Here is a 72,089-nt window from a genome sequence, read left to right on the forward strand (position 1 = left end):
GCTGAAACCACCTCTAGCATTTGTACTCATTGGTCCACATACATCTGTATGGATTAAACCCAATAGTTCATTTGTTCTTTCTCCAACTTTAGAGAAAGGTTTCTTTGTCATTTTGCCAAGTAAACATGATTCGCATTTACCATAATCCTCTAAGTCAAATGGTTCTAGAATTCCTTCCTTTTGAAGTCTTTCTAAGCGTTTCAAGTTTATATGGCCTAATCGACAATGCCACAGATAGGTGAGATCTGAATCATCCTTTTTGGCCTTTTTGGTATTTATGTTATATACTTGTTTGTCGTGATCTAATAAATAAAGTCCATTGACTAATCTAGCAGATCCATAAAACATCTCTTTAAAATAAAACGAACAACTATTGTCTTTTATTAAAAAGGAAAATCCCTTAGCATCTAAGCAAGAAACTGAAATGATGTTTTTAGTAAGACTTGGAACATGGAAACATTCTTCCAGTTCCAAAACTAGCCCGGAGGGCAACGACAAATAGTAAGTTCCTACAGCTAATGCAGCAATCCGTGCTCCATTTCCCACTCGTAGGTCGACTTCACCCTTGCTTAACTTTCTACTTCTTCTTAGTCCCTGTGGATTGGAACATAAGTGTGAGCCATAACCTGTATCTAATACCCAAGAAGTTGAATTGGCAAGTATACAGTCTATAACGAAAATACCTGAAGATGAAACGACTGTTCCGTTCTTCTGATCTTCCTTTAGCTTCAAGCAATCTCTCTTCCAATGCCCCTTCTTCTTGCAGTAGAAGCATTCGGATTCAGAAGTGGGTTGACTGACCTTTCTCTTTACAGATTTGGCGCCAGTTTGCTTAGTTGGGCTGGCCTTGTTGCCACCTTTCTTAGCATTCCTCTTCTTTCCAGATTTCTATAACTTGCCCCCACGCACCATAAGCACATCCTGCTTATCACTTTTGAGCGTCTTTTCAGCGGTCTTCAGCATACCGTGAAGCTCAGTGAGCGTTTTGTCCAGACTATTCATACTGTAGTTCAGTTTGAACTGATCATACCCGCTATGAAGAGAATGGAGGACGGTGTCTATAGCCATTTCCTGAGAAAATTGCTGATCCAGCCGACTCATATTCTCAATGAGTCCAATCATTTTGAGAACATGTGGACTTACGGGCTCGCCTTTCTTAAGCTTGGTCTTAAGAATTTGTCTATGAGTCTCGAATCTTTCGACTCGAGCCAGATCTTGGAACATGTTCTTCAACTCACTGATGATTGTGAAAGCATCTGAGTTGATGAACGTTTTCTGCAGATCTGCACTCATGGTGGCGAGCATTAGACATTTCACATCCTTGTTGGCATCAATCCAACGATTGAGGGCTGCCTGAGTGACCCCGTCGCCTGCGGCTTCGGGCATCGCCTCATCTAGGACATACTCCTTTTCTTCCTGCATAAGAACTATTTGCAAGTTCCTTTGCCAGTCAAGGAAGTTTTTCCCGTTCAACTTCTCCTTTTCGAGAATTGATCGAATGTTGAATGAATTGTTGTTTGCCATATTAAAAACTACAATTGAAAAGAATAAACAAATAAATAACCATTCACAGTTTCTCTTAATAAACTTAAATTCTAGCATACATGCATAATTCAATGTTTATTAAGCATTTTATTCAAGTTATGTGTTCCGGCAGGTGTGAATAAAATGATTCCAAGATCCTAAAATCATTGAAGAACTAAGCACAGTTTGTCGACTTAATCCTAGAACATCTTAGGTAAGCAAAAGCCTTTTGCTAATAGTCTAGAAACTATTCTTGGTTGATAGGTACGTCTAAGAACTTATTAGGTAAACCTATCGATTTTGCCACGACATAAAAGGACTCCTTACTTATATCGTTGAGTTTCACCAAAACTAACATGTACTCACAATTATTTGTGTACCTTGCCCCTTTAGGACCAATAAGTAACACCTCGCTGAGCGAAAACTATTACTAGATTGATGTAAAGGATATCCAAGCAAGTGTATATTTTGGCATGGCACCTTTTAACTCAATTTTTTTTTAAGTTTTGGAACTTAAGGCTCTTACTATGTTGGTTAGATTTTAAGTGAACTAAAATCCTTAATCATGCAACATAATCAAGCTTTTGATCTCATGCATTTTAAGACATATTTAAAAGCAATAAATAACTTAAAACATGCATAAGATAAATGTGATCTAGTATGGCCCGACTTCATCTTGAAGCTTTGACTTCAAAGTCCGTCTTGAAAATCTCCGTGGGAGGCACCATTTTCTTCAAATAGGATAAGCTATAACTAATTACAACTATTTGATGGTACGCAGACCATATTTGAATTGAAAAAATAACTTTGGTACTTTAGACCAATTACATTCAAATTAATGGTACGCAGACCATATTTTCTATCCTATTTGGGCCATACTAGTCACTTCATAACCTGCAAAACAGTACATATACAATATATACCATTCACCCATTCATTATCATGAATAGCCCACATAGCTGGTTAGTAAAACACATTATGCATCACGTAAACATTTGCAGCAATTAATCAAGGGCACCAATAATCTACCAATTATTCAGTCCTTATTAATTCTAATCAAGTTGTTTTAACCTTAAGGATTTGTAGACCTAATCAAGAGTTTTATGACTAAAAGGGCTCCCACTTAAACCAATAAATTCATATGCTTTACTAATTTTAAACATAAAAATGTATTTCAAGTCTAACCGGAAACATACAAATTTAATTAAAATTTAAAGCTCATATAAATTTATAATTGAATCCAAAAAGTTTAATTTAATTTCAGTCGTATTTAAATTAATTCATGATTTTAATTTTAGTAAAATAATTAGAAGAAATTAAATTTATTATAATTACAATATTCAAAATTAAAATCCAAGAAAATAATTTAAATTATTAATTTTAAAATTAATTAAAATTACGTAAACTGAAAAATTTCAAATTAAACATTCAAAACGATCTAATCGCAACGCAAACACCCTACGCATTGCACGCCCATGGGCCGCACGCACACAGCCATCGCTGGCCATGTGCGCGCAGCCCATGCGCTCGTCGCATAGCTGCTGCATCTCCATCGCAAGCCATCGCACGCTGTGGTGCTTGCTGTGCGCGCGCCAGCGCTCGAAGCACGCGAGCCATCGCTCGATGTGCGCGCTCGCCAGCGCACGCTGCGCGCGCGCGCTCCATCGCTCGTTGTGCGCGCGCGCTCCATCGCTGGCTGTGCGCGCGAGCCATCGCTCGCTGTGCGCGCGAGCCATCGCTGGCTGTGCGCGCGAGCCATCGCTCGCTGTGCGCGCGAGCCATCGCTCGCTGTGCGCGCGAGCCATCGCTCGCTGTGCGCGAGCAATTGCGCGCGTTCAACGCTGGGCGCAGCGCTCGTGGCACGCGAGCTTGCGCTCGCTGCGCGCGAGGCTGCGCGTGCTTGCGCGAGGCAGTGCGCGTCGTGGCGCAGCTCGCTTGCTGCCCACACGCGACTGCCTTGGCTTGCCTTTCGCCCATGCCCATTTGTTCATAGCTCGTGGCCCACGACACAAGGCAGGGCTGCTGCCTTGTGCTCGTGCACCATGCCCTTGCTCATTGCATTCGTGCCGCACGAGCGACGAGCTCCCTTGCTCGTCGTCGCATGCCCGCACTATACAACACCCCTTAAGGGTAACACGAAGCGTCCATTGCTTTGTGCGTGCAAGTTATATGAACGAATCGCATAAAAATTTAAAATTTATATTTAAAATTAATGACAAATTAATAAATAATATTAATTTCATAATTTTAGGGCGAAAAATCGAAAATTTATTATTCAATTGATTTCCGATTTACATGGATTCAAGTCTAGGTCATAAAAATTTAAAATTTATCATAAATTTACAATTTTTATGGTGGTTTTTAATCATAGGTTTCTAATTAAATTATAATTAATTATGAAAATCAAATTAATTCTAAATTATTCTAATTTTCAACAAATTAATCATAATTACAAATTAGATTGCATAATTAACAAGGCTAGGCATTCAAACTTATTAAACATATACAGTAGGTCAATCAAAAATTCAAGATTTATCAACAAGAATCGCAAATATTTAATTTAACATCTTAAATTTACGAAATTTTGCATTCGAAAAACTAAAACCTTCGAAAAGTCATAGTTAGGCTTCGAATTTGAGAATTCTGGGTTCGGCAGAAAAACACTATTTTTGTCAAAATTTTAGAATGCCTTTTACATGCGGAATTGACACAAATATCACTCGATTTGGATGAGTAACGAAGAAACTGCCGAAAAACTGCGTACGTATAATTAAATAAACGCAATTTGCAATTAATTAACAATTACGAAAATTAATCACCCCTTTTAATTCTTGCAAATTTGTAATATTTAACCATGTTCATGAAATATAGATTATGAAAATAATAAGGGGCTCGTGATACCACTGTTAGGTTATGATACATATGATATTACATAAATCATGCGGAAACAACCATTATCCCAGGAATACATATTATTTACACATAATCATATAGCATAATTTAGATGCATACTCTTTGTTGCGTGCCTTCCCTAGCTGCGCCCGAACCGAACAAGAACAAGTCTTTAGGACTCCAAGTGTCGTCCCTCCGTAGATAGTCCACAGCACGTCCGGATCCGCCTTAAGATTGACCAACTAGAATCGCCCTTAAGGTACTAGAATTTTCGACACTTTTGAGCAAGATGTGTGACTGAATTTTTCTCTCAAAAACTCACTTTGAATACTTGAAAACTCGTTATAAATTGTGAACCCAGGCCACATATTTATAGGGGTATGGAAAGAGAATTGGAATCCTATTAGGATACGAATTAATTAAATTAGAATTATAATAAAACTCTTATTTAATTAATTTATCAAATAGAATTAGGAATTTAATCATTAACCGAACTCTGCACGTTTTAGGTTTCGTATGCGAACACAAACACTTACGCGAGCATGACCCGCAAGCGTGCAGGCCATGCCCGCGCACAGCCCACACGGCCGCACGGCCCACGCGAGCTACAAGCCTACGCGAGCTGCGGCAATGCTCGCAGCCCACTGCTCGTAGCTGCGCGCGCTGTGCGCGCTGCCACGGCCTGCTGGGCCTGGCCTTGCGCTGGGCCTGGCGTGGCCTTGGCTGTTCGTGTGGCGCGCTTGGCTTGCTGGGCGATGGCCTGGCTTCGTGCTGGGCCCTCGTCCGGCAGGCCCCGTCCGATGCTTATTCGTACGATACGCTTCCGATCAAATTCCCGATTCCGGAATATATTTCAGATACGAACAATATTTAATATTTTCGATTCCGGAATTAATTTCCGTTTCGAACAAATATTTAATATTTCCGTTTCCGGAATTATTTTCCGATTCCGATAATATTTCCGATTCTGACAATATTTCCGTTTCCGGCAATATTTCCGATTCTGGCAATATTTCCATTTCCGATAATATTTTCCGATACGTACCATGTTTCCGTTTCCGGCAACATCTACGACTTGGATAATATTTATATTTCCGATACGATCCATATTTCCGTTTCCGGCAATATCATCGTTTCCGGAGTATTCATTTCTTGCCTGTGACGATCTCAGCTCCCACTGAAACCAAGATCCGTCGATTCCGAATATCCATATATGGAGTATCTAATGCCATTAAATACTTGATCCGTTTACGTACTATTTGTGTGACCCTACGGGTTCAGTCAAGAGTAAGCTGTGGATTAATATCATTAATTCCACTTGAACTGAAGCGGCCTCTAGCTAGGCATTCAGCTCACTTGATCTCACTGAATTATTAACTTGTTAATTAATACTGAACCGCATTTATTAGACTTAACATAGAATGCATACTTGGACCAAGGGCATTATTTCCTTCACTGCATTCCTGTGCATAATGACCATGCATCCCACAACTATTACAGACATTGGCAGATTGGGCACTCATTGCAGCGACACTAGCATGTTGGGTGGATTGGGAAGATGCGATTTGCATATTATCCAGCTTGTGATGTAGGGCAGTTAGCTGAGCAGTAAGCTGTTCAATAGAATTCATCTCATGCTTAACACCCCAGTCGGCAAAACCTCTATGATTCCCATATTGGGCACTATGGATGGCCATCTCCTCAATCACCTCTAAAGCTCTAGGCACCTCCAGTTGCATAAACCCTCCACTAGCAGCAGAATCTAGAATAAGTCTAGACTCGTTACCCAGACCGTTGTAAAATTGTTGGATCAAGAACCAGTCATCCATACAAGGGTGTGGGCACTCTCTCTGCAGATCCTTGAGCCTTTCCCAGACTTCAAACAAACTCTCGTCTGCTCGTTGGGTAATGGAAATTATCTCTCCCCTCAGACGAGTCGTCTTCTCAGGTGGGAAGTACTTCACATAGAAAGCAAGAGCCAAAGAATCCCAATCGGTGGTTTTCATAGCTGCGCGGTTGAGACTATTAATCCATAGCTTTGCCTTCCATAGTCTGCTCTGGTGTTAAATTCGTCTGCTTAATGGTAGCACAATACTGAATGAAAGACTGAATATGGAGATTAGGATCTTCACCCTTTTCCCCACCGAATTGGTGTCTCTCAATAATATTTATCAGCTGGGGTTCAATCTTGAAATTCTCGACCGCAATAGAAGGCATGATCGCCTTGGGAAGCACAGACAGACTTGGCTTAGAATAGTCTGTAAGCCTTGGCACAGGTGGGGGGTGGTGGTGCTTGGTCACCCATCTCTGAATCTGTATGGAATAAATTGCCAATCAGATGGTCAGATTCAGAGTCCGAAAAATCTCTCAACTGTTCAACGAATCTACGTCGTCTACGAAAGGTCCGTTCAGGTTCAGGATCGAACGAAGTCAGATCGCTGGTATGGACAGTCCTGGGCATAAACAAGCAAAAACTAGAAAACAGTCGTGAGATCCGATCTCAAGGAACGGGAGTCCCTTGAGAAGTAACAAACAATAATCTAGAAAAACAATTAATAACAGAAAATAAAACCGTTTCTCCGGCAACGACGCCAAAATTTGACAGGCTAAAGTCGTATCACCTTATCAAAAATAAACCTAAGTTCACTATCTAGGTTGCAAAGGGAAGTCAGGATCGAATCCACAGGGAAACAGTGTTCTTTCTATTACTAATTAACTAATCTAGACTATTGGTATCAAAGATTTGAATTGGTTTGTATACTAAGCTAAATTGGAAAATAACAATATTAAGGGAATCTGGGGCAGCGGTTCACCACAAATGCAGACCGGGATTGGACAACGAACATTAACAATCAATTAACAATCATAACTAGGAAAACATGCATATCTCGAATCTTATGAATTCCTTAGGATAAAACAACTAGCAGGCTCTCGCTATGTACTAGAAATAATTCCTATCTAAAAGCCACAGACCAAAAACATCAGATTTATACCTCTCGGCGCATAATCTAAGGTTAATCAAACTCTAATAAAAAAAAGTCCGGCCGAACAGAATTGACGAGCAATAATAATAAGCTATAGAAATTATAATCAATCAATCAATAATCAAGTCCACTTATAATCCCAATCATGCATTCATGGATCCCCTAAACCCTAGAAATTGAACTACTCACTCATGATAATAAATAAACGCAATTAACATAATGGAAAACATGATTAAAAGAATAAAATAAATTAAAGTAAGAAGCAATACCGAATTGAAGAACAATTAAATAATAAAGCTTGAATTTTTACTTGGAATTAAAAACTAGGTGTTTGAACAAAACAGAGAGAAAACTAAATATAAACTAAGTATTGAAAACTAGAATAATGGATGTCACTCAAAATAAAAGGGCTAAGTATACATAGTCTGCCCAAAATAACACTAAAAAACGGAAACAAACTTCGCGAAAAACTGCTGGAGATTGGCGTCGCCCGATCGGGCGTCGCTTCGCTCGATCGGGCGATGTACTCGATAGGCGGCCCGATCGGGCGGTTTACGAAAGGCACTAGTAGCTCCCAGATGGCCGCCCGATTGGGCGCGCATTCACAACATTGATTCCTTCTTAATTCGCCCGATCTTTGCATTTCGCCCTCAGCTCAAAGGGCGATTTGCAATCTTCAATATCCTTCGCCCATATCACCGAGTCTAACTCTCGGGGCTCAATCGTAAGCATCCAAGGCTCCCGAAAGTCGACGATAATGGTCCCGAACTTCCTCGGGCTCGTGTAGTGGCCTAAATCACCATAAAACGGGTCTAAAAAGACCAATTTCTCACTAATCAAACCTGAAACTCAAGGCACACTCAATAACACATATTAGTGCTAAAAACGGCTCCTAAGAGCTCATTTGATGCATAAAAGTACAAAGGGACGGGGGGGTAAAACTCTATATAAAACACACATATCACATTACACAGACCAAAGGGAATCCTGCGGTGTGCAAAAGTACCATAGGGACAGGTGAAAGTGGTCTTTTCCTGGTCCTCTGGATGTATGAGAATTTGGTAAAAGCCAGAATAACCATCCAGATAACAGAAAAACTTGTGACAGGCTAGCCTTTCCAACATTTAATCAATAAAGGGAAGGGGAAAGTGGTCTTTTTTAGTAGAAACATTCAGGCGCCTATGATCTATGCACATGCGCCAACCTATAACTACCCTAGTTGGGATCAACTCATTTTTCTCATTCCCAACCACAGTCGTCCCCCCTTTCTTTGGCACTACCTGAACATGACTCACCCACTTAGAATCAGACACAACATTAACAATACCCGCATCAAGCAATTTCATTACTTCAGCTTTTACAACATCTTGCATGATGGGGTTCAAACGACGCTGGGGTTGAATGCATGGTTTTTTATTATCATCTAGATGTATCATATGCATGCAAAAATCAGGGCTAATACCCTTTAAATCATCAATACTGTCCCCAATGGCCTTTTTGTGCTTTTTCAACACAGTAAGAAGTTGGGACAACTGGTCTGCATCAAGTGCAGTACTGACAATTACAGGGAAAAGTTGTTCATCATCCAAAAATGCATATTTAAGATTAGCAGGAAGAGGTTTAAGTTCGGGCTTTTTTACCTTTGACATAACAGACCGTCCGAACTAACCTCCTCAATTCGGTGCTCTCCTCGGGTTCAGACTCTCCACCATCAAGAGCAAACTCTAGATCATCCACTTCAGCACTCCAAGAACTGGTATCACCTGCAGAAGATTCACAATAAAGCACTGCCTCCAAGGGATCCCTTTCGAGAACTTGGGAGACGTTATCTCGCATAATAAAATTAACTACACCAATTAGATAACATTGTTCTTCCTCTAGCATGGGACTCTTTAAGGCACTATTCAGATTAAAAGTCACCTTATCATCCCCAACAGACAAAGTCAATTTCCCACTTTTAACATCAATGACCGCCTCCTCCGTGTGAAGGAAGGGTCTACCTAAGATAATGGGAATTTGGGAGTCCTCTTGCATGTCTAGTACTACAAAGTCCACAGGTATATAAAATTTACCTACTCTAACGGGAACATCATCTAAAACACCTAAGGGGTATTTAACAGAACGGTCAGCCATTTGTAGAGTGATATTAGTAACCTTAAGCTCACCCATGTTCAATTTAGTACAGACAGACAAAGGCATAACATACACACTAGCACCTAAATCACATAAAACCTTATCAATAAAAACGGTGCCAATGTTACTTGGGATGGAAAAACTCCCGGGGTCTTTAAGTTTAGGTCGAGACTTGTTCTGTAAATAAGCACTACATTCCTCAGTAAAAGCACAGTTCTCTACCTCACAAAAAGCACGTTTCCTGGTCAAAATATATTTCATAAATTTTGCATATGCAGGAACCTGTAAAATTAATCCAGTAAAAGGAACCGTTACCTGCAATTTTTTGACCACCTCCAAGAATTTGCCAAACTATTTGTCTAGCTTATTCTTGAGTTGCCGGTTTGGGAAGGGGAGTACAATGCGTGGTACTTGAATATATGTCCCCTTCTTAACCTCAGTTGTAGCCTCTTTTTCACAGACTACTTTCTCAGCTTCCTCGCCATCCATAACTACCTTTGGGGTTTCCTCACTAACCAGACCACTAGCAGACACCTCAGAATCAACCTCGACGGGCATAGAAGGACCGTCACGACCTCTACCACTCCTCAATGTAATAGCATTTGCAGTTTCTCTATTCTCAGGCTGTGAAGGGAGTTGACCTGGGGGTCTCCCTGCAAGAGTAGTAGCCATCTGTGCCAACTGTGTATCAATGATCTTATTGTGAGCAGTAAGAGCATCAATTTTAACATCCTTTTCACCCAGAGACTTCTGCATCTGCAACATCATATTCCTCATCTCTACTAGCATAGGGTCACACTGTGTGGGTTGAGGTTGTGGTGGTGGAGGTGATGTGTGTTGTCTAGGGAACCCAGGTGGTCCACTAGACTGTTGGTTGTAGTTGTTCCGTGGTTGGTATGATTGTTGTGGTGGTGGTTGGTATGGTTGATGTGGTGGTGGATGTTGGACCTGGTGGGGCTTCTGAATATTGGTACTCATGTATGATAGTAGGAGATTGTTTTTATACCCCTCATTGTAAGAGTTGGAGTACGGGTTATTCTGTTTGTAGGCCTGGAATGCATTACATTGTTCAATAGAGCTCCGACATTCCTGTTCATAATGACCAGAGATCCCACAACTATCACAGACATTAACAGTTTGAAAATTCATTGCAGCTACACTAACAGGTTGGGCAGATTGAGTATTTGCTGCTTGCATATTATCAAACTTGTAATGTAAAGCAGTCAATTGGGCAGTTAATTGTTCTATGGAATTTAAGTCATGCTTACCACCCTTGTTAGATAGGCCTCTAAGATTCCCATACTGGGCATTATGAATGGCCATCTCCTCAATCACCTCCATAGCTCTAGTCACAGCAAGTTGCATGAATCTCCCACTAGCAGCTGAATCCAGAATAAGTCTAGACTCATTACCCAGACCATTATAAAATTGTTGAATCAAGAACCAATCACTCAAACCATGGTGTAGGCGCTCTCTCTGCAAATCCTTGAATCTCTCCCAGACCTCAAACAAACTCTCATCTGCTTGTTGAGTAATGGAAATTAACTGGCTCCTCAGACGAGCTGTCTTCTCATGTGGGAAATATTTCACATAAAACGCAAGGGCCAAAGACTCCCAGTTGGTAACTTTCATGGCTGCTCGATTCAACCCATTGATCCACAACTTTGCCATCCCACTCGGAGAGAACGGGAAAAGCATCTCCATAGTCTGTTCCGGAGTCAATCCCTTTTACTTAATGGTAGAGCAGTATTGGATGAAGGACTGAATGTGAAGATTTGGGTCTTCACCTACTTCCCCACCGAACTGGCGTCTCTCAATCATGTTAATCAATGCAGGCTCAATCTTGAAAGTCCCAGCTGCAATAGAAGGCATGATTGCCTTGGTTAGCACAAACAAACTTGGCTTAGAGTATTCTGTAAGCCTTGGTTCAGGTGGTGGTGGTGTTTCGTCACCCAAATCTATCTCTGAAACTGAATCTGTATCTGAAGGAAAAAGACCGCCAATATTATGATCAGAATCAGAGTAATTCCCACACTGTGCAATGAAATTTCTTCGTCTACGAAAGGTTCTTTCGGGCTCAGGATCGAATGGAGTAAGATTACTAGTACCTACGGTCCTGGGCATAGACAAAGAAACTACAAATAGGCGTGAGATCCGGTCTCAAGGAACGGGGGTTCCTTGAGAAGTAACAAACAATAATCTAGAATAAACAATTAATAACAGAAAATAAAACCGTTTCCCCGGCAACGGCGCCAAAGTAAATAGAACCAATCAATAGGAATTAACCACAATACTAACAATCAACGACATTCAATCATCCCTTCATATTAATTCATGGATCTCCAAACCCTAGAAAATACACTACTCACACATATTACCAATAAACAAAGCAATTAATACTATTGAAAACATGATTAAAGCAAAATAATAAATCAATGTAAGAAGCAATACCTAAATGAAGAACAATGAAATATGAAAGCTTGAATTTTTGATTGAAAATAAAAACTAGTGTTTGGAACAAATTGAGAGGAATAAACTAAGTAAGAGAAATAAACTCAGTGTTCAATACTAGAAAATAAGGTACCACTAAAAATAAAAGAAGCTAGTATTTATAGTTTGCCTAAAATAAAGCCCAAAACCGAAATTAAAAATCGCGAAAAAGAATCATAGGTTGGCGTAGCCCGATCGGGCGAAGGTCCGCCGGATCGGGCATTCTGCTCGATAGTCGGCCCGATCGGGCCAAAATCCGCCCGATCGGACGGTTGTGAAATGCCCAGAATGACGCCCAGTTTGACCGCCCGATCCGGACCAGGCAAAGCCCGCCGATCGGGCCCGTGTTGAAAGCTCCAGGTTCCTCTTTCTTTGCCCGGTCTTCTCATTTCGCCCATTGCTTAAAGGGCGATTTGCAAAAAGCATCATCTTTCGCCCATATCACCGAGTCTAACTTCCGGGGCTCAACCATAAGCATCCTAGGCTCCCGAAAGCCGACGATAGTCGTCCCGAACTTCCTCGGGATCGTGTAGTGGCCCATATCACCATGAAACGAGCGTAAAAAGGTCAATTTCTCACTAAGTAATCCTGAAACTCAAGGCACACTCAATAACACAGATTAGTACTAAAAACGGCTCCTAAGAGCTCATTTGATGCATAAAAGTACTAAGGGACGGGCGTAAAACTCTATATAAAACACACATATCAACATATAAATAGCTTTATTGATTTTATTTGAAGAGAATTGATTTTAGAATATCAAAATTAGTTTTCAGAAACTCTAGAGAGCTTAGTTCTTAGTTTTGTGCTTTGGAGGAGAGAGAAAGTCATCAATTGGAGGAAGCTTCATTTGTAATTCTCTAAACTCTTAATTTCTTTAATGCTTTTCAATTCAATTCTTAATTGCTTCTTTTGATTCTTGAATTCTTTAATGTTTGAATGCTTTAATTACATTTTGCTTGATTCTCTTCATCTCATAATTCTCAATTGATTATCTACTTGTTGATTATTTTAATTTCAATTTTCTTTCAATTTAAATTTACAATTCAATGGCCAATTGCTCTTACTCCTTGATTTCATTAGCTAGAAATATGAATTGTGAGTAGATTCTTAGGTTAGGGATAGGGGTGAAGCTTGGGAATTAATTTGGGGAAATTGAAGGGATATGCATGTTAGTGTTGTGATTAAACTTGATTTGATGCTTAGGAATTCCATGACTAGTTGAATTGGTAGTTGCAAATGCTAGTTCTACTAGGATTGATTGGAGTGCTTCATGATTAATTTGGCAAGAGATTGTGAATTAGGATGTGGCATGTGAAGAGCTAATTGTAATTGCTAGTGACTTAATCTAGGGATCATGTGAAAGCTCTTCCTAGGATTAGAGAACTAAATGTGGTCTATCCGAGAGGTGGTGAGCGCATCATTTGTTGCTTTCCCCCTAATTGTCAAGTCCTTGCGACATCTCTATGTGTGACTCTTCGTCCTTCCCCAATTGTCCCTAGTCGATCCCCAATTCCCTAGCCGCTTTCCTTATTTGATAATCTAGTTGAAATAGCATAGCGTGGTAGTTCATAATCAAACTTCAATCTCGTTTCTAAGCTAGCTTAACTAAGTGACTCATTACTCTCCGTTTCATTGGGACGACCTCGAACTTCCACTATAACTCATATAGTTGGTAGCGAGGTGTTTATAAATTTTGTTTGATAGGGTATGTTTCGTTTAACGACACGGAAAATACCTCTATGAAATGGCGCCGTTGCCGGGGAACGGTTTTTGTTTTTCAGCTAAGTTGAGTCTAGTTTAACCATAAAGAAAAATACCAAAAACATTTCATTCTTGCTTTACTTTTTCCTTTTCATTGCTCACGGGTTGTTTAAGTTTTGTATGCAAAATAGGGGACGAACTCGTCATAGTCCTATCTACCCTCTCGACCTAGAGTTAGAGAGGACTTTGCAAAGCTTGAGACGTATCCGGACCCGTTCGTCGAGCTATAATAGATTCGAACCCTTGAGTGAAGCTACGGATCAAGAGTCAGTAGATCCAACCATTGAGAGAATGACTCTTCCGGTTAAGAACCTAGGAAATCCGGGGGCCTTTGAGGCGACTTGCGGCATTCAAGCGCCGACTACCAATGCAAACAATTTTGAAATAAATCCCGCATTGATTAATTTGGTTAAAAGTCACCCATTTTTCGGAAAGAGTAGTGAATCACCACATGAACACTTGAAACAATTTGAGCACTATTGCGATACCATTAAGCACAATGGAGTGACTTCCGATTACATAAGGTTGACGCTATTCCGCTTCTCCCTCTTAGGGCGTGCTAGCGATTGTCTTGACAAGGAGGTCAAGCCAAACTCACTTCGGACTTGGAATGAAGTGACAAGTGCACTATTGAGCAAGTTTTATTCGCACGGGAAGGAGTACCGTCATAAGATCCAATCTTTTGAGCAAAAGCGGGATGAGTCTCTATTTGAAGCATGGGATCGGTTGAAAGAATATCAAAGGGAGTTCCCTCACCATGGAATCCCTAAGTGGCTCCTCCTCCAAACTTTCTACTTGGGATTGTGCCCAACCTCCAAAACGAGTCTTGATGCGGGGGCGGGTGGTCCAATTATGAATAAGACGGAGGACCAAATAGAGGAGATCATAGAGGATGTCGTGCAAAACTATCAAGCATGGCACGTGGGGACTGGGAATTATGATTGCAAGAGAAACGGTGAGGATGGCAAAGGGTCGATCTATGCAATGGAGCAAGCGCATATAATTGAGAAGCTTAGATCAAGGCTCAAGAAGCTTGAGAGTGCTCCTAGTCAACCTCCATCACCATCGACAATTCATCCACCATCGGCTACTCTTCTCACTAAGGGGAAGAGCAAGGTGAGTTCCTACAACACCATGCCTTTAGATACTTCTTTTTGTGAAAATTGTGGTGAGCATGGACATTTCCCTAGTATGTGCCATTTATTGCATAATGTTTCATATGTTGATTATGGACCTTCTTATGAAGGAGAATTTGATGTGGAATATGCAAATGCTATGAATGAAAGGCCTAGATATGATGGCCCCCCAAACCAAAACTTTGATAGGCAAGCACCTAGAGGCCCCCCAATGCATGCTAATTATCAAAGTGGATCCTCCCAAGGCTTCGGCCAAGGATGTGGGTTTGATAATCAAGGCCGAGGTAACTATAGGGCGCAAGGCTATCAAGGTCAAGCATCCTATGGTCAATCTCACGGCCTTGGAAATCAAAATCAATACAATTAAGGTAGTTATAACCCTAACCACCAAGGTGGAGGGGGTTACAACTATCCTTATGGGCAATATAGGGGTGCTTCTAGTGGAGGCTATCCGTTGAACCCGGGAGGTTAATATGGTAGTTCTCAATTTCCTCCTCCCGGATTCAATGGGCCAAGGACCTATGGAAATCAATACCCACAAAATCCTATTAGTTATGGCAATGCACCTCCACCACTCCCGCCTCTCAAGTCTAACCTTGAGGCTCTTATCGAGTCGTTCGTGGGGGCGCAAGCCAAGAAAAATGTTGAGTTTGAGGATGGATTCAAGCAAACCAATACTCATTTGAAAATGATCGAAACTCAATTAACACAACTTGCTAGCACCATCAAGGAAAATCACGTGCATACTAGTCTCCCACCCCAAGATCAACCTCCTAAGAAAATGTATGCGGTCATGACTAGGAGTGGGAAGATTTTAGATGATGGTGCTAAGTTAATTGACGCTCCTTGTTCTAGGGGAGAAGAATCTAAGGGAAATGAGTCTACGGACTATGATGTGGGGGAAGAGAAGTCTCACGTTGATGACGTGAGCGATGGTGTGAAGCCAACGGAGGCTACTCTTCTACCTCTCCCTACTCCTCCTCTCCCCTTTTCCTCAAAAGTTTGTTGGAAAGAAGTTAGATGACCAATTTGAAGGAAATAATGCCCTTGGTCCAAGTATGCATTCTATGTTAAGTCTAATAAATGCGGTTCAGTATTAATTAACAAGTTAATAATTCAGTGAGATCAAGTGAGCTGAATGCCTAGCTAGAGGCCGCTTCAGTTCAAGTGGAATTAATGATATTAATCCACAGCTTACTCTTGACTGAACCCGTAGGGTCACACAAATAGTACGTAAACGGATCAAGTATTTAATGGCATTAAATACTCCATCTATGAATATTCGGAACCGACGGATCTTGGTTTCAGTGGGAGCTAAGATCGTCACAGGCAAGAAATGAATACTCCGGAAACGGAAATATGGATCGTATCGGAAATATGAATATTATCCAAGTCGTAGATGTTGCCGGAAACGGAAACATGGTACGTATCGGAAAATATTGTTGGAAATGGAAATATTACCAGAATCGGAAATATTGCCGGAAACGGAAATATTGTCAGAATCGGAAATATTACCGGAATCGGAAAATAATTCCGGAAACGGAAATATTAAATATTTGTTCGAAACGGAAATTAATTCCGGAATCGGAAATATTAAATATTGTTCGTATCGGAAATAGATTCCGGAAATGGAAATTTAATCGGAAGCGTATCGTACGAATTAGCATCGGACGAGGCCTGCCGGACGAAGGCCCAGCACGAAGCCAGGCCATCGCCCAGCAAGCACGCACGCCACAGCCCAGCGCGCACAAGGCCGCGCATGCGTGGGCCGCGCTGCGTGGGCTGCTGCTCGCATGCGTGGGCAGCCCTTGTGGCTGCCGTGTGTGTGTGAGTTTGAGCTCATGCGAGATTCCTGAATCTGCAAGAGTCAATGTATGATTAAATGTCTATTCCTATTGGATAAATTGATTAAGTAGAATTCATGTAGAATTCTAATTCCAATTAATTCGCATCCTACTAGGATTACGATTCCTTTTCCATAACTCTATAAATAAAGGCCTAGGGGTCATAATTTATATACAAGTTTCAAAGTATTCAAAAGTGAGTTTTTGAGAGAAAATTCAAACACCCATCTTGCCCCAAAAGTGCCGAATTTTCTGAGTACCTTAAGGGCGATTCTAGTTGGTCAATCTTAAGGCGGATCCGGACGTGCTGTGGACTTTCTACGGAGGGACGACACTTGGAGTCCTAAAAGACTTGTTCTTGTTCGGTTCGGGCGCAGCTAGGGAAGGCACGCAACAAAGAGTATGCATCTAAACTATGCTAAATGATTATGTGTAAATAATATGTTTCCTGGGTTAATGGTTGTTTCCGCATGATTTATGTAAATGTCATATGTATCATAACCTAACAGTGGTATCACGAGCCCCTTATTATTTTCATAATCTAAATTGCATGAACATGGTTAAATATTACAAATTTGCAAGAATTAAAAGGGGTGATTAATTTTCGTAATTGTTAATTAATTGCAAAATGCGTTTATTTAATTATATGTACGCAGTTTTTCGGCAGTTTCTTCATTACTCATCCGAATTGAGTGATTTTTGTGTCAATTCCGCATGTAAAAGGCATTCTAAAATTTTGACAAAAATAGTATTTTTCTGCCGAACCCAGAATTCTCAAATTCGAAGCCTAACTATGACTTTTCGAAGGTTTTAGTTTTTCGGATGCAAAATTTCGTAAATTTAAGATGTTAAATTAAATATTTGCGATTCTTGTTGATAAATCTTGAATTTTTGATTGACCTACTGCATATGTTTAACAAGTTTGAATGCCTAGTCTTGTTAATTATGCAATCTAATTTGTAATTATGATTAATTTGTTGAAAATTAGAATAATTTAGAATTAATTTGATTTTCATAATTAATTGTAATTTAATTAGAAACCTATGATTAAAAACCACCATAAAAATTGTAAATTTACGATAAATTTTAAATTTTTATGACCTAGACTTGAATCCATATCAATCGGAAATCAATTGGATAATAAATTTTCGATTTTTTCGCCCTAAAATTATGAAATTAATATTATTTATTAATTTGTCATTAATTTTAAATATAAATTTTAAATTTTTATGCGATTCGTTCAAATAACTTGCACGCACGAAGCAATGGACGCTTCGTGTTACCCTTAAGGGGTGTTGTATAATGCGGGCATGCGACGACGAGCAAGGGAGCTCGTCGCCCGTGCGGCACGAATGCAATGAGCAAGGGCGTAGTGCACGAGCGCAAGGCAGCAGCCCTGCCTTGTGTCGTGTGCCACGAGCAATGAACGGATGGGCATGGGCGAGGGGCGAGCCAAGGCAGTCGCGTGTGGGCAGCAAGCGAGCTGCGCCACAGCGCGCGCTGCCTCGCACAACTGCGCGCAACCTCGTGCGCAGCGAGCGCAAGCTCGCGTGCCACGAGCGCTGCGCACAGCATCACTCGCGCGCACAGCGCGCGACGTCGCCCGCCCAGCGAGCGATGTCGCGCACCAGCGAGCGATGGCTCGCGCGCGCGCAGCGAGCGATCTCGCGCGCCAGCGAGCGATGGCTCGCGCGCACCAGCGAGCGATGCAGCGCCCCAGCGAGCGATGGCTCGCGCGCACCAGCGAGCGATCTCGCGCACCAGCGAGCGCGGTAACGCGCGCGCGCTGCGAGCGATAGCTCGCGTGCGGTGGGCGCTGTGCGGAGGCTTGCGTATGGGACAGCAGCAGCTATGCAACGAGCGCATGGGCTGCGCGCACATGGCCAGCAATGGCTGTGTGCGTACAGCCCATGGGCGTGCAACGCGTAGGATGTTTGCGTTTCGATTAGATCGTTTTTGAATGTTTAATTTGAAAATTTCAGTTCACGTAATTTTAATTAATTTTAAAATTAATAATTTGAATTAATTTCTTGGATTTTAATTTTGAATATTATAATTATAATAAATGGCATTTATTCTAATTATTTTACTAAAATTAAAATCATGAATTAATTTAAATGCGACTGAAATTAAATTAAATTTTGGATTCAATTATAAATTTATATGAGCTTTAAATTTTAATTAAATTTGTATGTTTCCGGTTAGACTAGAAATACAATTTTATGTTTAAAATTAGTAAAGCATATGAATTTATTGGTTTAAGTGGGAGCGCTTTTTAGTCATAAACTCTTGATTAGGTCTACAAATCCTTAAGGTTAAAACAACTCGATTAGAATTAATAAGGACTGAATAATTGGTAGATTATTGGTGACCTTGATTAATTGCTGCAAATGTTTACGTGATGCATAATGTGTTTTACTAACCAACTATGTGGGCCATTCATGATAATGAATGGGTGAATGGTATATATTGTATATGTACTGTTTTGCAGGTTATGAAGTGACTAGTATGGCCCAAATAGGATAGAAAATATGGTCTGCGTACCATTAATTTGAATGTAATTGGTCTAAAGCACCAAAGTTATTTTTCAATTCAAATATGGTCTGCGTACCATCAAATAGTTGTAATTAGTTATAACTTATCCTATTTGAAGAAAATGGTGCCTCCCACGGAGATTTTCAAGACGGACTTTGAAGTCAAAGCTTCAAGATGAAGTCGGGCCATACTAGATCACAAATATCTTATGCATGTTTTAAGTTATTTATTGCTTTAAATATGTCTTAAAATGCATGAGATCAAAAGCTTGATTATGTTGCATGATTAAGGATTTTAGTTCACTTAAAATCTAACCAACATAGTAAGAGCCTTAAGTTCCAAACTTAAAAATTGAGTTAAAAGGTGCCATGCCAAAATATACACTTGCTTGGATATCCTTTACATCAATCTAGTAATAGTTTTCGCTCAGCGAGGTGTTACTTATTGGTCCTAAAGGGGCAAGGTACACAAATAATTGTGAGTACATGTTAGTTTTGGTGAAACTCAACGATATAAGTAAGGAGTCCTTTTATGTCGTGGCAAATTCGATAGGTTTACCTAATAAGTTCTTAGACGTACCTATCAACCAAGAATAGTTTCTAGACTATTAGCAAAAGGCTTTTGCTTACCTAAGATGTTCTAGGATTAAGTCGACAAACTGTGCTTAGTTCTTCAATGATTTTAGGATCTTGGAATCATTTTATTCACACCTGCCGGAACACATAACTTGAATAAAATGCTTAATAAACATTGAATTATGCATGTATGCTAGAATTTAAATTTATTAAGAGAAACTGTGAATGGTTATTTATTTGTTTATTCTTTTCAATTGTAGTTTTTAATATGGCAAACAACAATTCATTCAACATTCGATCAATTCTCGAAAAGGAGAAGTTGAACGGGAAAAACTTCCTTGACTGGCAAAGGAACTTGCAAATAGTTCTTATGCAGGAAGAAAAGGAGTATGTCCTAGATGAGGCGATGCCCGAAGCTCCAGGCGACGGGATCACTCAGGCAGCCCTCAATCGTTGGATTGATGCCAACAAGGATGTGAAATGTCTAATGCTCGCCACCATGAGTGCGGATCTGCAGAAAACGTTCATCAACTCAGATGCTTTCACAATCATCAGTGAGTTGAAGAACATGTTCCAAGATCTGGCTCGAGTCGAAAGATTCGAGACTCATAGGCAAATTCTTGAGACCAAGCTTAAGAAAGGCGAGCCCGTAAGTCCACATGTTCTCAAAATGATTGGACTCATTGAGAATATGAGTCGGCTGGATCAGCAATTTTCTCAGGAAATGGCTATAGACACCATCCTCCATTCTCTTCATAGCGGGTATGATCAGTTCAAACTGAACTACAGTATGAATAGTCTGGACAAAACGCTCACTGAGCTTCACGGTATGCTGAAGACCGCTGAAAAGACGCTCAAAAGTGATAAGCAGGATGTGCTTATGGTGCGTGGGGGCAAGTTCAAGAAATCTGGAAAGAAGAGGAATGCTAAGAAAGGTGGCAACAAGGCCAGCCCAACTAAGCAAACTGGCGCCAAATCTGCAAAGAGGAAGGTCAGTCAACCCACTTCTGAATCCGAATGCTTCTACTGCAAGAAGAAGGGGCATTGGAAGAGAGATTGCTTGAAGCTAAAGGAAGATCAGAAGAACGGAACAGTCGTTCCATCTTCAGGTATTTTCGTTATAGACTGTATACTTGCTAATTCAACTTCTTGGGTATTAGATACAGGTTGTGGCTCACACTTATGTTCCAATCCACAGGGACTAAGAAGAAGTAGAAAGTTAAGCAAGGGTGAAGTCGACCTACGAGTGGGAAATGGAGCACGGATTGCTGCATTAGCTGTAGGAACTTACTATTTGTCGTTGCCCTCCGGGCTAGTTTTGGAACTGGAAGAATGTTTCCATGTTCCAAGTCTTACTAAAAACATCATTTCAGTTTCTTGCTTAGATGCTAAGGGATTTTCCTTTATAATAAAAGACAATAGTTGTTCGTTTTATTCTAAAGAGATGTTTTATGGATCTGCTAGATTAGTCAATGGACTTTATTTATTAGATCACGACAAACAAGTATATAACATAAATACCAAAAAGGCCAAAAAGGATGATTCAGATCTCACCTATCTGTGGCATTGTCGATTAGGCCATATAAACTTGAAACGCTTAGAAAGACTTCAAAGGGAAGGAATTCTAGAACCATTTGACTTAGAGGATTATGGTAAATGCGAATCATGTTTACTTGGCAAAATGACAAAGCAACCTTTCTCTAAAGTTGGAGAAAGAGCAAATGAACTATTGGGTTTAATCCATACAGATGTATGTGGACCAATGAGTACAAATGCTAGAGGTGGTTTCAGCTACTTTATCACTTTCACTGATGACTTCAGTAGGTATGGTTATGTCTACCTAATGAAGCATAAGTCTGAATCCTTTGACAAATTCAAGGAATTTCAGAGTGAAGTAGAGAATCAATTAGGCAAGAAGATCAAGGCACTGCGGTCTGATAGAGGCGGTGAATATCTGAGCTATGAATTTGATGACCATCTGAAAGAATGTGGAATTCTATCAGAATTGACTCCTCCTGGAACACCACAATGGAACGGTGTGTCAGAACGGAGGAACAGAACCTTGCTAGACATGGTCAGGTCAATGATGGGTCAGGCCGAACTTCCATTAGAATTTTGGGGACATGCACTAAATACAGCTGCACTCACTATAAATAGAGCTCCGTCTAAAGCTGTCGAAAAGACTCCATACGAATTATGGTTTGGAAAGCCTCCAAATGTGTCTTTTCTTAAGATTTGGGGATGTGAAGTATACGTCAAACGATTAATTTCAGACAAACTTCATCCAAAATCTGACAAATGTATCCTTGTGGGCTATCCAAAGGAAACAAAGGGGTATTACTTCTACAATACATCTGAGAACAAAGTGTTTGTTGCTCGAGATGGTGTCTTTTTGGAGAAAGATCACATTTCCAAAATGACAAGTGGGAGAAAAGTAGACCTCGAAGAAATTCGAGTCGAACAACAAACTCTAGAGAATGCTCAAGATGACATTCAGGATGAAACTCAGAGATCTTTAGAAGAATCTGGTGAGAATCATGGTCAATCTAGAGATGTTACCCCGCGTAGATCGCAAAGATATAGATCTCAACCGGAAAGGTACTTAGGTATTTTGACGAACGAGAGCTATGACGTTCTATTACTTGAAAGTGATGAACCTGCGACTTACAAGCAAGCTATGACGAGCCCTAGCTCCAAGCAGTGGCAAGAAGCCATGCAATCTGAATTAGACTCCATGTCTGAAAACCAAGTATGGGATTTGGTCGATTTGCCAGATGGCTACCAAGCCATTGGAAGCAAATGGGTTTTCAAACTGAAAAAGGACAAGGATGGAAAACTTGAAGTTTTCAAAGCTAGATTGGTTGCAAAAGGTTACAGGCAAGTCCACGGTGTGGATTACGATGAAACCTTTTCACCAGTTGCAATGCTAAAGTCTATTCGAATAATATTAGCAATCGCTGCATATTACGATTACGAAATATGGCAGATGGATGTCAAAACTGCTTTCTTAAACGGCGTTTTAACAGAAACTGTGTTTATGACACAGCCTGAAGGTTTTGAGGATCCAAAGAATGCTAAAAAGGTATGCAAGCTAAAGAAGTCAATCTACGGATTGAAGCAGGCATCCAGGAGCTGGAATATACGTTTTGATGAAGCAGTCAGTGACTTTGGTTTCATCAAGAACGCGGACGAATCTTGTGTATACAAGAAGGTCAGTGGGAGCAAAATTGCTTTCCTAGTATTATATGTCGACGACATATTACTTATCGGAAATGACATTCCTATGTTGAACTCTGTCAAGATTTGGCTTGGGAAATGTTTTTCGATGAAGGATCTAGGAGAAGCACAGTACATATTGGGCATCAAGATTTACAGAGATAGATCTAAAAAGATGATTGGACTAAGTCAAAGCACTTATATCAATAAGGTGCTTGATAGGTTCAAGATGGCGGACTCCAAGCGAGGCTACCTACCCATGTCTCATGGAATGACTCTAAGCAAGACTCAGTGCCCAAAAACACTTGATGAGCGTAGACGAATGAATGGGATTCCATATGCATCATTGATTGGTTCAATAATGTATGCTATGATATGTACACGCCCGGATGTTGCGTACGCACTCAGTGCTACGAGCAGATACCAGTCAGACCCAGGAGAGGCGCATTGGACTGCTGCCAAGAATATTCTGAAGTACCTGAAAAGGCACAAAGATGACTTCCTGGTCTATGGTGGAGATGATGAATTAATTGTTAAAGGCTATACGGACGCAAGTTTCCAAACCGACAAAGATGATTTCAGATCACAGTCTGGGTTTGTCTTCTGCCTCAACGGAGGAGCAGTAAGCTGGAAAAGTGCTAAGCAAAGCACCATTGCGGATTCTACAACTGAAGCGGAGTACATTGCTGCACATGAAGCAGCAAAGGAAGCTATATGGCTAAGGAAGTTCATAGGAGAACTTGGTGTAGTCCCCTCCATTAAAGGACCAATAGCCCTGTATTGTGATAATAACGGAGCTATTGCACAGGCAAAAGAGCCTAAACACCACCAGAGAGTCAAGCATGTACTTCGTAGATTTCACCTTCTACGAGAGTTCGTTGAAAGAAAAGAAGTCGAGATAAGCAAAATTGGAACTGATGACAACATATCAGATCCATTAACTAAACCTCTGCCGCAAGCGAAGCACAACTCGCACACTGCAGCTATGGGAATCAAGCATATTGGAGAATGGCTTTGATGTCTCTGTTTAATGTTTTAAAGTTTTAGAGTTTAAATCTTTGTAAAACATTATTGGTTAATCATTCACAATAAATGAAAGGAATTCATTTTTCCATTTAATTTGTGGTTTATTAAATGATGAGTCCCTTCAACTTGACGATATATTCAAGATAGACTGTCAGGACCAGTCCTGTGACTAAGAAATGTCTATCAAGTGAACTTGAATGTCAAAGGTTGAAAATGGTCCCTAATCGGAGTTTTCTATAAAATTGGACGCATAGAAAACGTTAGACGATTAGAATGCAAGATGACTAGTAGTTCTGTTTCTTGAACTATGTGGACATGGCAATGTCATAATCATTTGCATAGATACTTACTTTGGGAAGACTAGTATCGGACAAGACCTATGAAACTTTACTGTAAGAGATGAAAGTCTGTCATAAGTAAATTTCATTAAATTATTAGACACTAAATCCTCAATACCTGAGTGATTTGAGATTACTTGTTTGAGAACTGGTTGCTTTGACGTTGACCAACCGTCGCACCGTAAAAGGAGGCTATAAAGGCAACGCTCAGGTAATCACCTATCAAACGAAGTCTAATCTCAAGATCGCAAGATTGGGATTGTCCTCCCATAAATCGGGAAGAGATGCTTAAAAGTTGTACAAGGCCACTCGGAGAGCTAGAAACTGTGAAATGCATGGCCGTGCTCGGATGAATCATAGGCTATGATTATCTGTTTATTTGATCAGTTGAACTCTGAAACCGAGGAACACCTCTGGACATAATAAGGATGACAACTCTTACCTTATGTTCAAGAGCAAGCATCGAGCGACAAAGGAATTAGGAAATGCACACTTGTCCCTAAGGACAAGTGGGAGACTGAAGGAAATAATGCCCTTGGTCCAAGTATGCATTCTATGTTAAGTCTAATAAATGCGGTTCAGTATTAATTAACAAGTTAATAATTCAGTGAGATCAAGTGAGCTGAATGCCTAGCTAGAGGCCGCTTCAGTTCAAGTGGAATTAATGATATTAATCCACAGCTTACTCTTGACTGAACCCGTAGGGTCACACAAATAGTACGTAAACGGATCAAGTATTTAATGGCATTAAATACTCCATCTATGAATATTCGGAACCGACGGATCTTGGTTTCAGTGGGAGCTAAGATCGTCACAGGCAAGAAATGAATACTCCGGAAACGGAAATATGGATCGTATCGGAAATATGAATATTATCCAAGTCGTAGATGTTGCCGGAAACGGAAACATGGTACGTATCGGAAAATATTGTTGGAAATGGAAATATTACCAGAATCGGAAATATTGCCGGAAACGGAAATATTGTCAGAATCGGAAATATTACCGGAATCGGAAAATAATTCCGGAAACGGAAATATTAAATATTTGTTCGAAACGGAAATTAATTCCGGAATCGGAAATATTAAATATTGTTCGTATCGGAAATAGATTCCGGAAATGGAAATTTAATCGGAAGCGTATCGTACGAATTAGCATCGGACGAGGCCTGCCGGACGAAGGCCCAGCACGAAGCCAGGCCATCGCCCAGCAAGCACGCACGCCACAGCCCAGCGCGCACAAGGCCGCGCATGCGTGGGCCGCGCTGCGTGGGCTGCTGCTCGCATGCGTGGGCAGCCCTTGTGGCTGCCGTGTGTGTGTGAGTTTGAGCTCATGCGAGATTCCTGAATCTGCAAGAGTCAATGTATGATTAAATGTCTATTCCTATTGGATAAATTGATTAAGTAGAATTCATGTAGAATTCTAATTCCAATTAATTCGCATCCTACTAGGATTACGATTCCTTTTCCATAACTCTATAAATAAAGGCCTAGGGGTCATAATTTATATACAAGTTTCAAAGTATTCAAAAGTGAGTTTTTGAGAGAAAATTCAAACACCCATCTTGCCCCAAAAGTGCCGAATTTTCTGAGTACCTTAAGGGCGATTCTAGTTGGTCAATCTTAAGGCGGATCCGGACGTGCTGTGGACTTTCTACGGAGGGACGACACTTGGAGTCCTAAAAGACTTGTTCTTGTTCGGTTCGGGCGCAGCTAGGGAAGGCACGCAACAAAGAGTATGCATCTAAACTATGCTAAATGATTATGTGTAAATAATATGTTTCCTGGGTTAATGGTTGTTTCCGCATGATTTATGTAAATGTCATATGTATCATAACCTAACACAATTCTCCAAGTTTCTAGACACTATTAGTAAGCTTTATGTGTCATTGTCTTTCACCGAGACGCTTAAGCAAATGCCACATTATTCTCGGTTCATGAGAGACATTTTGTGTGGCAAAAGAACTTGTGGCCCCAAAAAAACCGTGCACCTCACGGAGAATTGTAGTGCCTTGATCTTAAGCCCGCTTCCCCCAAAGCTCAAGGATCTCGGGAGTTTCTCGATTCCTTGTAGCATCAAAAAGCTGAAATTTGAAAAGCGATTTGGGGGCAAGCCTGAGTATTTTGCCATACAAACTCTATGAGAAGCTTAGTCTTGGTGATCTCACCCCTACCCATATGTCTTTGCAACTAGCCGATCGCTCGGTTATGTTCCCTTTGGGTAGGGTTGATGATGTTCCCCTTGTGATAGGGAAGTTAACTTTTCTTGTTGACTTTATTGTCTTGGACATTTATGAGGACACCCATACCCCTATTATCTTAGGGAGGCCATTCTTGGCCACGGTGGGAGCTCTCATTGATGTTCAAGGTGGTCTTATCACCTTAAAGGCGGGAGATGTCAAGGCTAGCTTCAAGCTTTCTAATGATGATGGATGTTGTTCCAAGATTAAGAGTTGCATGAAGTTAGACACTATTGCTTTCATTAAGCATTGTTATGCTAATATTTCTAACGACTCTTGTGTTTCTAAGTTTGATGATAAGCTAGCTAAGAACAACATCAAGGAGAAGAAGGTATTTGTGAACCCCTTGGTGTTGGGTGATTACTTTGATGATGTGATAACCATCCCCGAGATCTTCGGGTTGGGTCTAGATGATGTTGGAGCAGAAACTTCGGCTCCCAATGGTAAGCATTCTCCGAACATGAAGCACAAGAGGGGCAAACATAAGCTTAAGGGGATTTGGTTTGATCCCACCTCTCTGAGTGGTGGCTTAGGTAAGTTGTTTGCGCCCAAAGGGGCAAAAAGGATCTTTTTGACTTGTGATGATCCTAAGTTGGTTGCATTTGACCCCCATGAATATGGGGGTATTCGTCAAGCTAATGACGTTAAACGAGCGCTACCGGGAGGCAACCCGTGTATTGGTACTTTCTCTTGTCCCCCCCCCCTATGAGTTTTGGGGGGATTCGTCAAGCTAATGACGTAAAACAAGCGCTTCCGGGAGGCACCCCGCGGGTTTTGTGCATGTTTTTGTGTGTTTTCATGGTGTGGATTCATGTCATCCACCATTGCCTTGCTCGTTGCCACTTTTTGGTGAGTTTGTTTGATTTTCCGGTTCTTTGCGGAACTTGCTCCCACGGCATCTCATGTAATATATTTCTATCTCACATACATTCTTTTGGACGGGCATTAATCTTGTGGGGCATTAGTTGGATGGGTAGCTGTGCCCCTCCTTGTTTTGTTTTAGACCTTGAGGACATGGCCTAATTCAAGCTTGGGGGGAGATTTTATTGTGTGGTTGCCATTGTGATGTTCATGCCTATGATTTCATGCATTTGTGTGCTCATGTATATACTTTAGTGCTTAGTTTCTTTGATTTTAGTTTCTTTTTGTTTTCTTTTGTTTTCTTTTGTTTTTCTTATTTTCTTTTCTTCCTTTTTCTTCCCTTTTCTTTCCTTTTTCTTTGTTTTTCTTTGTTTTTCTTTCCTTTTTCTTTGTTTTTCTTTCCTTTTGTCAAGGCAAGTTTTTCTAGCTTTTTAGGAATTATTCTTGATTTGGGCATAATGAAAATGGAACTTGTAGGTTAGAATGCTTTTATTCCTAATTGGTAGATGTGTGCACGGTTTTCAATGTCTTGGTTCGAGTCTAAGATTTAGGTGTTAAGAAAGTCGGTTAGAACTTTGGGTAGCATGAGTCTTGAACCCTTGGTTTGTGGTAAGACGGTGTCGTTCTCTCTAGTGACTTGAAACTGGAGAGAGTAGTATTTGCTCCCATTTGTGAGGATCATGTTCATTTTAGCCCAAACACAAGTATACATAAATTGAGTGGCATGGATCCTTGGCTTGACTTTCTTATATCCCAAATTTGACTTTTTCCTTTCCGAGACCGCGACCGAACTACTTTAAGGGACGATGGAGGCATTTCTTTCGGTGACTATTTTTCTTTTTAGATTAGGACATCTTTATTTTTATTTTTCATTGATATTTTTGTTTGCACTTACCCCCTTGCTAGCCATTTGAGCCTTGCCCCTTCATTTCTTATAAGCTCATTACAAGCCTATTAGCCTTTGTTTTATTTTCACCCTTAGAAGTGATAGTGAAGCTTTGTGTTATTGTGCTTCATGGTTTTTTGAATGATTATGCAATGATGAAGAATGATTGTTGTTGGTTGGAATGGCAAGTTTTGGGAAATATGTTGCGATTTGGGGGCAAGCGTGAGTATTTTGCCATACAAAATCTATGAGAAGCTTAGTCTTGGTGATCTCACCCCTACCGCTATGTCTTTACAACTAGCCGATCGCTCAGTTATGTTCCCTTTGGGTAGGGTTGATGATGTTCCCCTTGTGATAGGGAAGTTAACTTTTCTTGTTGACTTTATTGTCTTGGACATTGATGAGGACACCCATACCCCTATTATCTTATGGAGGCCATTCTAGGCCACATCGGGTGCTCTCATTGATGTTCAAGGTGGTCTTATCACCTTAAAGGCGGGAGATGCCAAGGCTAGCTTCAATCTTTCTAATGATGATGGATGTTGTTCCAAGATTAAGAGTTGCATGAAGTTAGACACTATTGCTTGCGTTGAGCATTGTTATGCTAATATTTCTAATGACTCTTGTGTTTCTAAGTTTGATTTTAAACTTGCTAAGAACAACATCAAGGAGAAGAAGGTATTTGTGAACCCCTCGGTGTTGGGTGATTCATTTGATTATGTGATAACCATCCCCGAGATCTTCGGGATGGGTCTAGATGATGTTGGAGCAGAAATTTCGGCTCCCAATGGTAAGCATTCTCCGGACATGAAGCCCAAGAGGGGCAAACATAAGCTTAAGGGGATTTGGTTTGATCTCACCTCTATGAGTGGTGGCTTAGGTAAGTTATTTGCGCCTAAAGGGGGCAAAAAGGAGCTTTTGACTTGTGATGATCCTAAGTTGGTTGCATTTGACCCCCCATGAATATGGGGGGATTCGTCAAGCTAAGGACGTTAAACGAGCGCTACCGGGAGGCAATCCGTGTATTGGTACTTTCTCTTGTCCCCGGCCCACAGCCATCTTTATTCATAATGAGAGACGGAGGGAGTACTCGGTATCATTTGTAAAGAAGCGTCTTTAAGACGTTTGATGCTCTTGTTTAGCTAGTGATCAAGTTTACCCTTTGGAGTCGTTATGAGATTCATGTCCGGTTGTCTTCAGGTGAATTGACGGCTAAAAACTTGGCAAGACATATTCTCAAGACCGTATTGAGAGCGATTGTGCAACCATTTACAGGGTTGTAGTGATCCGACCCAGTAGGGTCTTTCATCTTACCTTCAAAAAAAAAAAAAAACCAAACTCTTTTATGTGTACTAATATACGCCAACTTCGAGTTGAAGGGTAACTATTTTCGATGATGGAAAGGTCTGTAACTCTTAATCAACAGGTTGGTGATTCAATCCCCACTAGGGTCACTTTGAGGGATGATTTTGCTTACTATTCCCTCAATTTTTAAAGTATCTAGTCTGTTAACCTATAACGAGTTAGACTTGTACGGGATTCTGCGAAGTATACTTGCTACATTAGTTAACATATGGCTTATTGGGCAAGGACATGTTGATCATTAACTAAAAACTTCATCATCAATGCAGTTGTAACTACTACAACAAATTTAATCAATTCCTTTCTATATCAAAGTCTATACTAATAGTAGTCCGTAAGGGACTATTAGCCACAAACTAAATGATTAATTATGATTGTTACTATCAGAGAAAGTAGGTATACAACTATGCATGCATGGCTTGATCAATGAAAGGCTGGCGACAATGACTAATCTTCCCACTAGTATGAAATATTTGATATTTTATCATACTCCGTTCGTTCCTAAATGATTGATTCATTTGACTTCTCGCTGTCTTTAAAGCATGACTTAAAATATAATTATCTCCAATTATATTCACGTAAAAATTATAAAAACTAGACATTCTACTTCTTTTACCAATTAAGATTAACAAGTACTACCTCCGTTTCAAAATGATATTTACTTTTTTTCCGTTTTAGTCCGTTTCATAAAGTTCTTTACACTTTACTTTATTCTATTTTTGACATGAAAATTTACTATATTATCCTTTTTACCCCACAATATTTACAATTTTTCACTCACTTTATCTTACTTTATTCACTTACGGAATATTTCTTACATTCACCCACATTTTTACACATTTCTCTTATTTTATTCATATTTTATTATACACAATTAACTTTTCTTCTTGTGTCTTGATATTTGAGCAAATAGCAACTATAAAAATCTTTATGAAACGACGGTAGTACTCCATAATATTTTCATTGGGCAAAAAAACGTCAACCTAACTCCAAAAATCCCAAAAGGCAAAACTTTATTGTGAAAGTAAATATTATGTGAGCGAACTACTTCTGTATTTTACATTCTTTGTACGTGCTCGAATGATGTGGGAGCATTTATAGTAACATTTTCATTACTTTCTAGCATTTCATGATCTTACAGTCCGATTTTACCAATGGGATCATACATTCTCACTGATCCAAAGTACATCTACGATCTTGACATCCTTGGTGATAGCTTCTTATTAGAGCTGATCAACATTGGCCCGGCCCGAAAAATGTCGGGTTTTGGGCAAAATATTTCGGGCCGATTTTTGGGTCCGGTTCTGCCCGGACTTTTTTAAAAAATTACGTGTTTTGGGTAACGTAAAACAACAATTTTATTATAAATTTGGTCCGGCCCGAAAATGACCCCAAAAACCCGCTATTTTTTGCCCAAAATAGCGGGTTTTTGGCACAAAAAATTGGCCTGAATCTTGGCCCGGCCCGACATAATGGGTAGATTTTTATTGTCGCGGCCCGGTCCGCTTTTTTATCAAGTCTACTTCTTATATATAAATAAAACACTCAAATATTAAGGTTTTCTTAGAGATGACAAACATGTTGTGTCAGGTCGAGTTCGTGTTTGGTTCCACGTTGATTGTTGCTCGTAAAATTAATCAAACCTGTGTTTTTTTAACCAAACCTATGCAAAAAGTAGGATCTTTGCATGATTAATCTAAATGGGTTGTGTTGTCCGGTCGATTTATAATTTCTCTCGGTAATTTCGTGTTCATGTCGTGTCAGTTTCGATTGTATTGATGTGTCATGTCAAAGACTGTCAGCTCTAGGTTTTCCTATGAGTTAGGATTGGATCCCCTTATCTCTCATATACTCAGTACGTTTATCAAATCGTGGTCAATTACTCCTAGCTAACAATATTAATTGGTTTGATTGATGATGTAAATTAAGTTCCACACAATCAACGAAGTTAATTATACAAAGATGTTTGGTGGGCTAAAAGAGGTAGAGGACGAACATTATTACATAAAGTGGTACCCAATCATGGTAGTACTGACCCCTCAAGAATAATGTCTTGACATTTATTTGACGTTCAAGTACCAACATACCATTCCAATGGTGACAATTTGCATTGCCTATGTTCGTAACTGTTTGGGCTCCCAATTGACTCTCAATTGGGCCACTAAGTCCAAAGCCCAATGGCTCTAAACAACAGCATCAAACCTACCAATGGCTATTCAGCCATCCATTAAGGCCCAAGGCCCAATAGCAATAAATGACCTATGGGCATTTATTATGCAAACACTATAAATAGGCCGCCAAGGCTCACACCTCAAGGTACGTCCAATTTATCGCCTTAAGACTACTCTTCTAGAGAACTTCTCTCTAGAATCCGAGCATCGTTCTTACTTAGGCATCGGAGGGGCTTTCCTCGGAAACACCCCCGAGGCTAGTGACTTTGCTCTTGTGCAGGTGAATTCGGACTCTACTCATTCAAACAAGCAAGATCTTCAACACATACAAAAGGGCCTTCCTTCGAAGCCCATTGTTTCCATCTTTACAACACCGGAACAATTTGGCGCCGTCTGTGGGGACGAACACTTCAAAGCCTTTGAAAGACATCAATCACCTCTTTCCGCGAAAATGGTGAATGATGTTGTTAACAACAATGACGACGATATGATGGTGCGGTCAGATTCAGAATCTGACCAAGAGGAGCACCCTCAATCGATGGCGAGGTCACAGCCAAGCAGAGCTACGACCGCCACAAATGCAGGACCTCCGATTCCAACTAGAGAAGAGCTCACTGCGGCCATGACCATCATGCAAAACTTCCTCTTCAATGAGAAGCAGCAAGGACTGGCAAATGACCGCAGAGAAGAGAGGAGGACCAGGCGAAGGCTGAACGAGCCACCCAGTGCGGAAGTGTCCAGACCCGAACGAGAACTCCTTCCCTTGACAGGTACACACTTGACGTCGAGGTGGATGGAAAGCACGTGGGACACCCAAAAAAGGGCACAACAGCAACCAGATTGGTTTGCGAGACCATCGCCTACTCCAACAGCTCTCCAAAGCGAATCGACTACTCGTAACACTCGGGTCCGAAGCTCGGTGCTCAGCAGGTTGAGGCCCTCGGTCCACTCAAGGTTAAGACCCTCGATCCATACGAGACTCGGGGTGGGCGAGCCAAGCAGATCTGGCGAACGACCCGAGGTCAGTAGCCGAGAGAGAAGAAGAGACAGGAGGCATGATCGAACCCCTAGCCCCCATCGTACGCCCGAACGTTCTAATCACAGAACCTCGGCAAACGAAGGCATCAGGGCTAGACTCGGGAAAAGAATCATGACTCCCACGTCATCCCCTTTCTCGGACGAGCTGATCATGGAAGAAATACCGAAGGTAAGACTGCCAGCGCACCTGACCTACAGCGGAATCACAGATCCGAGGGATCATGTCATCTCCTACGAGCAGCAAATGTTCTTGAGTCCCTACTCCGAAGCATGTTGGTGTAAATATTTCCCAACCACGCTAACCGGAGTGGCGGGAGAGTGGTTTAGATCGCTGCCGAAGGGATCGATCAAGAGCTGGAAAAAGCTGAAAAAGAGATTCTGCACACAGTTCGTGAGCAACAATCGCCCCGAGCGAACCACAGCAGAACTGACCTCAATCCAACAAGAAAGAGACGAAAGTCTGAGAGAATTCATGGCCAGATTCATGAAGGAATCAACAAACATACCAAACTTGCAGCCAGACGTGGCCATCTTCGCCTTGAAGCACGCGCTCCAGGAAGGGAAGTTCCGTGACGAACTCTCAATGAAGAACCCCTCCAGAATAGCTGACGTGCTCCAAATGGCTGATGCGTTCATCAGAACCGAAGAGTTCAACAAGGCCGCTGCAAGACTGAAAGGATCGTCGGATCCGAGAGACACAAAGAATACCCAGAGCAAGCCCGAGGGCAGCTCAAGGAAGGGGAAAGAGAAAGTAGGAGCTAGAGAGATGAGCCCGAAGAAAGACGGGAGAAGGGGTGAACTTCAACCCAAGTACACCAACTACACTCCACTAGCTCTGCCCCGAAAAGAGATATTCAGCCTCAACAGAAATGACGAAAAGTGGAAACTACCTGGGAAGCTCAAGTCCAACCCAGCTCGGAGAAACAAGAACAAATGGTGCGAGTTTCATGATGACTTCGGTCACCACACCGAAGAATGCAACTCGTTGAAAGACAACATTGAGGACCTCGTTCGCCGAGGCTACCTGAAACAGTACTTGTTAGACCGAAGGGAGGAAAAAGAAAAGGCCGCAAGCGGCAAACAACACGAGCAACCCCAGAAAAGGGTCTACGAAGCAACAGGGCACAAGAAGAACGACATCCTAGTGGTGTTCGGGGGACAGAAGTCTGGCCAGGCCAGCAAAAAACACCTAAGAGCCCTCTCCCATCGGGTCAACTTCAGCGCGGTGGGAGATAACCAGCCACACCCCCCGAACATGACCTTCACTGCTGATGATTGCTTCGGAGTCCAGTACAAACATGACGATCCTCTGGTCATTTCCATGGACCTCAATAACCACAACGTACATCGAGTGTTAGTCGACGGAGGAAGTGCCGTCAATATCATCTTCAGAAACTGCTTCGAGCAGCTGATCCTCGAAGAGCCAGAGGAAGCACTGACGAAAGTCAGTTATCCTCTGATCGGATTCAACGGATCCGCAGCTATCCCTCGAGGAAAGATCACCCTGCCAGTCACAGTGGGTGAAGGCCAGGCAGCAAAAACCCTTCGGGACGAATTTTTGGTGATGGACTGCGACTCCGTATACAACGTAATCATGGGGAGAACCATGATTCACAAGATGCAAGCAGTCCCCTCCACATACCACCAGCTGATGATATACGTCTCGGATGCAGGATTCGCCGAACGAATCAGAGGTGATCAAGAAGTGGCGAGAAGAACCTGCCACACTGCTGTCCGAAAGCCCAAACTAGGGGACGGCCCCGAAGAAGAAAAGGGAGCTACGGGAGAGGAAAGCGAGGCAAAAAGGAGAAGAGCAAGCACGAGCAGCTTGTCTCCCGCAGAAGTTGATGCCCGCCCCGAAACCCTATCTCCCGAACCAGATCAAGAAATGGAGGATATCTTCCTCGAAGAGGATTCAGACAGGAGCGTCCGAATAGGCAAGGGCCTAAGCTCGGGGCTCCGAATCGATTTGATCCGATTACTCAGGGATCATAAAGACATCTTTGCATGGTCAGCAGCAGATATGCCAGGGATAAATCCGAAGCTGATTTGTCACAAGCTGGACGTCAACGCTGAAGCTCGGCCAGTCAAGCAAAAAAAGAGGAACTACTCCTCGGAGAAAAACAAAGCCATCGCCGAGGAGGTGAAAAAGTTGCAGGAGGCCGGATTCATTGAACCATGCATGTATCCGAAATGGCTGGCCAACGTGGTGATGGTCAAAAAAGCGAACGGCTCCTGGCGAATGTGCGTGGATTTCACAGACCTGAACCGAGCCTGCCCCAAAGACTGCTATCCCCTGCCAAGGATAGATCAATTGGTTGACTCCACCAGCGGCCATGCACTGCTCAGCTTCATGGATGCCTTTTCAGGCTACCACCAAGTATTCATGCACCCCGATGACAGAGCAAAGACAGCGTTCATCACAAGCGCAGGAGTGTTCAACTACAAAATGATGCCTTTCGGCTTGAAAAATGCCGGAGCCACCTACCAAAGGCTAGTTGATCACGTCTTCGCCGACCAGAAAGGGAGGAATGTGGAGGTCTATGTGGATGACTCCATCGTAAAAAGCATCAAGGAGGAAGACCACGTCAAAGACTTGGCAGAGACCTTCGGAAATCTGAGGAAATACAGCATGAAGCTGAACCCAAAAAAATGCGTCTTCGGGGTGAAGTCAGGGAAATTCCTCGGATTCATGGTGAGCGAAAGAGGAATTGATGCGAACCCGGACAAAGTCCAAGCGGCATTGGATTTACCCGAGCCGAAGACCAAGAGAGATGTGCAGAGGCTAACCGGCAGGTTAGCCGCACTAACAAGGTTCATATCAAAAGCCTCGGACAAGGGAGCCCCCTTCTTCAAAGCACTGAAACCAAAGAACCTCCCCGGAGGAGAAGCAGAACCAGTCAAGAAAAAGGGGGTCCCGAGGAAAGTGGATCCCGAACTGATATGGGAACAGGAGCAAAAAGAAGCTTTTTAGCAACTCAGAGCCCACCTAGCTCAACTGCCGACACTGGCCAGACCAAAGGAGGGGGAAACCCTGTACCTATATGTCGCAGTTAGCCCTGGAACCGTCAGCGCAGTGCTTCTTCGGGAAGAAGAAAAGAAGCAACAGCCAATCTACTTCACCAGCCGAACACTCACAGGGGCCGAAACCCGGTACCCACTCATCGAGAAAGTCGCATATGCAGTAGTGGTAGCTGCACGAAAACTGAGGCCATACTTCGACTCCCACCAGATCACAGTGCTAACTGACCAACCGCTCGAAAAAGTACTCGACAAAATAGAGAGGTCAGGAAGATTGGCTGCCTGGGCCTTCGAACTATCAGAGTTCGGCATCAAATATCAGCCGAGGACAGCAATCAAAGCACAAGCATTGGCAGACTTCTTGGCCGAGTGCTCATACCAGGAAATACTGGATGATACGAAAAGCACTTGGGAGGTCTTCACTGACGGATCTTCCACAATAAACGGCTCAGGAGCAGGAGTTGTACTAATCCCCCCGACGGGGAAAAGCATAGAGTATGCATTGAAGTTCGGCTTCAAAGCAACTAACAACGAGGCCGAATATGAGGCCGCAATCGCAGGGATAGAGCTTTGTTTATCCCTGGAGGCCGAGCATGTTTGCCTCAAAACTGATTCCCAGCTTGTAGCCAACCAGATCCGAGGGGGGTATGAGGCCAAATGGCCCAGCATGACAGCTTACTTAGCAAAAATTAAATCCTTAACGTCAAAGTTAAGATCCTTTGAAGTCATTCTCATCCCCCGAGGACAAAACACGCAAGCAGACGCACTGTCAAAACTCGCAAGCTCAACACTCATCGACCTAAACAGGTCGGTCCACGTGGAGGTTCACCAAGAGAGAAGCATTGACTTGCCACCCACCACAGTATGCAGCTTACGTACCGAACCCAGCTGGATGGACGCAGTAGTTGCATACAAAGAAAGGGGAGAACTTCCCGAGGATAAGCTGCAGGCAAGAAAACTGAAAAGATTCAACAAGTGGTTCATCATCAGCGCCGAAGGAGAGCTCATGAGGAAATCATTCTCTGCTCCGCTGCTAAAATGTGTGGGTCCAACAGACGCTGACTACATCCTAAGGGAAATCCACCTCGGGATATGCGGAAACCACATCGGAGGCCGGACATTGGCACATAAAGCCCTTCGGGCCGGGTACTGGTGGCCCACTATGGTTTCCGAGGCAAAGCAGATGGCAAGGAAATGCGAGAAATGCCAAAAGTTCGCACCAGCCATCCATCAACCAGCTCAAACCCTACAATCAACACTGTATCCCTTACCATTCGCACAGTGGGGGTTAGACATCATTGGTCCCTTCCCCTCAGCGACGAACCAGAAGAAGTGGTTGATTGTAGGAGTCGACTATTTTAGCAAATGGATCGAAGCCGAAGCTGTCTCCTCCATCACCGAACCTCAGGTCCGCAAGTTCATATGGCAGAACATCATCACAAGGTTCGGCATACCAAGACTGATGGTCTTCGACCACGGGAAACAGTTCGACAACACCCCGTTGCAAAAGTGGTGCAAACAGTTCGGCATACACCTAGCGTACTCAGCAGTCTGTCACCCACAAAGCAACGGGCAAGCCGAAGCTGCTAACAAACTCATCCTCAATGCACTCAAGAAAAGAGTCGAGGACGACAAAAACAAATGGTTAGAAGAGCTACCCGGAACGCTATGGTCCCTTCGGACCACTGAGAAAGAGGCTACCGGGAAAACACCGTTCCACCTTGTATACGGATCCGAAGCTGTAATCCCTGTGGAGATCGGAACAGAAAGCCTGAGGATCCAGGCATACAACAGGTATGATGGGCTCCAAGGAGAAAGCAACAACCAACTTCTATCCGAAGCTCTCGATCTACTGGACGAAGCTCGGAACGATGCAAGGACACTCAACGCAGCCTATTTGCAGAGGGTCAACAAGCATTACAACCGAAGAGTCAACGCCAGACCCCTAAAAGTCGGTGATCTAGTACTCAGAAACGCCGCCTCGGTTCAGAAAGGACGGATCCATGGCAAACTCTCAGCCACTTGGGAAGGACCATACATCATCCATTCCGAAAAAAGGCCAGGCACGTTTATGCTGAAACAGTTAGATGGAACAATTTTGAAGAACCATTGGAATACCGATGTTCTCAAGAAATATTTTGTATGATCTCTGTCTGTAAACCAAGTAAGTTGTTTAATGAGAAGAGGAAAGCCATGGGCACCATGAGTTTCATTAAACTTATCTCTATATTTATTGTCCCTTTATATATACATGCAGCCTCGGATCTGATCAATCCGAGACTAAAAACAGGATTGACTTTGCCCATTCCTTGATAAAATGCAAGAAATGACCAAATCATACACTTCAGGGAATCGTCCAGAATCCTCGGATTCGCGGTACCCTAATAAAATTTGTTCGCAACAAACAGTCGCTCGAATCAAGTTATAAAACTCCGGCTCAGATCCACGGATCGCCGAAGGCATAACTAAGAGGCAGACTAGCGATCTCTTGCCCAGGTTTCCGAACCACAAGAGATCGGAAGAACAATCCAAACCTCTGAGCAGATCGACGGATTTGAAGAGTCTGGAAACTAAAGAGTCTCTTAGCAGATCTACGGATTTGAAGAACTCGCAAAACTAAAGAGTCTCTTAGCAGATCTACGGATTTGAAGAACTCGCAAAACTAAAGAGTCTCTTAGCAGATCTACGGATTTGAAGAACTCGCAAAACTAAAGAGTCTCTTAGCAGATCTACGTGTTAGGTTATGATACATATGACACTTATATAGATCATGCGGAAACAACCATTAACCCAGGAAACATATTATTTACACATAATCATATAGCATAATTAGATGCATACTCTTTGTTGCGTGCCCTCCCTAGCTGCGCCCGAACCGAACAAGAACAAGTCTTTTAGGACTCCAAGTGTCGTCCCTCCGTAGATAGTCCACAGCACGTCCGGATCCGCCTTAAGATTGACCAACTAGAATCGCCCTTAAGGTACTAGAAAATTTCGGCACTTTTGAGCAAGATGTGTGTTTGATTTTCTCTCAAAAAACTCACTTTTGAATACTTAAAAACTTGTATATAAATTATGACCCCTAGGCCTTTATTTATAGAGTTATGAAAAAGGAATCGTAATCCTAGTAGGATGCGAATTAATTGGAATTAGAATCCTACATGAATTCTATTTAATTAATTTATCCAATTAGGAATAGACATTTAATCATACACTGACTCTTGCAGATTCAGGAATCACGCATGAGCACAAACTCACACACACACGGCAGCCACAAGGACTGCCCATGCGTGCGAGCTGCAGCCCACGCAGCAAGGCCCACGCATCCGTGGCCTTGGCGCGCGCTGGGCTTGTGGCGTGCGTGCTTGCTGGGCGACGGCCTGGCTTCGTGCTGGGCCTTCGTCCGGCAGGCCTCGTCCGATGCTAATTCGTACGATACGCTTCCGATTAAATTTCCATTTCCGGAATCTATTTCCGATACGAACAATATTTAATATTTCCGATTCCGGAATTAATTTCCGTTTCGAACAAATATTTAATATTTCCGTTTCCGGAATTATTTTCCGATTCCGGCAATATTTCCGATTCTGACAATATTTCCGTTTCCGGCAATATTTCCGATTCTGGTAATATTTCCATTTCCAACAATATTTTCCGATACGTACCATGTTTCCGTTTCCGGTAACATCTACGACTTGGATAATATTCATATTTCCGATACGATCCATATTTCCGTTTCCGGCAATATCATCGTTTCCGGAGTATTCATTTCTTGCCTGTGACGATCTTAGCTCCCACTGAAACCAAGATCCGTCGGTTCCGAATATTCATAGATGGAGTATTTAATGCCATTAAATACTTGATCCGTTTACGTACTATTTGTGTGACCCTACGGGTTCAGTCAAGAGTAAGCTGTGGATTAATATCATTAATTCCACTTGAACTGAAGCGGCCTCTAGCTAGGCATTCAGCTCACTTGATCTCACTGAATTATTAACTTGTTAATTAATACTGAACCGCATTTATTAGACTTAACATAGAATGCATACTTGGACCAAGGGCATTATTTCCTTCAGTCTCCCACTTGTCCTTAGGGACAAGTGTGCATTTCCTAATTCCTTTGTCGCTCGATGCTTGCTCTTGAACATAAGGTAAGAGTTGTCATCCTTATTATGTCCAGAGGTGTTCCTCGGTTTCAGAGTTCAACTGATCAAATAAACAGATAATCATAGCCTATGATTCATCCGAGCACGGCCATGCATTTCACAGTTTCTAGCTCTCCGAGTGGCCTTGTACAACTTTTAAGCATCTCATCCCGATTTATGGGAGGACAATCCCAATCTTGCGATCTTGAGATTAGACTTCGTTTGATAGGTGATTACCTGAGCGTTGCCTTTATAGCCTCCTTTTACGGTGCGACGGTTGGTCAACGTCAAAGCAACCAGTTCTCAAACAAGTAATCTCAAATCACTCAGGTATTGAGGATTTAGTGTCTAATAATTTAATGAAATTTACTTATGACAGATTTTCATCTCTTACAGTAAAGTTTCATAGGTCTTGTCCGATACTAGTCTTCCCAAAGTAAGTATCTATGCAAATGATTATGACATTGCCATGTCCACATAGTTCAAGAAACAGAACTACTAGTCATCTTGCACTCTAATCGTCTAGCGTTTTCTATGCGTCCAATTTTATAGAAAACTCCAATTAGGGACCATTTTCAACCTTTGACATTCAAGTTCACTTGATAGACATTTCTTAGTCACAGGACTGGTCCTGACAGTCTATCTTGAATATATCGTCAAGTTGAAGGGACTCATCATTTAATAAACCACAAATTAAATGGAAAAATGAATTTCTTTCATTTATTGTGAATGATTAACCAATAATGTTTTACAAAGATTTAAACTCTAAAACTTTAAAACATTAAACAGAGACATCAAAGCCATTCTCCAATATGCTTGATTCCCATAGCTGCAGTGTGCGAGTTGTGCTTCGCTTGCGGCAGAGGTTTAGTTAATGGATCTGATATGTTGTCATCAGTTCCAATTTTGCTTATCTCGACTTCTTTTCTTTCAACGAACTCTCGTAGAAGGTGAAATCTACGAAGTACATGCTTGACTCTCTGGTGGTGTCTAGGCTCTTTTGCCTGTGCAATAGCTCCGTTATTATCACAATACAGGGCTATTGGTCCTTTAATGGAGGGGACTACACCAAGTTCTCCTATGAACTTCCTTAGCCATATAGCTTCCTTTGCTGCTTCATGTGCAGCAATGTACTCCGCTTCAGTTGTAGAATCCGCAATGGTGCTTTGCTTAGCACTTTTCCAGCTTACTGCTCCTCCGTTGAGGCAGAAGACAAACCCAGACTGTGATCTGAAATCATCTTTGTCGGTTTGGAAACTTGCGTCCGTATAGCCTTTAACAATTAATTCATCATCTCCACCATAGACCAGGAAGTCATCTTTGTGCCTTTTCAGGTACTTCAGAATGTTCTTGGCAGCAGTCCAATGCGCCTCTCCTGGGTCTGACTGGTATCTGCTCGTAGCACTGAGTGCGTACGCAACATCCGGGCGTGTACATATCATAGCATACATTATTGAACCAATCAATGATGCATATGGAATCCCATTCATTCGTCTACGCTCATCAAGTGTTTTTTTGGGCACTGAGTCTTGCTTAGAGTCATTCCATGAGACATGGGTAGGTAGCCTCGCTTGGAGTCCGCCATCTTGAACCTATCAAGCACCTTATTGATATAAGTGCTTTGACTAAGTCCAATCATCCTTTTAGATCTATCTCTGTAAATCTTGATGCCCAATATGTACTGTGCTTCTCCTAGATCCTTCATCGAAAAACATTTCCCAAGCCAAATCTTGACAGAGTTTAACATAGGAATGTCATTTCCGATAAGCAATATGTCGTCGACATATAATACTAGGAAAGCAATTTTGCTCCCACTGACCTTCTTGTATACACAAGATTCGTCTGCGTTCTTGATGAAACCAAAGTCACTGACTGCTTCATCAAAACGTATATTCCAGCTCCTGGATGCCTGCTTCAATCCGTAGATTGATTTCTTTAGCTTGCATACCTTTTTAGCATTCTTTGGATCCTCAAAACCTTCAGGCTGTGTCATAAACACAGTTTCTGTTAAAACGCCGTTTAAGAAAGCAGTTTTGACATCCATCTGCCATATTTCGTAATCGTAATATGCAGCGATTGCTAACATTATTCGAATAGACTTTAGCATTGCAACTGGTGAAAAGGTCTCATCGTAATCCACACCGTGGACTTGCCTGTAACCTTTTGCAACCAATCTAGCTTTGAAAACTTCAAGTTTCCCATCCTTGTCCTTTTTCAGTTTGAAAACCCATTTGCTTCCAATGGCTTGGTAGCCATCTGGCAAATCGACCAAATCCCATACTTGGTTTTCAGACATGGAGTCTAATTCAGATTGCATGGCTTCTTGCCATTGCTTGGAGCTAGGGCTCGTCATAGCTTGCTTGTAAGTCGCAGGTTCATCACTTTCAAGTAATAGAACGTCATAGCTCTCGTTCGTCAAAATACCTAAGTACCTTTCCGGTTGAGATCTATATCTTTGCGATCTACGCGGGGTAACATTTCTAGATTGACCATGATTCTCACCAGATTCTTCTAAAGATCTCTGAGTTTCATCCTGAATGTCATCTTGAGCATTCTCTAGAGTTTGTTGTTCGACTCGAATTTCTTCGAGGTCTACTTTTCTCCCACTTGTCATTTTGGAAATGTGATCTTTCTCCAAAAAGACACCATCTCGAGCAACAAACACTTTGTTCTCAGATGTATTGTAGAAGTAATACCCCTTTGTTTCCTTTGGATAGCCCACAAGGATACATTTGTCAGATTTTGGATGAAGTTTGTCTGAAATTAATCGTTTGACGTATACTTCACATCCCCAAATCTTATGAAAAGACACATTTGGAGGTTTTCCAAACCATAATTCGTATGGAGTCTTTTCGACAGCTTTAGACGGAGCTCTATTTATAGTGAGTGCAGCTGTATTTAGTGCATGTCCCCAAAATTCTAATGGAAGTTCGGCCTGACCCATTATTGACCTGACCATGTCTAGCAAGGTTCTGTTCCTCCGTTCTGACACACCGTTCCATTGTGGTGTTCCAGGAGGAGTCAATTCTGATAGAATTCCACATTCTTTCAGATGGTCATCAAATTCATAGCTCAGATATTCACCGCCTCTATCAGACCGCAGTGCCTTAATCTTCTTGCCTAATTGATTCTCTACTTCACTCTGAAATTCCTTGAATTTGTCAAAGGATTCAGACTTATGCTTCATTAGGTAGACATAACCATACCTACTGAAGTCATCAGTGAAAGTGATAAAGTAGCTGAAACCACCTCTAGCATTTGTACTCATTGGTCCACATACATCTGTATGGATTAAACCCAATAGTTCATTTGCTCTTTCTCCAACTTTAGAGAAAGGTTGCTTTGTCATTTTGCCAAGTAAACATGATTCGCATTTACCATAATCCTCTAAGTCAAATGGTTCTAGAATTCCTTCCCTTTGAAGTCTTTCTAAGCGTTTCAAGTTTATATGGCCTAATCGACAATGCCACAGATAGGTGAGATCTGAATCATCCTTTTGGCCTTTTTGGTATTTATGTTATATACTTGTTTGTCGTGATCTAATAAATAAAGTCCATTGACTAATCTAGCAGATCCATAAAACATCTCTTTAAAATAAATCGAACAACTATTGTCTTTTATTATAAAGGAAAATCCCTTAGCATCTAAGCAAGAAACTGAAATGATGTTTTTAGTAAGACTTGGAACATGGAAACATTCTTCCAGTTCCAAAACTAGCCCGGAGGGCAACGACAAATAGTAAGTTCCTACAGCTAATGCAGCAATCCGTGCTCCATTTCCCACTCGTAGGTCGACTTCACCCTTGCTTAACTTTCTACTTCTTCTTAGTCCCTGTGGATTGGAACATAAGTGTGAGCCACAACCTGTATCTAATACCCAAGAAGTTGAATTAGCAAGTATACAGTCTATAACGAAAATACCTGAAGATGGAACGACTGTTCCGTTCTTCTGATCTTCCTTTAGCTTTGGACATTCTCTTTTGTAATGGCCTATTCCATCACAATAAAGACAGCTTGATGTGGACTTGTCCTGCTTTGATTTAGCATTGCCCTTGGACTTTCCACCTTTCTTGAATGGTCTCTTTCTAGCCTTGAGTAAATCTTTGGCTTCACAGTCCAGTACTATTTCAGCCTTTCTGACAAGGTGAATAAATTCTGCAACTGTTTCTTCTCTTGGTTCACTTAGGTATAGTTGCTTGAAGCGACCAAACCCACTGTGTAGTGAATTGAGCAAGACAGAGACTGCCATCCTTTCGCTTATTGGTGTTCCTAGTAGACTTAGGCGATCAAAATATGAACACATAAGATCCACATGGAACCTCAGTGGGACGCCTACCCTCTGTTTAGTGCGAAGGAGCTGAACATGTGTTTCTTGGACCTCCATCCTATAACACCTGTTGGGAGAACTAACCTTTAGACCAGACATTGATTCAATCAACTCATGGACGTTCAGGTCCCTGTCCTCCGTACTTCCACGACAGATATCCCTCAGATTCTTGATGAGCGTAAAAGGTTCATAGGCTACAAACCTTCTAGCCCAATCATCAGGGATATTGTTCAGCATGAGACTCATAACCTTTTTGAGATCCGCATCCCAGGCGTAAAATCTCTCAGGGGTCATGTCTCTGGCATAGTAGCTTGGCATGGGATGTGACAGTACATACTCAAGTCCATTGAGTTTGACTATTTCAACTAGCTTAGCTTCCCATTCAAGAAAATTTGTCAGGTTCAGCTTGACCATAAGCTCAGAACCCATGATGATGTTTTGATTGTTGTTTGCCATATTAAAACTACAATTGAAAAGAATAAACAAATAAATAACCATTCACAGTTTCTCTTAATAAACTTAAATTCTAGCATACATGCATAATTCAATGTTTATTAAGCATTTTATTCAAGTTATGTGTTCCGGCAGGTGTGAATAAAATGATTCCAAGATCCTAAAATCATTGAAGAACTAAGCACAGTTTGTCGACTTAATCCTAGAACATCTTAGGTAAGCAAAAGCCTTTTGCTAATAGTCTAGAAACTATTCTTGGTTGATAGGTACGTCTAAGAACTTATTAGGTAAACCTATCGAATTTGCCACGACATAAAAGGACTCCTTACTTATATCGTTGAGTTTCACCAAAACTAACATGTACTCACAATTATTTGTGTACCTTGCCCCTTTAGGACCAATAAGTAACACCTCGCTGAGCGAAAACTATTACTAGATTGATGTAAAGGATATCCAAGCAAGTGTATATTTTGGCATGGCACCTTTTAACTCAATTTTTAAGTTTGGAACTTAAGGCTCTTACTATGTTGGTTAGATTTTAAGTGAACTAAAATCCTTAATCATGCAACATAATCAAGCTTTTGATCTCATGCATTTTAAGACATATTTAAAGCAATAAATAACTTAAAACATGCATAAGATATTTGTGATCTAGTATGGCCCGACTTCATCTTGAAGCTTTGACTTCAAAGTCCGTCTTGAAAATCTCCGTGGGAGGCACCATTTTCTTCAAATAGGATAAGCTATAACTAATTACAACTATTTGATGGTACGCAGACCATATTTGAATTGAAAAATAACTTTGGTGCTTTAGACCAATTACATTCAAATTAATGGTACGCAGACCATATTTTCTATCCTATTTGGGCCATACTAGTCACTTCATAACCTGCAAAACAGTACATATACAATATATACCATTCACCCATTCATTATCATGAATGGCCCACATAGCTGGTTAGTAAAACACATTATGCATCACGTAAACATTTGCAGCAATTAATCAAGGTCACCAATAATCTACCAATTATTCAGTCCTTATTAATTCTAATCGAGTTGTTTTAACCTTAAGGATTTGTAGACCTAATCAAGAGTTTATGACTAAAAAAGCGCTCCCACTCAAACCAATAAATTCATATGCTTTACTAATTTTAAACATAAAATTGTATTTCTAGTCTAACCGGAAACATACAAATTTAATTAAAATTTAAAGCTCATATAAATTTATAATTGAATCCAAAAATTTAATTTAATTTCAGTCGCATTTAAATTAATTCATGATTTTAATTTTAGTAAAATAATTAGAATAAATTCCATTTATTATAATTATAATATTCAAAATTAAAATCCAAGAAATTAATTCAAATTATTAATTTTAAAATTAATTAAAATTACGTGAACTGAAATTTTCAAATTAAACATTCAAAACGATCTAATCGAAACGCAAACACCCTACGCGTTGCACGCCCATGGGCCGTACGCACACAGCCATTGCTGGCCATGTGCGCGCAGCTCATGCGCTCGTCGCATAGCTGCTGCTGTCCTATCGCAAGCCTCCGCACAGCGCCCCATCGCACGCGAGCTATCGCTCGCAGTGCGCGCGCGAGATCGCTCGCTGGGCGCGCTGGCTCGCTCGCTGGCGCGCGAGATCGCTCGCTGGTGCGCGCGAGCCATCGCTCGCTGGCGCGCGAGATCGCTCGCTGGTGCGCGCGAGCCATCGCTCGCTGGCGCGCGAGATCGCTCGCTGCGCGCGCGCGAGCCATCGCTCGCTGGTGCGCGACATCGCTCGCTGGGCGGGCGACGTCGCGCGCTGTGCGCGCGAGTGATGTTGTGCGCAGCGCTCGTGGCACGCGAGCTTGCGCTCGCTGCGCGCGAGGCTGCGCGCACTTGTGCGAGGCAGCGCGCGTTGTGGCGCAGCTCGCTTGCTGCCCACACGCGACTGCCTTGGCTCGCCCCTCGCCCATGCCCATACGTTCATTGCTCGTGGCACACGACACAAGGCAGGGCTGCTGCCTTGCGCTCGTGCACTACGCCCTTGCTCATTGCATTCGTGCCGCACGGGCGATGAGCTCCCTTGCTCGTCGTCGCATGCCCGCATTATACAACACCCCTTAAGGGTAACACGAAGCGTCCATTGCTTCGTGCGTGCAAGTTATTTGAACGAATCGCATAAAATTTAAAATTTATATTTAAAATTAATGACAAATTAATAAATATTATTAATTTCATAATTTTAGGGCGAAAAATCGAAAATTTATTATCCAATTGATTTCCGATTGTTATGGATTCAAGTCTAGGTCATAAAAATTTAAAATTTATCGTAAATTTACAATTTTTATGGTGGTTTTTAATCATAGGTTTCTAATTAAATTACAATTAATTATGAAAATCAAATTAATTCTAAATTATTCTAATTTTCAACAAATTAATCATAATTACAAATTAGATTGCATAATTAACAAGACTAGGCATTCAAACTTGTTAAACATATGCAGTAGGTCAATCAAAAATTCAAGATTTATCAACAAGAATCGCAAATATTTAATTTAACATCTTAAATTTACGAAATTTTGCATTCGAAAAACTAAAACCTTCGAAAAGTCATAGTTAGGCTTCGAATTTGAGAATTCTGGGTTCGGCAGAAAAATACTATTTTTGTCAAAATTTTAGAATGCCTTTTACATGCGGAATTGACACAAAAATCACTCAATTCGGATGAGTAACGAAGAAACTGCCGAAAAACTGCGTACATATAATTAAATAAACGCAATTTGCAATTAATTAACAATTACGAAAATTAATCACCCCTTTTAATTCTTGCAAATTTGTAATATTTAACCATGTTCATGCAATTTAGATTATGAAAATAATAAGGGGCTCGTGATACCACTGTTAGGTTATGATACATATGACACTTATATAGATCATGCGGAAACAACCATTAACCCAGGAAACATATTATTTACACATAATCATATAGCATAATTAGATGCATACTCTTTGTTGCGTGCCCTCCCTAGCTGCGCCCGAACCGAACAAGAACAAGTCTTTTAGGACTCCAAGTGTCGTCCCTCCGTAGATAGTCCACAGCACGTCCGGATCCGCCTTAAGATTGACCAACTAGAATCGCCCTTAAGGTACTAGAAAATTTCGGCACTTTTGAGCAAGATGTGTGTTTGATTTTCTCTCAAAAAACTCACTTTTGAATACTTAAAAACTTGTATATAAATTATGACCCCTAGGCCTTTATTTATAGAGTTATGAAAAAGGAATCGTAATCCTAGTAGGATGCGAATTAATTGGAATTAGAATCCTACATGAATTCTATTTAATTAATTTATCCAATTAGGAATAGACATTTAATCATACACTGACTCTTGCAGATTCAGGAATCACGCATGAGCACAAACTCACACACACACGGCAGCCACAAGAGCTGCCCATGCGCGTGCGAGCAGCAGCCCACGCAGCGCGGCCCACGCATCCGTGGCCTTGGCGCGCGCTGGGCCTGCCTTGCGGTAGGCCTGGGCGCTGCCTTGGCTGGGCTTGTGGCGCGCGTGCTTGCTGGGCGATGGCCCGGCTTCGTGCTGGGCCTTCGTCCGGCAGGCCTCGTCCGATGCTAATTCGTACGATACGCTTCCGATTAAATTTCCAGTTCCGGAATTTATTTCCGATACGAACAATATTTAATATTTCCGATTCCGGAATTAATTTCCGTTTCGAACAAATATTTAATATTTCCGTTTCCGGAATTATTTTCCGATTCCGGTAATATTTCCGATTCTGACAATATTTCCGTTTCCGGCAATATTTCCGATTCTGGTAATATTTCCATTTCCAATAATATTTTCCGATACGTACCATGTTTCCGTTTCCGGCAACATCTACGACTTGGATAATATTCATATTTCCGATACGATCCATATTTCCGTTTCCGGCAATATCATCGTTTCCGGAGTATTCATTTCTTGCCTGTGACGATCTTAGCTCCCACTGAAACCAAGATCCGTCGGTTCCGAATATTCATAGATGGAGTATTTAATGCCATTAAATACTTGATCCGTTTACGTACTATTTGTGTGACCCTACGGGTTCAGTCAAGAGTAAGCTGTGGATTAATATCATTAATTCCACTTGAACTGAAGCGGCCTCTAGCTAGGCATTCAGCTCACTTGATCTCACTGAATTATTAACTTGTTAATTAATACTGAACCGCATTTATTAGACTTAACATAGAATGCATACTTGGACCAAGGGCATTATTTCCTTCAGTCTCCCACTTGTCCTTAGGGACAAGTGTGCATTTCCTAATTCCTTTGTCGCTCGATGCTTGCTCTTGAACATAAGGTAAGAGTTGTCATCCTTATTATGTCCAGAGGCGTTCCTCGGTTTCAGAGTTCAACTGATCAAATAAACAGATAATCATAGCCTATGATTCATCCGAGCACGGCCATGCATTTCACAGTTTCTAGCTCTCCGAGTGGCCTTGTACAACTTTTAAGCATCTCATCCCGATTTATGGGAGGACAATCCCAATCTTGCGATCTTGAGATTAGACTTCGTTTGATAGGTGATTACCTGAGCGTTGCCTTTATAGCCTCCTTTTACGGTGCGACGGTTGGTCAACGTCAAAGCAACCAGTTCTCAAACAAGTAATCTCAAATCACTCAGGTATTGAGGATTTAGTGTCTAATAATTTAATGAAATTTACTTATGACAGACTTTCATCTCTTACAGTAAAGTTTCATAGGTCTTGTCCGATACTAGTCTTCCCAAAGTAAGTATCTATGCAAATGATTATGACATTGCCATGTCCACATAGTTCAAGAAACAGAACTACTAGTCATCTTGCATTCTAATCGTCTAACGTTTTCTATGCGTCCAATTTTATAGAAAACTCCGACTAGGGACCATTTTCAACTTTGACATTCAAGTTCACTTGATAGACATTTCTTAGTCACAGGACTGGTCCTGACAGTCTATCTTGAATATATTGTCAAATTTGAAGGGACTCATCATTTAATACTAAACCAAGATTAAATGGAATATGAAAATACATTTCATATATGATAAATGTTTAACCCCATTGTTTTACAACCATGGGCCTCGAACCCATCTTTAAAACATTTCATGGAATTCAAAGCTATGCTTGATTTCCAGTGCTACAACATGAGTGTTGCTTCTCACTTGTTGCATAGGTTTAGTTATCATGCTTTGCCAATCTTAATATCCTTTTCATCGAATGTTCTTCGAGATATGATGATAAGATCTTTTCGAGTTTGTTTATTATGTGATCTAGTCTTTCTTACTTCGATGGTGGTTTTACTCATTTTGCAATGAAGAACCATCAAGTTAGCAGACGTTTTTCTTGCTTCAAGAGTGGTTCTACGCATTTTTCAATGAAAAACCATCAAGCCAGCAGATAGGTGATCTACCCAAGTTCAGTGAAGAACTTTAAACAACCCTGTTTTATTGCTTCTTAGGCAATAATTACTTTTACTTCAACTGTATAGGTTGCTAGTGATGCTTTGTTTGGATTTACCTATCCAAGCAGTTCATAGATATGTGGAAGACTCTCCAACTATATCTTAGAACATAGAAATTATTATTCTAATTTCCCACGCAACAACTCATGGTTTCCAATCCATGTTGCCATTTCAAAACACGATGCTCTATAGCTCGTCCTTATCAATGGTTAACTCCAAAGGGTCTTGCTTGATCCTTTGCTAGTGTTTATGCGTGTAGCATCAATTTTTAGTATATCTTTATTTCCTTGAATCAAGAACTATTCCTATGTACCTTTTCAAGTACCATAAGTATTCTTGATCTCAATCTAGTTGATCTTCACTTAGATCAATAGAGATTGGTATATGTTCGTCATGCCTAAAGTCATACGATACGTTTTTGGCGATCCTCATATTATATCATACATGATAAATTCTTTTGCAGAATAATTCTCAATTGAATTCTATTCATGTAACTTTAGCTTATTCAATTTCAGTAGATACTGAATCCAGCTAAATTCTTTGACATAAAATATAGGTGAAGAATCTCATTAGATTCTTTGATGTTAACTTAGTAAATGCTTATACATAGTTCAAACATTCTTTACTTAGATTTATTCATATGGGTCGAATATCTCCAATGGAGTCTTTCGTGTTTGATTTAGTAAATGCCATTACTTAATCCAAAACAATATCATAAGATTTTTGTAAATAGATCTTAATACCCAGTATGTACTAAGTTTCGCCATGGTCCATCATTGATGAATAATTTCAAATCTAAGTAATTAGCATTTGAATGTTATTTCACAATAGAGAGATATGTGTGTGATACACATAGGACCAATTAAGTTTTACGTACTCCCACTAAACTTCTTATATATCTATAAGAATCATGTATATTTTATGAAACTAAAATACTTATTAGCTTCACTAAAATACAATTCCAATTTCCAATTGCTTGCTTAAATCTGTACTTAGATTTTATAAGCTAGCTTTCCTTTTCAAGCATTTATTTGGATCCATAAATCCTATGACATACCATGTACATAGTTTCTTCCAACATTTGACTGAGGAAGATGTTTTGTCATCCAATTGCCATATGTACCAATATGCAATCATTGCTTGAATTATAGACTTAAGCATTACGATTTTGCATGAGGTTTCAACACAACCCACATCGTGAATTTGCTTGTAACCTTTAGCAATTAATCTAGCTTTGTGTGTGAACACAATTTCATGTTTGATGGTTTTTATCCTTAAAACAAACTTGCAACCAATAGGTGTGAAACTATTCTTGCAAATCAACAAAATTTCAATTTTGTCATCAAAACATTGAGTATGTTTTATGGCCTCTGACCATTTAAAACATTTGAGTCTATATATGGCCTCTAACCATTTTAGGGAATCTGGGTTTCGTCATAGCTTTCTTACAGGTCACAAACTCATTAATCTACATGATAATAGTTTGACTGTAAGTTGTAGGTTTCTTCACTATGTAATAGAAGAATCGCATAGCTTTAGTGACCTGAACTCCATGTTTCTTCACTATCCAATAGAAGAATATCATAGTTCCAGTGACTTGAACTCTATGCCTACTTTGGGTATAGAACATCAAACAAATAGAATATCAACAGCCACTTGAAAGTCCTTTGAATATTCTGTTCTCTTGAAGCACTTGTAAAGTCTTCTAAGAGATGTCTATTCTTTAAAGCCACTTCTAAAGTCCTTAAAGAATAAGTTCGGATTTTCTGAAGCACTTCGAAAAGCCTCCGGAATGTCCGTTTATGTTTGTTGTTTGTTCGCCTCGAAGACTTTCGAGGTCTATTTTCTCCCACTTGTCATTTTGGAAACGAATCTCCAAAAGGACATTATTTCGAGCAAACAAACATTATGTTCTCAAAAATTCGTGGTAGAAACAATACCCTTGTGTCTCATTTGAATAAATCACAATGAAACATATTTCTATACTTGGGCCTTAGTTTGTCGAATGACAAACACTAAGCTCCCACTGAGTTTTGCAACTCTCTAGATATATTTTATGAAAAGTTATTCTAAAACTACTTTTCAATAGCTTTGACGAATTTGGTTTAGTTTGGTGGTAGTTGAGAATTTTGTTTTAGAAATTATAGGAAAAGTCTTTATGATTCATCATTGATCGAATCAAGTACTAATTGACTTCGATTATTCCAACGTAGATATGCCATATCTTATGGACCTAGATTGTGAAATTACAACACACAATAATTGATGATCAAATTTGGTCTCAAGTAATCATCAACATGATCTAACCTAGATCTTTATGATTTCTTGCCAAGTGGATTTTATACTTCTGAATCTTGGAACTACCCAAACAGATTCAACTTATATCACATTTGAGTCAATAAACCTATATTCACTCAAAACCATAAAGTCATAAAATCTTTCTTTAGCTTTGAACTCTATCGTCTAGGCGTTCTAACAATAGTTCATATCTTTTGTTACTTTCAACAAGTAAGACTAGCTTGTCTTAAGTTGATCTAGAAATCAACCAACTTTCAAAAAGTCCATCAAAATAGAGCTTATGAATGTTAACTTGTTGATATGGTCTAAGCAACAATGCCAATGGTTTGATTTGAACCTAGTAAAGTTCTTTAAAGAGTTGTTTTTAATCAAGCATATTGACTCAACCTGTAATTGACCATTTCATTCAAATAAACAAACAAACAAGCATTGTTTTTGTTCTTCTGAATGTGAGTCTTTCTGTGTTTGAAGCAGAAATTTAGGTATGCTGATTATGGAACAAAATAGCCATTTAGTTCCAGCCTTTGAAAGGACTTAAAACAAACTAGATGACCCTACAACTAATGTAGCATTGCCATGCTTCATTTCCCACTTGTAGGTCATTAGTGTAGCCTAGCTTCCATTGTTTGAGTTATTACCGAAGTAAGAACCTCAAGCGGTATATGATACCAAGGAAGTTTGATTGCTAGGTCACTTCTCTTTAAACATAAACTTATAGGTAGAAACGGAATCGTAAATTCCTTTCATTTGTTCCTTTGTTTTCCTATTTCTTGTACCCTTTCTTATAGTCTTAAGAATTGAATTCTTTAGTGTTGACTTTTATACTTTGTTAGACATGTCCAATGTCACCAACAAGGTTCTTTACCATTTTAATTTATGTTGAATATTTTGTTTCAACTAGATGATCTTACCATAAGCTTCTAAAGTTCTCTAAGCATCGATCTATTCGAATGTCTAGGGACTAGACTCATTCGAGAATTAAATGGACAAAGATATTAGGTTGTTAACCATTGGTAAAGCTGAGCGTATTAAACTCAATGCTTTATGATCTCAAAACTACATTGTATTTTGAATTCACAAGCACCAATTGGTTTGCCATTCGATTTTGATATTCGAAAACAACCATAAAAGGTCGCTAAAAGAAACGTACATTTTAAATTGCTACTTTCTCTCATTTCCGTGAATCGTTCTTCGATTCACTACCAATCGAGGAAATTTACTGTTACCTTTCTAAAAGGATTTATTGCAGTGCAAGATATTTAATTATAAACAATAATTAAAATATACATTGAAGCATGCAAAGTCTAAACATTTATCATGAATAATAACTTGAAATTAAAGCAACCATGCAATTCAAACAAGTTATTAGCATTTTATTCGATTTTATTGTTCCGGCAGGTGTGAATAAAATGATTCCAAGATCCTAAAATCATTGAAGAATTAAGCACAGTTTGTCGACTCAATTCTAAAACATCTTAGGTAAGCAAAAACCTTTTGCTAATAGTCTAGAAACTACTCTTGGTTGATAGGTGCGTCTAAGAACTTATTAGGTAAACCTATCAATTTTGCCACGACATAAAAGGACTCCTTACTTATATCGTTGAGTTTCACCAAAACTAACATGTACTCACAATTATTTGTGTACCTTGCCCCTTTAGGACCAATAAGTAACACCTCGCTGAGCGAAAACTATTACTAGATTGATGTAAAGGATATCCAAGCAAGTGTATATTTTGGCATGGCACCTTTTAACTCAATTTTTAAGTTTGGAACTTAAGGCTCTTACTATGTTGGTTAGATTTTAAGTGAACTAAAATCCTTAATCATGCAACATAATCAAGCTTTTGATCTCATGCATTTTAAGACATATTTAAAAGCAATAAATAACTTAAAACATGCATAAGATAAATGTGATCTAGTATGGCCCGACTTCATCTTGAAGCTTTGACTTCAAAGTCCGTCTTGAAAATCTCCGTGGGAGGCACCATTTTCTTCAAATAGGATAAGCTATAACTAATTACAACTATTTGATGGTTCGCAGACCATATTTGAATTGAAAAATAACTTTGGTACTTTAGACCAATTACATTCAAATTAATGGTACGCAGACCATATTTTCTATCCTATTTGGGCCATACTAGTCACTTCATAACCTGCAAAACAGTACATATACAATATATACCATTCACCCATTCATTATCATGAATGGCCCACATAGCTGGTTAGTAAAACACATTATGCATCACGTAAACATTTGCAGCAATTAATCAAGGGCACCAATAATCTATCAATTATTCAGTCCTTATTAATTCTAATCAAGTTGTTTTAACCTTAAGGATTTGTAGACCTAATCAAGAGTTTATGACTAAAAAGCGCTCTCACTTAAACCAATAAATTCATATGCTTTACTAATTTTAAACATAAAAATGTATTTCTAGTCTAACCGGAAACATACAAATTTAATTAAAATTTAAAGCTCATATGAATTTATAATTGAATCCAAAAGTTTAATTTAATTTCAGTCGTGTTTAAATTAATTCATGATTTTAATTTTAGTAAAATAATTAGAATAAATAAAATTTATTATAATTACAATATTCAAAATTAAAATCCAAGAAAATAATTTAAATTATTAATTTTAAATTTAATTAAAATTACGTGAACTAAAATTTTCAAATTAAACATTCAAAACGATCTAATCGTAACGCAAACACCCTACGCATTGCACGCCCATGGGCCGCTCGCACACAGCCATCGCTGGCCATGTGCGCGCAGCCCATGCGCTCGTCACATAGCTGTTGCATCTCCATCGCAAGCCATCGCACGCTGTGGTGCTTGCTGCGCGCGCGCCAGCGCTCGTCGCACGCGACCCCTCGCTCGCTGGGCGCGCGACATCGCTCGCTGGGCGCGCGACATCTCTCGCTGGGCGCGCGACATCGCTCGCTGCGCGCGCGACATCGCTCGCTGTGCGCGCGAGCCATCGCTCGCTGTGCGCGCGAGCAACGCAGGGCGCAGCGCTCGTGGCACGCGAGCTTGCGCTCGCTGCGCGCGAGGCTGCGCGCTCTTGCGCGAGGCAGTACGCGTTGTGGCGCAGCTCGCTTGCTGCCCACACGCAACTGCCTTGGCTCGCCCTTCGCCCATGCCCATTCGTCCATTGCTCGTGGCCCACGACACAAGGCAGGGCTGCTGCCTTGTGCTCGTGCACTACGCCCTTGCTCATTGCATTCGTGCCGCACGGGCGACGAGCTCCCTTGCTCGTCGTCGCATGCCCGCATTATACAACACCCCTTAAGGGTAACACGAATCGTCCATTGCTTTGTGCGTGCAAGTTATAGGAACGAATCGCATAAAAAATTTAAAATTTATAAAATTAATGACAAATTAACAAATATTATTAATTTCATAATTTTAGGGCGAAAAAATCGAAAATTTATTATCCAATTGATTTCCGATTGTTATGGATTCAAGTCTAGGTCATAAAAATTTAAAATTTATCATAAATTTACAATTTTTATGGTGGTTTTTAATCATAGGTTTCTAATTAAATTACAATTAATTATGAAAATCAAATTAATTCTAAATTATTCTAATTTTCAACAAATTAATCATAATTACAAATTAGATTGCATAATTAACAAGAATAGGCATTCAAACTTGTTAAACATATGCAGTAGGTCAATCAAAAATTCAAGATTTATCAACAAGAATCGCAAATATTTAATTTAACATCTTAAATTTACGAAATTTTGCATTCGAAAAACTAAAACCTTCGAAAAGTCATAGTTAAGCTTCGAATTTGAGAATTCTGGGTTCGGCAGAAAAAAACTATTTTTGTCAAAATTTTAGAATGCCTTTTACATGCGGAATTGACACAAAAATCACTCGATTTGGATGAGTAACGAAGAAACTGCCGAAAAACTGCGTACGTATAATTAAATAAACGCAATTTGCAATTAATTAACAATTACGAAAATTAATCACCCCTTTTAATTCTTGCAAATTTGTAATATTTAACCATGTTCATGCAATTTAGATTATGAAAATAATAAGGGGCTCGTGATACCACTGTTAGGTTATGATACATATGATATTACATAAATCATGCGGAAACAACCATTAACCCAGGAATACATATTATTTACACATAATCATATAGCATAATTTAGATGCATACTCTTTGTTGCGTGCCCTCCCTAGCTGCGCCCGAACCGAGCAAGAACAAGTCTTTAGGACTCCAAGTTTCGTCCCTCCGTAGATAGTCCACAGCACGTCCGGATCCGCCTTAAGATTGACCAACTAGAATCGCCCTTAAGGTACTAGAATTTTCGGCACTTTTGAGCAAGATGTGTGGCTGAATTTTTCTCTCAAAAACTCACTTTGAATACTTTTAAAACTCGTTATAAATTGTGAACCCAGGCCACATATTTATAGGGTTATGGAAAGGGAATTGGAATCCTATTCAGATACAAATTAATTAAACCTAGAATCCAACAAGAACTCTAATTTAATTAATTTATCAAATAGAATTAGGAATTTAATCATTAACCGAACTCTGCACGTTTTAGGAAACGTGCACGAACACAAACACTTACGCACACACACACACGGCAGCCTCGATGGGCCGCCCATGCGTGCGTGCGAGCAGCAGCCCACGCAGCGAGGCCTGCGCGAGCCACAAGCCCACACAAGCACCCGCGCGCGCTGCGCGCGCTGCCACGGCCTGCTGGGCCTGGCCTTGCGCTGGGCCTGGCCTGGCTGTTTGTGTGGCGCGCTTGGCTTGCTGGGCGACGGCCTGGCTTCGTGCTGGGCACTCGTCCGGCAGGCCTCGTCCGATGCTTATTCGTACGATACGCTTCCGATTAAATTTCTGATTCCGGAATTCATTTCCGATACGAACAATATTTAATATTTCCGATTCCGGAATTAATTTCCGTTTCGAACAAATATTTAATATTTCCGTTTCCGGAATTATTTTCCGATTCCGATAATATTTCCGATTCTGACAATATTTCCGTTTCCGGCAATATTTCCGATTCTGGTAATATTTCCATTTCCGATAATATTTTCCGATACGTACCATGTTTCCGTTTCCGGCAACATCTACGACTTGGATAATATTTATATTTCCGATACGATCCATATTTCCGTTTCCGGTAATATCATCGTTTTCGGAGTATTCATTTCTTGCCTGTGACGATCTCAGCTCCCACTGAAACCAAGATCCGTCGATTCCGAATATCCATAGATAGAGTATTTAATGCCATTAAATACTTGATCCGTTTACGTACTATTTGTGTGACCCTACGGGTTCAGTCAAGAGTAAGCTGTGGATTAATATCATTAATTCCACTTGAACTGAAGCGGCCTCTAGCTAGGCATTCAGCTCACTTGATCTCACTGAATTATTAACTTGTTAATTAATACTGAACCGCATTTATTAGACTTATCATAGAATGCATACTTGGACCAAGGGCATTATTTCCTTCAGAAAACCCTCTCCACCTTTCATGCGAATAATTTTCTATTGCAACAGCAATACCGAGAGAGGGGCTTTAAGAGATATTCTGAGCTGATTTCTCTATTGTTGGTTGCTGAACAGAATAATGATCTTCTGTTAAAGAACCATAATCTTAGACCAACTGGGTCTATGGCATTCAATGAAGCGAATGCCGTTGAAAGCTCAAACCCACATGAGGCAAATGTTGCCCATAGAGGTGGACGTGGAAGATTTAACCACCGCGGTAGAGGACGCGGAAACCACCATGGCCGTGGTCGTGGTCGTGGCAGGGGTTATCTGGGCCCTAGAAATAATAATCACAAAGGGCATCAACAAGGAAATCAAAAGCACACCCCCTCAAAAGAGAAAGACACATGTTTTAGATGTGGCATGACTGGCCATTGGGGGAAAACATGCCGTACTGCAAAACATTTGGTAGATCTGTACCAAGCCTCCATAAAAGGCAAAGGAAAAGTTGCTGAGGCAAATTATGTAGATGAGGAAAATCCCTCAGGGCCAAGCTTTGATGTATCTGATTTCTTCAATGATAACCCTGACAGTGTTAATGATCTGATATTTGGGGATAATAGTAACATATAAATACTCCATCTAAACTATGTCATGTATCGTTTTTTTTTATATATTTTTCGATTACCTTGTTATGAATTTCTAATTTTCATGAATAAAGTATTTTATTATAATCGTTTCTCTAAACTAATTGCATATTTATTTATGAAGATATGAATCTACCTGAAGTTGATTCAAAGTACCAATGTCTTCTGGACAGTGCAGCAACACATACTATCTTAAAAGATAGGAAGTATTTTTCAAAACTAACAATGTACCAAGCAAATGTCAATACAATTTCCGGGACAGCAAAGCTAATAGAAGGATCCGGAAAAGCTTGCATTGTGCTCACAAATGGAACAAAATTGACTATTAATGACGCTTTATATTCGAGTAAATCTCGAAGAAATCTCTTAAGTTTCAAAGATGTGCGTCAAAATGGATATCATCTAGAAACAATGACAGTGGATCAAAAAGAATATTTATGCCTCACGGCAGAAAAATGTGGCAAGAAACATATTTATGAGAAATTGCCAGCATACTCTTCAGGGCTATATCGTATGGATATACGGCCAATTGAAATAAATATGATATCTAACAAGAAGTTAGATAACAAGAATTTGCTTACATTATAGCATGACCGTTTCGGTCATCCTGGAACAGGAATGATGCACAAGATTGTAGCAAATTCAATCGGGCATTCAATAAGGAATGTTAAAATACCCCGATCAAATGAATTGACATGATCTGCATGCTCGCTTGGCAAACTGATTATAAGGCCATCCAAAAACAAAATTGCCACTGAATCTCCATCATTTTTAGAAAGAATTCAGGGAGACATCTGCGGGCCAATTAATCCTGCAAGTGGACCATTCAGATATTTTATGGTATTGATCGATGCTTCAACACGATATGATGGTCACATGTGAGTCTCTTGTCAAGTAGAAATGTTGCATTTGCAATTCTACTTGCCCAGATCACCAAATTACGAAATCCATTCCCAGACCACACAATAAAGAAAATAAGACTCGACAATGCTGGGGAATTTACATCCCAAACTTTTAACGATTATTGCATGTCGATTGGGATTGTTGTTAAACATCCAGTGGCTCATGTACATACACAAAATGGTCTCGCTGAGTCACTGATCAAGAGGCTACAATGGATTGCAAGACCATTGTTAATGCAATCAGATCTGCTCTAATCATGAACCAAGTAGCCATGATTAAACTCTGTTGGAAAATGCATAGTGCTGACAACTTAGCCATCAACTTAGTTAGAGAAAAATATGTGTCTAATAGAGCTTTTCCTGCCTCTTTTAAGACTGGGTCCCATATATGGAAAAATATGGGTAAAGGGTGGAACCTGTACAACCAACTAACTGGGTGGTGTATAGAAAATGGGGAACAGATTAATCTGTGGAATGATAACTGGACTGGGAAAGGATCTCTGAGGTCAATCATTGCTGGACCCCTTAACAGAGGTGAGGAGGACCAAACTCTTGACTCAATTATCCAAAATGGCCAGTGGAAACTGAATGAACTAGCTGCCCTTTTGCCCACTGACTTAGCTAACTGGATTCAGGCCATACCTCTGCCTAAATTTGGTTGTGACACTCCTTTTTGCAATTTATCCCAAGGCCTTCACTTTGACTCAAAAACTGCCTACAATCATATTTGGAAAAATCAATTTCCCAGATCAGTTCAAAGTAAAAAATGGAATGCAATATGGAAAGCTAGATGTCCCCCAAAAATCAGAATGTTTATTTGGCTCTGTATATGGGATAGGCTGCCCACTGCATACCATCTAGCTAGCAGACAGATTATCCCTAATGCCCAATGTAAATTTTGTCCTAATGTCCAAGAGGATCAGGAACATCTCTTCTACGGCTGCCCTAGGGCAGTTGAGTTCTGGTCAAAAGTCAAGTTTATCCCCAAAGTCAGATGCTCCAACTCAGATTTTCAAAATTGGTTCATGGAAAATATTTCTGAAAATAAAAATGTAGATGAGTTAGACATAGAACATGCAACTGTTTTTATCTTCTGTATTTGGAGAATGTGGTTGAGAAGAAACTTGTGGGTTTTCCAGAAAGAATCTAAACCCATTGAATTCTGGGCCACTCAAACAATTTCCTTGACTAAAGAGTTTGCCAAAACTGAAATACCCAAATCCACCCCCATCAGACCAATGCATATTGTTCAAAGCCCTCCCTCTGTAAGGTATATAGTTAAAGTGGATGCTTCCTTTTGCTCTACCTCTTTACTTGCTTCCTATGCAATTATCTGTAGGGATAAGAACAACATGTACATAGATGGAGTTGTTGGAACCTTAACATCAGTGTCAGCCACAACTGCTGAAACTCAAGCAATTTTGCTAGCTCTCTCCTGGGCTGCTGTCAATAAGTGGGAGGACACTGTGGTAGTTTCAGATTGTAAGGTGGCAGTTGATAGCATAGGCGAGGATACAACCCCAACAACATGGCTTTCTAACTTATATGGAAAATGCAGGGAACTCCTAAGAAGCCAAAGAAGCCTGTTTTTGCAAGCAAGAAGGCGAGATTCGATGAAGGAAGTGGATCATGTAGCAAGGAAGGCAAGGAGGCTGCTGAATCTGTCGCATCAAGGAGTTAGTCTACACCCCCCCCCCCCCCCCCTAACAAAATCTGATAGTATCTCTGAAAACAATGATATTTCTTTTTTGGAAACTTTAAATCCTAATCCGGGTTGCGCCATAGATGGCTGTATTTTTGTGCCACATGAAGTGGATGGCTGTTTTTGCTCCACCAAGAGTGGAAACTACCTAGAACTATGATGCACTGTAAATTTTTTATTGAAGTAATGGATTAAGTAACTCTTTCGAACCAAAAAAAAAAATACACATGTAGTAGTAGTTGTAGTAGTTGTAGTAGTATGATTATTACATACTCCGTACTTACATGTATGATGGATCAACATAGCTATACACGAATAGGGGATTTTTTACCAAAATGACTACTTTTATAATTTTATTTACCAAAATGACTATTTTTTAATTCTATTTCCCAAACTAGCTACTATTTATTTACCAAAATGACTATTTTTTAATTCTATTTCCCAAACTAGCTACTATTTATTTACCAAAATGGCTACTTTGACAATTTTATTTACCAAAATGGCTATTTTTAATTCTATTTTCCAAATTAGCTACTATTTATTTAGTAAAATGACTATCTTGACTTTATTGCAAAAAAAAAACTTTGGTTTGATTCTTTTTTTTAACAATTGAACCGGGTTTTGGAGTTTTTTTTAATGTTTTTTTATATTTTTTACTAAAAAACAAGTAAAATTATTTTCTTTAATTTATGTTTTAGATGAATCATTCCCTTATTTTCCTAATTCTACGAGATGTCAACAGTTTGGGCAAATATAATACCCCAAATTCTTATATGAGACTGTCCTCGCCATCAACTGATGGTGAGACCAGTTCACACTTGCGAATTTAGGTATGTTACTTATATAGTTTAGACATGTTACTTTTTTTTATAATTTTAGAGGAGGTACTTTTTTAGTTTAGGTATGTTACTTCTATAGTTTATACATGTTACTTTTTCTATAAGGAGTAGTTTTAGGGGAGATACCTTCTTAGTTTAGGTATGTTACTTCTATAGTTTAGACATGTTACTTTTTTTATATATAATTTGAGAGGAAGTACTTTTTTTAGTTTAGGTATGTTACTTCTATAGTTTATACGTGTTACTTTTTTTATATGGAGTAGTTTTAGGGGAGATACCTTCTTAGTTTAGGTATGTTACTTCTATAGTTTAGACATGTTACTGTTTTTTAATAATTTTAGAGGAGGTATTTTTTTTAGTTTAGGTATGTTACTTCTATAGTTTAGACATGTTACTTTTTTTTTATATAATTTTAGATGAGGTACTTTTTTAGTTTAAGTGTGTTACTTCTTTAGTTTAGACATGTTACTTTTTTTTTTATACGGAATAGTTTTAGGGGAGGTACATTTTTAGTTTAGGTATGTTACTTCTATAGTTTAGACATGTTACTTTTTTTTATATATAATTTTAGAGGAGGTACTTTTTTAGTTTAGGTATGTTACTTCTATAGTTTAGATCTGTTACTTTTTTTTTTAGTTTTAGGGAAGGTACGCTATTGGTTTCGCGCTCGTCACACCATCAAGTTGATGGTGTGACTGGTCTCACAGGAGACGCGTTGATATAATACTCTTCCACCTCACTCTTTATTTTACCTTTCCTATTTATTCGAGCTGATTTGGAGACAAAAATTCCAGAACATTGAATATAATTGAGTCTCAAATATATATGCATGAAAAATAAGCTTTAAACGTTCTAAGAGAAAGAAAATTACATACTTGTCGAATTTCCTCTTGGAATCTTCAATCAGAAAACATTAGCGTTTATGAATGTCGATAGACAACTGGAGAAATTGGAAAACGTCGGACTCCAATGACGTTTACTTAGGTATTGGAAAAATAAAAAGAACCCAAGATATATATATATATATATATATATATATATATATATATATATATATATATATATATATATATATATATATAAACCGGTTCAATATAAATAAATAAATAAATAAAAACTCAAACCGGTTCACTCGAAAAACTGAAACCGGTTGATTGATTTTTACTTCAAAGACAAAATAGTAGCTAGTTTGAGAAATACAATTTAAAATAGCTATTTTGGTAAATAAAATTGTAAAGTAGCCAATTTGGTAAATAAAATTATAAAACTAGCCAATTTGGTAAAAGATCCCGAATAGGGATATACAATTATATGTAGTACACGGTATAACATATCATTTATTTTCCAACATACTAGTACTCCGTAATACAATCAATACAATGGCACAACGTAGCACATACATAAATAAACGGATCGATAAACATACCGATAGTCTTGTGGCCTCTAAATAAACCCTAATTATGCAATTTCTTTTGGCCAAGTAGGGTCACATGACACCACTTGTTACAAATTGGCTCCGCCACAGACACAAGTGTAACGTAGCAGTAATAGTATGATTACATACTTACATTGTATGATCGATCAACATAGCTACACACATATAGGGATATGTGTAGTACGTACGTAGCACGTACGTACGTAAGACATTCGATACAATAGCACAACGTAGCACGTACTACGTACACAAATAAACGGATCGATAAACGTACTGATAGTCTTGTGGCCGAGTCTTAAGAAGCTGCAGCCGTACACTCTGGAGGAGGAACTGTAAAACGTGATTTATCATTACAATAGTCGTAAATCATGTGGTTTTGGCGAACCCATCGATATAATCTTGCTTGCATAGGGGTTAACTCTTGATAAGCTGCACCTTCCCACCAATTACCCATATTTGAGGCACAAGAAGTAGTCTTTGGTCCTGGTGTAGGACACCCATCAATTTCAAAGTCCTTATAGTAGGCATAAAATGGGGCTTTGCTCCAATCAATTTTCTCCAATCCGCCACGTGTCGCCCAATTATCGGCTTCCCATAGGGTTGAAAACACTCCCATTGGTTGTGACTTGGGATATGGGATTCCTTTTGCTTCATTGTTCTTGTATACTCTTATGGGAACTTCATCCACATAGAACCTATATAAATTCAATGACATACAAATTAAATTATGAAATTAAGTCGTGTTAAAGATCATACTGAACCAGCACCTATATCAGATTAGTCAGCTCAGTTATGCTGGTCTACGCTTGATCCACTTCCTAGCATTTCACAGTTGGCGAGGCTTAATCTTATGGGTCGCAAGACGAGTTCCCCATTAACTCCACCAACTTGGTTGGTTAACAAGACTCGTGAACCATGAACATACCATTATGATAAATAAATAAAACGCCGATTATATATAGCTAATGGTCGACTTAGAGACTGTTCTTTTGAGCTGAACTGAACTGAGCGAACTTAACTAAAAAAAATCAACCAAAAAGAACAGGGTCTTACACTGTGTGTTTGTGGTTCCAAAGAATGGTATAGGTATGATAAGCAGCAGAAGGATCAAACCATAGATTAACTCTTTGCTCCCTGCCACCCTTTCCATGAGCATAAATATTTGTTTGGACTGTATAAGGTTGTCCTGTCCTGTTTCCCAAGAACTCAAAATCCAACTCGTCACGTATTTTGTCTGTGTCTGAATTCATCTGCATGCAAATAATTAAACTATAAAACTAATCATTTTATGTTAACGTTACGTACGTATAGTACGAAGTGGAGTATATTTAAAGGACAATAATAAAATTATTTGTAATTAAAAAGTCCATCGCCAATAGCAATGACTAACTCTTAGATAGATAAGCTCACGCACATAAAATGCAGTAACAGTTCCTGCTGAATCTCCCGGAACAAGTTTGATTTTGATGCTCACACGTCCATATAGATACTTATATTTCGAGGCAAAACCACATCCTACATCATATTCGAAAATTTCAAATCGATCATTCACATTTATCCATTAAATTGTAATTTATATTTCCCTAGTGACTCATTTGCACATCTGTCATTTAATTAAAGAGCGTAAATCAGAAAAATAAAATAAAAATTGGGTGTAACGTTCTTACCAGAAGATTGATCAAGCTTAAGTTGGATTGTCTTTCCTCCTTCAATAGGCTTTAAATGGGAATCAGCCCAAGTAACCTTAAAATCTTGCTCAAATGTTGCTGGTTTTGCTGAGATGATTGTACTAGAAACTACCAAAACATAAAACAAAACAAAAACATTCGTATTTCTAACGAATTTCATGGTGATAAATTATACTTCGAACTTATATATAATATATAGTTTTATTACTTGTCGTACGACATAAATAATATTATATGATATCCGGGAGAATGGAGAAATAGTTTGATGATTTAGGAAAGATATGTTATTTGCCTTCCCTTATACGGAGTATATATATATATGTAAAAAAAAAACACAAACAGCAGCTATCACAAGTTAACCAGCCCAACCAATTGAGGTTGGCATGAGTGGTTAAGGGCCTCTTGCTCCTTAACCAAGGTCTCGGGTTCGAGCCTTGGGAATGGAAAAAATCTCAACTGGGAGGGATGCTGCCCATCGAGGTACCCATGCAAACTCCCACGGGAGATTACCTCGCCGAAAGCGGTGGGAACTCCTCGTAGTAGAACCAAAAAAAAAAAAACAAGTTAACCAGCCCAACTTTGAGGTCATTAAAATTTTCGGGTTGGGTCGGGCTTTAATTCAAAAAATCATGCTCAAGCCCATATATTAGGTGCGGGTTTTGCGGGAAAAAACGAGCTTTTCGATGTCGGGGTCGGGTGATCAGGTTTAGCCCAATTACGCGGGTTTTAGCTTGATCCACTTTCAAACGTTTAGCAATTGTTGGAGCTCGGTCCTTTGACCTTCAAATTACAAGTAATAACGTGAATTCCCCACCAACTTATGTTGATTCTTAATAGGTAAGAAGAAGGGACCCTAACTGAACCAGCACCTAGCACAGGTTAACCAGCCCAGCTCCGCAGGTCATCGCGTAAGCCACTCCCAAGCATTTTTGCAATTGATGGAGATCGAACTTGTGACCTCCAAATCACAAGGTGAGTTCCCCACCAACTCCACCAACGTATGTTGGTTACCAACTTATGTTGATTGAAATAAAAAACACAATACACGTACGTACATAACAAAGAAGAGGTTTAAAATACTTGATGGAAAGTGGTGATTTGACCCACCCGGCCCGGTCTCATTGAATAGAATAAAATAGTGGGTCATTTTTTTAAGGCCCTTCATTTTCTTTCCAGCTAATGGAAAGCCATCTTGAGGACCCTTATGTTTCCTCTCTCTATAAATGCCTACAATGCTCTATATGATTGGTTCTTAAAAAAAAAAAAAAAAAAATACACGAGAAAGCTCGATAAAAGTAAGACAATTTATGTTTTAAAGAGGGGTCAATATCTTGATGAGTCAACAAAGAGTGTTCGAAACAAGGCAATGTAATATGTTGCCCTATTAACTTCTTGACACTTACCTAGAGCTGCATCATTAATGTTTAATGTAATTACTCTATGTATAACTATTTTTTATCTCATAAATCAATGTATGTCATATGATTTTCAAAACATAAAATTGGCAGTGATACCGAATAAAGCCCTTAAAATTGTCACGTACTTAGGGTTCCTTCCTTATCACTGTTGGTTTTTAGTTTAAGTTTTGTGATTAGGAAAGTCTTTGAACTAGTATTAATATATATGGGCGAAAAAGCTTGATTAACAATATGAGCTGTGTGTCGCAAATGCCAAAAAAAATAGTATTATAATATGTAATATACAAACTTTTATATAAGACGGTCATACACAAATGACATTCTTGGTGTCATATAAGTTAAGCAATGAAACCAGTCAATTAAGAAATAGAACCAATTAGTTAAGCAATAGAACCAATTAGTTAAACAATAAAACTAATTAGTTTAACACTGTAACCAATTAGTTAAGCAATTAAAACGGACTTTACGGTAAGACAGTCTTACAAAAAAGTTGTCATGTGTAGTATATGTGCTAAATATAATTGTCTTACTTTCGAATTCTTTGCACCCGCAAGATAGTATCTCTTATCTATCTAAAAAAGCTGAAGGAGTTGCAATAGTTTGCGTAACTATTGCTCCCATTTTACCCCTTCGTTCTTTTGGTTCCTTTTTTTTTTTTTTTTTATTAAAGCAATCTCTTTTAGTCGATTTCATTTTTAATCTTATGACTGTCAAGTGTTGATCATAGATCAAGTTTAATATGATAGATTCGTAGATATTGTGGTAGTGTACTCCGTATTAGATAAGAGTCCATCTAAAAAAGTTCATTAATTAAGTATCAGTGTAATGTAGGAAGTTCTTAAGATAATTTTGAGTCATTATTTCAAACATCATTCAATAACTATATACTAAAATATACACCAGGATTGACATGTGTCATCTCCTTATGTGTTCTTGACTTTTTATTTTTTATTTTATAACTAGCTTATGAGCTCGTTCAATTAACGGACAATTGTATAATAGTTGCTAAATGATCTTTTAAACTGCTAATTTTATTGAAGGCTTATGATTTTAGTGGGAATATATGATTTATATAGAGGTGAAATTTGAAATTTGAAAAATACATAAATTAGATGGTGGATTAATATCGAGTGTTAAAGAGGGGGATGGCCGAACGGAAAAGGTTATATGAATTGATGTAGAATGAAAAAGATGAAATGGAAGAGGTGTTGAAGCTGCAAAATACTTCGTATAACAAACAACAAAAGAAAAAAAAATGAAAAAAAATACAAATTAATTGATGAAAGTGGGGATGATACATGTGACCTAATAATCTATGATCTTCCTTTTTAAATACGAAATACTAGGTATAGATATCTAATCCACTAAAGAATCTTTGAAAAATTACTTCCTCCGATTTTTAATACTTGCAACGTTGGTAACTTTCACGCATGCCTATGCGAAACTTTGATCATTAATATCTTTAATTCTTTTTAAGCAAAAATTATAAAAGGTTAATATTTTGAAAATACAAATTGAGACGAATCTAACAAGATCCTACATGATTATGTTTTATCTTACGCATAAATCACCAACAATAGTCAAAATAGAATATGTGAATAGTGTAAAATACACAAACGTTGCGAGTATTAAAAATCGGAGGAAGTATATATTTTCTAATTTGTTTCCTTCCATATTACTCCGTATATGACAAGAAATATTATGAGTTCATTTATTATTGCAATAATCGAAGATAGTATGTTGATATTGATATATAAAAAATATTAATCAATTAACATGGTAAGAATTACAAATTATACTCCTTACTATTACTATTGATTTTCTAATATTGCATTATATGTTACTAATAACTATAATAAAAATATCTGATTTTTTACAATCTTAACAAATCAATTTCTACTGCAATATTCTTATCCTAATTTTTTTTCACACTCTCAGCATACTTAATAACTTTAAAAAAATCACTACCATAATAAAATAAAAACATATTTATATGTTATTAATTATATTGCATGTCCATAATATAATTTGTGTTAAAAGACTATCAACTATAAAAATTTGAATATACTAATACAAGTTGATTTGTCTCCCCCCATATTATTGAAATAAATTTTATGAGGGAAGTACCGTCGGATTTAACACAAACTTATGTGAATATCTTTATTCTAAAAATGCTTTAAACTGCCATTTAAAAAAGGAAAATTTGTAATTATTAATCCAACCTTTGCACGATTTTCTTTAATTAAGCCTACCTATGCGTTATTTCTAAATAATCCAACCTTTATAACCCAACTACTATTATTAAGCCTAACAAGTTACTAACCTGCTATAGGCGGTATTCACCCTTACGTGGCATATAACAATTACAATTTTTTTCCCCTTATTTTCTTTAATTGCTATTTTAATTTTCGTTCCTCTCTCCTCTGCGGATTTCTGCTTCATCTCTGCACTCCTCTCGATTATTTCTCTTCTACCTCTTCTCCACCATTGTCGATCCCTCATACCTCTCCATTCGAAGTTCATCAAAAATAATCAGCAATTGTTATGGCTGGGGTAAAGCAATTGCCTGTTGGATCTGGATCTTCTTCAAATTCAAGGTTTTTTTTTCTTTCTAAATTTTCAACAAGACCACAATAACCAACATCCCAAACCATAAAAAAAAAACTATATTATTGCAACAGCTAGGGTTTTTACGAACTGACCATCAAGGAAGCCCAAAATTCAAAATTTACCAAAAAAGGAACAAAAACGCTAAGGTTCGTAAGTTCACCTTCAATTGTACGATTTTGCAGACGAAATTTGAATACGCGTGGATGAAGTCACCTATTTCCACAAGAAAATCGCTGATGATGTCATGAACCAGTACAATTATAGTTGAAGCAACAATAATGGAGGAGAGAGGAATTGAAACACGGTACAGAGAAGATAAGGGTTAAGGGTTTTTTGTAAAAAAAATGAAATCCCTGTTTATGTGGCAAGTGATGATGATGTGTCCAATATTTTAGGAGGGAAACCAACTTTAGGTTGTCAACGTTTTTAACATTGACTTTGTAGCAGGTAACCGGTCATCCAGGCTTAATAATAGTAGTTGGGTCATAAAGGTTGGATTATTTAGAAATATCGCATAGGTAGGCTTAATTAAAGAAAATCGGGCAAAGGTTGGATTAATAATTACAAATTTTCCTTGACTTTGTAGCAGGTAACCGGTCATCCAGGCTTAATAATAGTAGTTGGGTCATAAAGGTTGGATTATTTAGAAATATCGCATAGGTAGGCTTAATTAAAGAAAACCGGGCAAAGGTTGGATTAATAATTACAAATTTTCCTTTAAAAAATGTACACAATGACCTTAAACTTGAAACTATTTTGACGAATACATTGAACATCATAAGTAGTACCATTTTAAGTTTAAAATACGCATAGTTTATATGAGTTCTACTTTATGTTTAAAATATACTCCGTATTATAAATATAACAATGATGAAATTATATGAAATTTACCTTACAAAATGAGTATTAACAAAAACTCAAATTATATTTTAGTAAAACAAAGGTTCTAAACTTACATCAACTTATCTAACTCGGGCTTTAATTTTAAACTAATCTTTGGGCTCGGACGATGCCCCGAGTCATTAATTGGATAATTCTAACTGTATCTGTTGCAACAAAAATAAAAAATAACCATCAATCATTCTTTTATTAAAGTAATTTTTGTTTATTTTATTGTCATTTACTATATTTCATTTACAAAAGATGACATGTAATATGATATAGCCAAGTGGATAAGTTATTAGTGCACAAATCATGAGGTCTTGGGTTTGAATCTTTTATTAACTACATTATGTATTTTGGCATGACATACTTTCTTAGAAACGCCATTTAATATAGGATTTTTTAATATTTACCACCTTAAAAATACACCACTTTTGTATTTACTACCTTATGAAATTTTTATTTTAAATTACTACCTTAAAATTCCAATTTTTTTTTATTTACTACCATTTTACAGTTTTCTCATTTTAAAATTAAGATATCTCTTTCGTTTGTTAACCATTTAACGTGATTCAAAACTCATTCTTCTCATTTATGTGTAATGACTCTATATGGATATTTCTTTTAATATTTTGTAAAAGGTGAAACGAATTAAATATTATTTAATATTTATGAATTATCAAACGAATTGTTTTGAAATGTCGTTCTCAATGAAATCCCTATAGAAAAAGGAAAATAATGAACTTTGAATCACTTTAAACGATTAAGAAACGAAAAAGATATCATAATTTTAAAATAAGAAATGTAAAGTGGTAGTAAAAAAAAAAAATGGAACTTTAAGGTAGTAATTTAAAATAAAAATTTCATAAGGTAGTAAATACAAAAGTGGTGTATTTTTAAGGTAGTAAATACCAAAATTTTCTTTAATGTATTAGTATAGATATAATCCCTAAAAAAATACTTCAAATTTACAATTTTTTAGAGAATTCAGTTAAATATTGTGTTTCTCAAACTTAACTCATTTTTAAACATATTTCTCTTCAATTATCCCCGAAAGAAGTGAAAATAAATTTAAATAATGAGTTTTAATTTGTAGTTTACGTACATAGTACAATTCATGCTTAATTGACCAATTTGAACAAATTGTGTTTTATACAAAATTCAAAGTTTCATTACGTCGTTATTATTAATTTGTACTTCATATTTTCTCAATCACATGTAACAGAATATTAGTTCATTAAAAATATTTCTTGTTTATAATATTATTTACGAGTATTTAATAATACTTCGTAAACAAATTTAATTTCATCCGTATGTTGCACGGGCCATAGGCTAGTATTCTCAAAACATTAAGGTTGGTTTGTGTAATTTGTTGTCTACTATTTTTTTTATTTTTATTTTTTGGTTTAATCTTTTCACCCCTCTAAATCCTTTTTCTAGGATGTCACATTGTTCCTGCTTATGAGACCTGATGTAAATCGATGAATTTTTATTTCCCATCTTTTATTTAAGGGAAATTATCATTGGTAGCATGTAATGGACCATGCTAACAAACCACATACTCCCTTGGTTTACAGCAGGAGGCACAAAAGAACAACAAAACACACAACAACAACAATTAGTTGACAGCAACTTTTAACACGTAAATAGGAGAGAGGAAGAGAGACTATGAGAGAAAGGGATATGTAATTGATGTTGTATTGTAGATTTTGAGAATCGGAGACAAGAAATTGCTACTTGTATTGCTACTCGTAAATTGCTA

The 72,089-nt window shown here is 39.2% G+C and overlaps 2 protein-coding genes and 2 non-coding genes across 4 annotated transcripts; 2 read left to right on the forward strand and 2 right to left on the reverse strand.

Moving 5' to 3' along the window:
• Window positions 1-10,986: 10,986 nt before the first annotated feature.
• LOC130471139 (small nucleolar RNA R71) lies at window positions 10,987-11,093 on the forward strand. The gene has a single exon (XR_008931805.1). It is a non-coding gene; the product is annotated as a small nucleolar RNA R71 (small nucleolar RNA).
• Window positions 11,094-14,445: 3,352 nt separating this feature from the next.
• On the reverse strand, window positions 14,446-14,551 carry LOC130471060 (small nucleolar RNA R71). Its single transcript, XR_008931748.1, has one exon. It is a non-coding gene; the product is annotated as a small nucleolar RNA R71 (small nucleolar RNA).
• Window positions 14,552-29,836: 15,285 nt separating this feature from the next.
• LOC110797823 (uncharacterized) lies at window positions 29,837-58,837 on the forward strand. Its single transcript, XM_056839868.1, has 2 exons — window positions 29,837-29,866; window positions 58,340-58,837. Exons 1-2 carry the CDS (start codon window positions 29,837-29,839, stop codon window positions 58,835-58,837), a joined length of 528 nt encoding a protein of 175 aa, XP_056695846.1.
• Window positions 58,838-63,601: 4,764 nt separating this feature from the next.
• Window positions 63,602-65,705, reverse strand: LOC110797818 (probable xyloglucan endotransglucosylase/hydrolase protein 6). The gene is made up of 4 exons (XM_022002936.2): window positions 65,397-65,705; window positions 65,144-65,244; window positions 64,783-64,979; window positions 63,602-64,424 (listed from the first exon to the last, which is right to left on the reverse strand). Exons 1-4 carry the CDS (start codon window positions 65,575-65,577, stop codon window positions 64,025-64,027), a joined length of 879 nt encoding a protein of 292 aa, XP_021858628.1. The 5' UTR covers window positions 65,578-65,705; the 3' UTR covers window positions 63,602-64,024.
• Between the last annotated feature and the right edge of the window lie 6,384 nt (window positions 65,706-72,089).

This window comes from Spinacia oleracea, chromosome 3, assembly GCF_020520425.1.
Source record: "Spinacia oleracea cultivar Varoflay chromosome 3, BTI_SOV_V1, whole genome shotgun sequence".
NCBI classification, from domain to species: domain Eukaryota; kingdom Viridiplantae; phylum Streptophyta; class Magnoliopsida; order Caryophyllales; family Amaranthaceae; genus Spinacia; species Spinacia oleracea.

Bases quoted from the DNA above. Each gene is read 5' to 3' on its own strand.
- LOC110797823 (XM_056839868.1), top strand. From the start codon at position 29,837: ATGGAAAGGTCTGTAACTCTTAATCAACAG. The intron at 29,867-58,339 runs GTTGGTGATTCA...GTTGCTGAACAG, and splicing joins CTGTAACTCTTAATCAACAG to AATAATGATCTTCTGTTAAA.
- LOC110797818 (XM_022002936.2), bottom strand. From the start codon at position 65,577: ATGAAATTCGTTAGAAATACGAATGTTTTTGTTTTGTTTTATGTTTTG. The intron at 64,980-65,143 runs GTGCGTGAGCTT...ATTTGCATGCAG, and splicing joins GAACTGTTACTGCATTTTAT to ATGAATTCAGACACAGACAA. The intron at 64,425-64,782 runs GTAAGACCCTGT...GAATTTATATAG, and splicing joins TGGAACCACAAACACACAGT to GTTCTATGTGGATGAAGTTC.